The sequence below is a fragment of the Amborella trichopoda genome, chromosome 4 (genome assembly GCF_054954075.1).
Source record: "Amborella trichopoda isolate Santa Cruz 75 chromosome 4, AtrichopodaSantaCruz75HAP2 v2.0, whole genome shotgun sequence".
Lineage (NCBI taxonomy): Eukaryota > Viridiplantae > Streptophyta > Magnoliopsida > Amborellales > Amborellaceae > Amborella > Amborella trichopoda.
In genome coordinates, this window is record NC_142339.1 from 16,087,419 (window position 1) to 16,152,398 (window position 64,980).

The 64,980-nt window shown below is 38.5% G+C and overlaps 1 protein-coding gene across 1 annotated transcript; it reads right to left on the bottom strand.

The window, feature by feature from the left end:
* Positions 1 to 44,868: 44,868 nt before the first annotated feature.
* LOC18423288 (uncharacterized) lies at positions 44,869 to 57,498 on the bottom strand. The gene is made up of 2 exons (XM_006827890.4): positions 56,123 to 57,498; positions 44,869 to 45,691 (listed from the first exon to the last, which is right to left on the bottom strand). The coding sequence occupies exon 1, from the start codon at positions 57,341 to 57,343 to the stop codon at positions 56,138 to 56,140; it is 1,206 nt and encodes a 401-aa protein (XP_006827953.2). The 5' UTR covers positions 57,344 to 57,498; the 3' UTR covers positions 44,869 to 45,691; positions 56,123 to 56,137.
* Between the last annotated feature and the right edge of the window lie 7,482 nt (positions 57,499 to 64,980).

A 64,980-nucleotide genomic window follows, 5' to 3' on the forward strand; every position in this document is an offset into this window, starting at 1 on the left:
TTGCTAGAGAATATAGAATGCCTACCGTAATTGAAGGGGATTTAATGAATATAGTTAAATAGATTAGGGGGGAATCTGATTTTCCTTGGAAGCTACATAATTTGATTTGTAAGTTAGTTGATGTCTGTAAAGATATGCAAATTTTTGTAAATCATGTGTTTAGAGAGAACAACATGGAGGCCGATAAACTTGCAAAAGAATGGGTTACTGATGATGTTTGGACTTTTACTTAGTATTTTTGTTGTTTTTTATTTGTAGCTGCTGATGTTCAATTGCCGGTTTTTAGAACTGTGCTTTACTGTAATTGTGTTTTGTTATTGAATGAAAAAGTGATACTTCTTCTCAAAAAAACAAAAAATCTTTTTCCCTATACACATACACCAATGGATTTATACGCATTATATATGATTAGATATAGAAGAATAACAAGATATCCAAAGATTTAAAAATCATGTTTTTTTTTCTCTTGGATAATTCAGTGAGGAAGACGGGCCTTACCTGTTTTCAAATAGATTAGAACTTAGCTTTTTTTAAGGCATTTAAAAATTACGTCTTGCTATGGTCAATGTACAAATAGGGAACCAATGAAGCAAATAAAATTGTTAAAATATAATAAAAAGTAAAGTTTCAAATTTGCTCTCTGCTGAAAGTACATAAATAACCATATTTTCAATGAAATTTAGAATTCATAATGAAACTCTTAAAATTGGTAAATTAAATAATAAATTTTCTTAAAATATAAAATAGGAAAACAAAGAAAAGAAATAAATTTGGTATGTTATCTCTATTAACAAAAAACAAAATAAATAGTAAAAAAGGTATTATTATTAAATAGTAGAGCTAGTAGAAAGCAACGATGGAAAACAATAATTGAGACTATATTGGAGATTTTAACAAAAAAAGCGTTTTCATACTCCACGAACTTTAATGAAATACTATGATTAATAAAGGTTGTTCGTAGTAAAGAGGTAATTGCAAATAAATTTCAAAAGGATAACGAATCGTAATAAAATTAAGTTATTTAAAAACTCCATTTAAAAAAGATAAAGACGAAGAAAATTTTAAATCATAAAAAATTATTCATAAAAATGAAAATTACTTATACAATATGTTAAAAAACATAAAAGTGCATTACATAAAATATAATATTATTAAAAAGTTCATAAAATAAACAAAGCCGGATTTTTGTTTTTGTACTAAAAAGATCAAAATTATTTTCTAACTATCTCATATTTATAATAAAAATACACATTAGCTAAATAACAATGGAATACTAATATTTATACCAAAAATTATAAAGGTTCAAAATATTGGTATACAACTTTGGTACAAAAGCTTAAATAAATTTTTAAAAATTTATTCATTAGGAAAAAGCAATTTCTAATAAAAATAATTTATAAATTATGAATATAAATTAGGAATTATTTACAAGCTTCTTGAAATTGTTTGTTAATACTTTTCATTTTCTAATTGTCGATTTTTAATTTTTATAGTATTCAGATCAACTTTACCGAAGTTGCATACCAAAATTGATAAAAATTAACTTTAAACTGTGAATTATTATGACTTCAAAATTATTTATGGCTATTTCTGATGTTTATTATAGATTTTAAAACACTACAAATTATTATTGTATTTTCTACAAAAATATCATAAATCCATATATGATCTCTATAAGAAATTTACGCTTTATGTACTACTGAATTTTTTTCTTTTACTCATTTTCCTTTTATTTTCTTTTTTGAAAGCTTTAAATGATTAAAAGTAATGTTATCTTTATATTTGTTATCTTTATTTTTAAATGAATTTTTATTTTTATGGTGTCTTATACTAATTTGAAGAAATCAATGCAAAAAACATAAGTACCTAATATTCCAATGCAATGAGGAAGTTACAAAAAGATACAGCAATTAAGCATGGGGTTAATAAAAAGGCAGATGTTTGAGTGTTGGTTTGATTGATTAGGAAATAATTATGGTAATCCTACTTCTAAGGATCAACTCCCCTGCTACCTACCTAAAAAATTAGAAATAAAAGAATAGTTGTAGAATGAAAATAATCCTTGCAATAAAACATGGACGATGAGAAACTTTCAAATGAAAAAACTGAAGCATTGATGAGGAATATGCATGTAATAAGGTGATTTAGTATCTGTGCAGCATATAATGCTTATTTTCTTTTATAGTTTCAAATTGTATTGTACTTCTAAATTAATAAATCAAATAGTTTGACATTGTAAGAAAAACTTCGATCAAAAGACCAACGAAGACTATAAAATAGGAAAAAATGAATAAATCTTCAATATTCAATGTTACAAAAAAAACCACTAAAAAGACGAGAAGAACATAGTGAACAAATACAAAAAAGTAATGAACGGACCTCAATGTAAGTTCTGACTATGGTAGACACATCAGAAATAATTTGGGCCACATTATACTTTCTTACTCGGGTCTTTGTGGTATCACAACAGCAAACGAGGCGGAAGCACAAGGTTTATTAGAAAGTGTGAAATTGCTATACACTTTGGAAGGGGGCAAGATTATCGAAGGAGACTCGGCAAATGTCATTGCCTAGAGTAAGAGAAAGGCCCATATCCTTAAGAGATTAAGGACTATTTTTCATCAAATTTGGGATATTTTGTCAACCTCTATGGCAACGGTCTAACATTGTTTTAGAGAGGTGAATGAAGATGCCGATGTTCTTGCCAAATGAGGAGTCTATACTGCCTCTCTTTTGGTTATTTCATTTATGTAATCTTGTGTCTTTGTTTGAACATCTTGTATTTTATAGATGAATTAATGATAAGTCTTATGTTACCGTTAAAAAAAAAAAATGAAGGCTCATCTCTCTCTAGATTTGCATGCCTAAAGAAAAATGAGAAAGGGAGGTTAAAATAAAGAGGAGTTAGTCCCGTGAATGAAGAAGTAAATAAATAGAGAAAAAGAGATCATTAAGGAGCTTTGCAAGCATAAAGGAGAGGTTAACACAAAGAGGACTTAGTAACGTGAAAGAAAAAAAGCTAGTAAATAATTAAAATATTATTTTTAATAAGTAATATATAACAAGACAAGGAAATGATTCCTATGTACATGTATAAAATAGATGGGCACGCTTTCTATACTTTTCGGTCCAACTGTTCATTCTGAATGGACTATTGAGAATGCCCCAATTACAATATCATGCTTCTACACTATCTAATTATTAATTTTTTTCTACAAAACATTTTGAAACCAAATTTTGGGTGTCCACTTCTCTCTTAAACTCCACCTCTAAAAAATATAAAACAAACATTATCAATAAAATATTTCCACTAATGGTAGATGATTTGATGTAATCTCTCTGATTTATGAATAAAATTTTTTGAATATCTATCAAAAAAAATAATCTCAATAAAATAAAATAACCAAAATGCCCTTGAAAGTTTCAAGGGTATTTTGGTTATTAACATTCCAGGGGATTTGGTTAACAAATATTTTGTTTTTTATTTTTTTAGGTGCCCCCATTGATATGATGGCATGTACCAAATATCATATTCATATAATTTGTACAAAAAACTTAACAATAAAATATTTTGAAGCATCAAATCTAGATCAAACGTTCAATGGCTCACTTGATCTAATTTGGACAGCTGGGCGGGGGAAAGTATATATCTTCTATATAGTAGAAGAAATATAAAAACCTTTGCCAAAATATAAAGAGGATAGATTTTATAAAAGCCAAGAGAGATTTTAGGAAAGAGATAAGAACATAAAGAGATAAATAGAGAGAGATAAAGGATGAACAACTTTATACCATTGCATGCTATTGTTTTATAAAAAAAAAAAACTTGGGACAATTATGTATATATCCATTATAGTTTTTGTTATTACCAAAATACCAAATAGTTTCCATTATTACCAAAATACCAAATAATTTATACATGAGTTATTGAGTTAAGTTTGCTTTTTAGCTGCCAATTTTAGTGTATTTGGAACTATAAAATTATGTGAATTGATTAAATCACATTTTTTTGTTGAAAATTATGTAGTTTTTTTATATGTGATTCTCACTATTTTCTGGTAAAAAAATGACAACAGGATTTACGTTTCGAAATTCCATAGATCTCCGTTCTGGCTCTATTGCAGAGGCAATGTATACAACAATACTCGAATACTCCCCTCCCAACATAAAAGATACATCTATATCATCACTTACATCAATCAATTCAAGGCCACTAGATAGACTTGTATTGTGGTACATAATAGTCAATTTGTTTGGATCACACAATGTTAAATTTCCAAAATGACTTTTTAGTTCCTCCAATGAACTATTTCCATTATACTTCGTAACCTTCAATTTTCCCCCCACGTCCCTCATTTCTATTCGTCAAATACAAGTTGCACTCCCTTGGTAATTATCGTCAATGCTAGAATTTACGTTGTTCACAAACCGAAAAAGGGTAAAAACATCTTTTTTAAAAAAAATTCGTTATGAAGTGAAAAAAACAGACATTAAAGTGATAACATAAACTATTTGGTATTTTACCCTAATTCCTAAGTACTATATCCTAAGTCTTGACATTCTTATCCAATCTTTTCTTTGGTGTAAGTACCCTTTTATTCTTCCAGCTTAATATTAAGTTAGTATAAAACATAGTATAGATATAGGTAAAAGCTACCAATAGGTTGTACCTATAATGAATAGAGATTTAGATTAACTCCTGAGCATTTGATCTTGATCGGATAGTTAAAAATACAGTCACTATTTAAATTTTAATTTTTTCTACAAAAATTATTGAGATAAAATTTTGGGCATTTGGGGGCAATAGAAAAAAATATAAAAAAATTATTTTTCAAAACTTAAAATGATGAGAATACCCCTAAGAAATGATGGGGGTAATTTGGTCATTTTTAAATTTTCAAAGTATATATATATATATATATATATATATATATATATATATATGGTGCATGATAGTGTCAAGGATATATTTCTAAAATTTTAGCTTAAACTGAAGTGCAGAAAAAACATACAATTCAAAGAGTGATAGGCATTTTCAAACATCCATCAAGATCTAACGGCTAAAAGTTAATTGAAATTACTAAGGTGTCGACATGAAACAATCAAAGTAAGGTATACCTCTAAACCATGCTAAATATATAGTTGCGGTCCTAGAAACCGTTACGATGGCCTAAAAATTTATTCCGTACCTAATTGTGACATTAAAAGCTTTGAAAATGGTGTAGATTGAGTAAATCGATAAGTACTTAAATTTTTTGAAAATGTACAGTCTAGATAATATATGATAATATGCACTATATTTAGGACTTGAAATCTTTTTTTCGTTCATATTCATATATCTTGAGGTAGAGATGATCAATTGTAGGGTTTTTGGATACTGGAACAGCCTTTTCTGGTGGTATTTTTTAGGTGCATCTTACTTCTACAATATAAGGTTAACATCTTATATGAACTTCTTCTATATGTGTATACATATATACATATATAGACCCAAGATATATAACATATAATGTATATATAAATACCTATTATTTAAAACATGTAATTTTTTATCTACACCCGAACCTTGAACTGCCTGGGTGGTTGGGTCTAGGTCTTCTTGACATAGACAACAACCGAAGTGTGGTCCAGGTTTAGTTAGGACACGATAGGATCGGGTCGAGTTAGGGTTGACATGGACCCGACCCATCCCACGTACACCCTAATTGTGCCTGAGTGTTTTTAACGCTCGAGATTCATGCTTAGTGTAAGGAACATGTAGTAATGATAAAATTGTTACAAATTTTTTTTTTTTTTTGGATTGGTCAGTGGGGAATGCAGACCCCTACCCGTTTTTAGAAATAATTAGCAGTTTCGAATGTATCAGTGGGAATAGAAACATAAATCGGTTGCTAAAGCTCAAGTGGTGCTACCACCACGACCTCAACCCCATTCCCTAAAATTGATACGATTTACGCTGCAAAGGTTGCATATGTGAATGCAATAGGCAAGGATGATCCTCGCAGCAATGAAAAGATAGTGTATCATGTGTTTTAATGGAAAGGGGACACACTTCGGGTATTCAGCCATGAAGCTTTTGTTTTTGTTTTTGTTTTCTTTTACCCAACCGAGATTACATCATTAGAAATAATAAGAGAGGGAAAAGCAAAATGTAGTATATACTGGAAGTTTTTACATTTTGGCTAAATCAAAGAGAAAGAGAGTGAGAAATTGGGTTTGGGCTTGAGTGGTCAGCAGTTGACGTCAAAGAATGCTACATCTCAAAGTCGATTCTTACCCAAAAAAAAAAATTTGCAGGAAAGGGAAACATAGATGATGGTTAAGGACACATGATAATGTTCTAAAGTGGACACAAAAACAATACGTTATGGAATGATTTGAGTGCCCGACATCGAAACAACTATAATATCTTTCTAGAAGTACGAGTCTGAGTCCTTTTAAACAACTTTACTTACAATGGAGGTTTTACAAAGGTTCGTAATTTGTTAGAGGAAGCCAATTGTGTCATAATTAATAGCTAATGCACAATTTGATTTCTAAAGTTTTGTCAAATTGTATTTCCTTTTTCCATTTGTCATTGATCAAGTGGCAATTTAATCGATTGTCATTTAGCCTCCAGGTTTTGATTGTTTTAATTTCAAATATTGTAGCATAATTGATGTTTCTTCACGACGTTTCTACTATTGTCCTCTCAACTGAAGATGTCCCTTATGGTGAAATTCTCTTCTTCTTAATGAGAAAATATCGATGTGGTTCTTCTCCATCCTCTACCATCTCCTCTTAACAAATTCCAATTGAATTTAGAAATCCTCTACAATTATATTCCAAAGCATAAAAGATCTCGTAACTGCTAGAAGATTTTTCACGATATTTTTTTAAAAAATTGTTTCATGCGAGTTGGACTGCATTTCTACACATACAGTCCAGAAAGTGTAAAGCATCCATCTTAAAGATGAATGCAAGTAGGTGTTCCATCTAAAAATAATGAAAATTAGTGGTCCAAATGTTTTCTTACTAGAATTATTATTTTTAGTTCTTCAAATTTATTTATTTTTCATATTCATAGGCTCCATGTTAGAGATTACATGTCTTTAAAAATTAATTATTAAAATCCGTCTCAAAAATAGATTTATTAAGAGGCCTGCATTTCTATGTATGCGGACTTGGCCGCATAGAAACCGGGTCGTGCCACCCATGGTTTGACGCATTGACGACCCACGTGGCATCCAAGGCCAGCAGGGTCCAAAGAACCAAAACCGCATGGCCCACATGTACACAAAACACATTAAAAAATAGACCATATATGTGGCTCTTGATCCTCTATATTTTTCACCTAGTTAACAAATCTAAAAATTTCCAAATAAGTCAAATGCTTATAAAGCAAATATTTTTATAAGCAAAAACTCATTTGTTTAAAGAGAAAATTAACAACACAGTATTAAAGTAGTTAAATATAGAAATAAAAGCATTTTATTTTTCTCAATACACATATGGGAAACCTCTTTAAAAGCAATGAATAAAATATGCACATGACCTTCATGTACTATCATACAATTACATCCACACCCAAAACCAACGCAATAGACACATGACCTTCATGTACTATCATACATTACACTCATTATTAGCCTACCAAAACCAACGCAATAGACACATGACCTTCATGTACTATCATACATTACACTCATTATTAGCTTACCAAATCTGGCTATCTCAAAAAATGTCTTATCACAAGGTTGCTATGGGTAGGCCTCTTCTTGAAGACAAGGTACGGATTACAAGGTCTCTCCCTGAAGACAAGTTTAAAGTCTATTGCATTAACCAAGAGTAGTGGCGGAATCCCAAGTTTCTTCCCCGTATGAGGGAAAGTAGTGGTAGAATCCCAGGTTTCTTCCCTACGAGGGAATTGTTCTATGGCACATGCATGCCAATGATCATAGAGACCCAACAAAGCTTTGGGACCGGAATGATCCCAAGTAACTAGAGAACCGGACTGATCCCAGGTAACTAGAGAATGCATGTTATGTATGACTGTATTGATGAGGTTTTCGGACACTTGTTCTCACGAGCCCTTAGAAATCCTAGGCCAATTGAATCTATTTCAACCAGAAGTTGCAATAATTCCGACCACCAGAGCGATAATGACCTTGGTAGTGTTTCCATGAACCCTCTTTAGGGGATGTGCATCACGAGACTAACCATGAATGACTAGGGGTATAAGTTGATCGGCCAAAAAATATGCAGTTACAAAAGATAGTTAAGGCTCAGTTTGGATGTCAAAGAAAAATATATTCACATTGAAAAAAAATTTAATTTTTTTTCTCCTCAATTGAGAAACATATATGTTTGTTTGGATGCGTTGCAATTTTATTTTTAGGATATTCTTAATCTCCATAGAGCAGTCGAAATTGGTAGAAAAGTAACTCAAAATATGAAATTTTAAAAAAATCCATAAGAAACCCTAAATCCAATTTACACAATTTCATAATTTAATTATATTGATTCCTCTCTCTCTAGATCTGCAATTTATTCCCTTATAAAAAACCCACCGGGGAGAAGTTTAATATTATTATTAGAGAGAGATTAACTCGATGGGGAGAAGTTCAATATTATTATTAGAAAGAGATTAACTCGCTGGATGGGCAAAAAAGGTGAGACTTCCTTCACAAGCCTTCCTCTGCAAATATTTTGAGGTCGTGAAACATCTCCCTCTGCATACTTAGAAAACCATTCCATTAAATTTAAATAGAGAAACTATTTATGTTACAAAGAAAAACTCCACTCTCAAGACCAAGAATCACAGTTATTAGAGATATCGATCAAAAGAATAAGAGAAGGGAATCTGAATCACAGTTATTAGAGATATCAATCAAAACCCTAAATTTCTTATTAAGAGAAGGGAATCTAGGAGTACAACCGCTTTCCAGTAACCCTGTCGAAATGCTTTCAGCAACCCGTCGAAATGCTAAGAGAGCTCTGTGAAATTGTGAAATTGAGCCATGTGAAATTAGGGGTGCAGCTGTACTAAGATTTCTAGAGAGAAAGATGGAAAGGTTTCCGAGGGGGAAGGTGTCGAAATGCTAAGAGAGCTCTGTGAAATTGTGAAACTGCTAGGGAGAGCTATGTGAAATTAGGGGCGCAGCTGTATTGGGATTTCTAGAGAGAAAGATGGAAAGGTTTCAGAGCGGAAAGGTTTGGGGAAAGGTGCGAAGAGAGAAATATGGGAAAGATGAGAGGAGGAGAGTCGGGAAGGTTTGGCGGAAAGGCGCAAAGATGGAAGCAAAATTTTTTTTGAGATAGCGGCAGCGGAGGTGGGAAGGTTTGGGGAAAGGCACGAAGAGGGAAGCGAAAAAATTTGAAGGTTTGAGGAAAGGCACGAAAAGGGAAGCGAAAAAATTTGAGCAAATTTGGCTTAGCGTCGTCATAATCTATTTGGTTGGGGAATAAAATCTAATCAGGAAATCTAGTTGCTAATTTCTGTTTGGTTGGGGAATAAATTCTAATCGGGTTATCCAAATGGTTACCGGTTGCTAATTCAATCTTTTTTTTATGTCATTTGAAAATATTGTACTTTCGGTTTTTTTTTTTCTTGTCATTTGAAAATATTATAATTTTGGATACATCAAAACTGACTCTAAAGAATAAATTTCAATGAATAAACAAGAGAAGTCACACAATGAAAAACCGGTTTAGTTCTCAATCGTCCTGGATCTTGAATTTTTTTTATTGAAATATAGGTTCGGGCAGTCTTCCAATGCTTATAAAGACATTTGTTTCATTTCTATCCAGGATCAGGTAGGCAAGTAAGGAATAGCCTTGATCAATCAGTCCAAATACGAAAACTGAATCCAATACAGCGCCACTGACGCATTTATGGACTCACCCCATGAATATTTTGCGAGATGAGGGTTCATTGTGGTAGTTGTTTGATAAAGCTTTGTGTTTTACCACAATCAAAAGATCCAAAAAGACCAAAGATCCGAAAAAAGACTCATCTCTTGTTGATCAAAGTACTCAAGAGAGATTTGATTGAGAAGGAGAAGCTTATGTCATTCAATTGTTGATCTTGAGCCGTTCATCTTCCACTTTGATGGTTAATGATGCAGTGAAATAGATGTGGTGGTTAAGATTCTATCCCATTTGAATTTGAATTATTGCCATTTGAATTTGAACCGTTAAAGGAGCTCAAAATTAAACTGAAACTGTTTTGGTTGCAGTTCATATTTGATCGACAAATTATTCCTTTAATCCTCCATATCTTCAAGCTTATCTCAAACCTTGGCAGTTTAAGAGAGATAAGGATGAAACCCCATTTAACTGCAATCAACCCACTATGCAATTCAAAATTGAAATAAGTATTGATGCTTATTTAGTACACTATGATTTTATCTAGATGACCAAAAGCTTATTTGTATATAGCCAACAAAGGGAAGATCTTGAAAGAAATCCTCTTTGATTTATGCTTTAAAATAAACAATTAAAAACTGTCGATAAAGAATATTGGGTTTTGCTGAAGTACAATATATGGGAAGATGAATTTGTGGGAACATATTTCTTCACATACATCATCAACATGACCGGCTTGAAATCACACAAAAACAAAATGAGAAACTATGAAAGAATATAAAGAAGAAAAAAAATAAAATAAACTAGGGCATGTTTGTCCTAGGGCATATGCTTCCAAAGGTTGTTCTCAAATTAGGGTTTTGTAGAGCATTAGGGTTGTAGAGAACTAGCTTAGGGTAAGTCACCTAGAGTTTACTAGGGTCTCTAGACTCTAGGGTTTCACTAGCCTAAGGAATTTTCTCTTTAATTTTTAAGTTCTCTAGGATTTTAGGTATCTAGCCTAAGGGAGAATTGAAATGTGTTTTGAAAGGGACCCGAATGGGGTAAATTATAGGATTTAATTGAGCTCTAGTTCATCCGAGGATAAGAGTCCTAGTTGGTTTTAGATTAGGATTTCTAGGGCTAATAAAGCTTATAGAACCTTTTAGATATATCTGAATGGCCCGAATTTGCACTGGATGATCTCTATATTTTAGATAGAAATTATCCTAATCAACTCCAGAATCTCGCTAATCAACTCCAGCATCTCTTGGAAACATTTTGGGTCAATTGGTTATAATGACGCGTATTGAGTGGATATCCAATTAGGCTTAGAGAAGCATATCACATTGCTATACAAGGTTCCCTTCTAGACAACACATATTTCTCTAAGGAATCTTTATGGGTTCAATGGTGATAGTCTGATCTAATTTGTTTTGGGATTCTTATTGGCAATTTTCTCGTGTTTCTATGCTACTTTAGATCGGCAGATTTGGTCCAATCCTGATAAGATTTAGTAGTTTAGCTGACTAGATTTGGTGGTTTTCGTGAGGATTATAGACTACAAGTTTATATTATGCTAAGGTTTACTAGGTTAATATGGTCCCATTGTTTTAGGTTACTTGCTTAGGTGATTTCAAAGTTTTCGAAATTAAAAAAATTTGTTCATATTGGGTGTCTATAGTTGCCCCTTGATGTACTTTGTATTTCGAGGAACAAGTAGGTAGAAAAGAAGTAGACACCTTTCATCAATGTTTCAACCCCATAAGTATTTCTAATACTAAATGGTTAGAGGGCACAATAGTCCATTTATGGAGCATCTTCGCGAAATTACGTGATCCCACTTAGGCTTTTCCCTCCTAAGGTTTTTCGATGTGCGTTTTCTTTAGGATGTTTCTTCATGCTGATTTGTCATTAGATTTTTAACTGAATTTTTTACCCATGCCACTTGATCCAAGGCTTTGAAGAATTTGAACATCACTATTTATAGTTCCCTTTGCCCTTTTTAGATTTAAGGTTATTATGAGGTTTAACTTGGTAAGGCTTTGCTAAGGATTTTCAAATCATTCTTCATGACTTTTAGAGGAGGAACACATTTACATCACGTACAGGCTTTCCAATACCTTAGTTTTAAAAAATATTTTAGAAATTTTGAAGATAAAGAGATATTTTCCTAAAAAGAGAACCAGGTGTTTGGCTTTGCGTTTAATAAATAAATTAAAGTTTTTAACAGTTAAAATACATAACTTGAAATTATCCGTTTTGAAATTGCTCTTAAGATGGAGTTTAAAAATAAAAATTAAGAAATAAAATTTGGAAAATTTTGAAGATTTTTGAAAAACGACAAGTTAGTAGTTTAGGGAAATGGCAATGTGGAACATTTTCTGAAGATTTATTCGAAATTTTTTTGAAAAGTATTTTTTTCTTTAAAAGAGATTTTCAAAAATTCTTTTGAAAATTTTGGGTCTTACAGTTTAACCACTTGTGACCGTGGTGGGTTTATGCGCTTGGCCTTCTTTGCATGGCACTTTTGGGACCAGGAGTACTCTCTTGCCTTCAAATCCTAGTCCTCATGTCGCAATCCAATGAGGAATTCTTCAATATATCATAATAAACCAATGTTTTGGAAAATACGAGTTGCTGCCCCAAAATGCTTGGGATCTCCTTAGGCTCACTATTTATTCCTCCACCACTTATTCTTTGAAGTACAGATACTCGGTGTCCTTCATACTTACTTGGAGATATCCTAAACCGTCATCCTTCAGGCTAATGCATCATGACTTTTATTTTGGGCAAGCATTAGACCGACTTTGACGTGGAACTTCTGGCACCTTCTTTATATTCCTTGAGATATTTAACCTCTCTTCGAATTTTTGAGAGATTTTTGAGCGCCTTGCATTTTTCTTGGCATTTGTGTAGGCCTCCTTATCTTTTGAGAATTTTTTAACATCTATAGGTTTTTCTTTGAAGATTTTGGACGTCTCTCCCTCCCTTTTTTTTTTTTTTTTCTATTAGGATTCATTTTGGATTTTCAGCCTAGAAGATTTTTTTTTTTTTTTTTTTGGGTCCATCATATGACTGGACTTTGATGGGTGGTAGAAACCTTGAAACTCTGGTGGTTCTTCTTTAACTTTGAGGTTTTTCTTTGGATGAGGCTTTCCTTTTGATTTTTCCACTTTCATGAAGATTTGGTGGTGCTTTATTTGTTAATATTTCACTGGTTGGGCCTGATTTTTTGTCAGTCCAATATAGGTGATCTGGTTGGAGGAATCCTTTCTTTAACAACCGCAGGTCCCACGAGCGTGTGCATGCGTGTGCGTGACGTGCGGATAGAAACCAACAAAGAGAGATTTTAGTTGGCAAAGGAGGGCTCGAGTACCTATCTTGTCGTTTCGGTTTGGGGGACACGTTCAGGCGATTTGCCTTCTTAGATCACTTAAAAAGCCCTCCGGCTGTCATTGCAGTGCGGTTTGAATTCAGCTCCCTCGCTTCACTGCACAATTACACAATCCCACTTATCTATGGCTTTTGAAAGATGTCCCTTGGCTTGTCAGCTATCAAATATGAGAGGTTTTGAGGGGGGTTGAGTTTTTTATTTGAGAGAGAGTAAAAGGGTAGAATAGAAAATGGGAGAGATAGAAGATAGGGGGAATAATAGGTTAACCCGAAAAATGGGTAGCCTTCCGGTATCACATCTCTCAAGAGATATTACCAGATACAAGAACGATACTGAGCTTAAAAGCCACAAGTATCCCGGAAGATTTAGGAGAGTGCGAGTAGTTCTAGTCCATCAATAGCTTACTTCCGTAGAAGGAGAATGTGGTCTGTAGATCTAGACTATTGAGAACTCACCTCTGAAGGGCTCCCTAACAAGTAACTGAGAAGATGATGAATAAAGAGATGCTATGAGAAAAGAATGAGAATATAAGAAAGAGAAGGCCCCTCAAACCTCATACATCTTTTCGGTGTCGCCTCTCTAGGTAACCAAGAAAGTCGGAAACGTCCCTAGACTTCGACCAAAGTCAAGAGCACTATAGAGGACTCTAGAGAGTGAGGTCTGTAGCCCTAGACTATTAAGAAATCACTTCCAAAGCTGGAGAGTTAGGTCTGTAGATTTAGATTATCAAGAAATCACTTTCGAAGATCCTCATGGGAGCTGTCCGAGTTTAGAAAGAAAGGTGGAGTATGAGAGAAGTAAATCAATAAAAAGGAGAAAAAAAATTAAAAAAAAGAGATTTGGAGAGGGTAAAGAAAAGAGGAAGAGGAGAAGAGAGAGAAAAAGGTAAAAGAGAGAAGAAAGGAGAGAGGGGAGAAGACAAAGAAAGGGAAGAGAAGAAAGAGAAGAGAAGAGAAAAGAGAGAGAGTAGAGGACGAAGAGAAGAGGGAGAGTTAGAACGAGGAAGGCAGAAGAGAGAGACAACGACAATGCCGTTGTCCCGAGTGAAGGTAGAGAGAGAGAAATAGGGATAGTGGGAGAGGAAGAAAGAGAAAGAGAAAGGAAAAAGAGAGAGAGGGAACAGAGAAGAGAGAGAGAGAACACTAAAGGGAGAGAAGGTGGGGCAGTGGCTATGCCGCTATCTCGAGTGCGAGGGGAGAGAGAGAGGGAGAGATAGAGAGAAGGAGAGTGGGAGAGAGAGAGGAAGAAAAGAGAGAGAGAGATAGAATGAGAAAGGGGGAAAAGGGGGTAGCAGCTATGTTGCTGTCTCAAGTGAGAGGAGGGAGAGAGAGGGAGAGAGGGAGAGAAAGAGAGTGGGAGAGAGTGTAGGGCAGCGGCTTAGTCATTGTACATTTGAGGGGAAGAGGAAGAGAGAGAGGGAGATGGGCCCATGAGAGTGGAAGAGAGAGAGGAGGGGGGGAGAGACGAATAGAGAAAGATAAAAAGGGGGAAGTGGGCCCACAGCCGTGACAGAAGAAGAGAGGGAGAGGGGAGAAGAGAGAGAAGAAAGAAGAGAGAGAGAGGAAGAAGAGAATAGAGAGAAAGATAAGAGAAGAGAGAGAAAGAAAAGAGAGAAAAGAGAGACAAAGTAGAGACAAAAAGAATAGAGAAAGTAGAGAAAAGAGAGACAAAGGAGAGAGACAAAGTAGAGAGAGAAAGAAGAGATAAAATAAAGAGAGACAGAATAGAGAGAGAGTAGAGAGAGAAGAGAGAAGAGAGAGAAAGTGACCAAAACCTAGATGAAGGTATACCGACACCTAGATGAAGGGATACCGGCACCTTGAAATGAGCATGGGAGTAGAGTGCATGAGTCTCGGCATGGATGGGTATGGGTATGAGTTTAGATGGCTATGGGTATGGTGTATAATGTATGAATAGAAGTATTGTTTGGGCAGGAGTGATGTAGGGTGTAGGGTGTATAGAAGTGAGGAGTATTGAAGTTTGGAGTTTGGAAGTATGAGGCATGGAAGTAGCGAGTCTGGAAGTGTAAAGTACGAGAGAGGGGCATGTGTAAATTATTATCTCTCCTCTCTCTCAAAGGTAAAAGGTTTTCAACCAGGCTCAAACAATACCCTCTCTCTCTTTTAATTTCTATTCATTTTATTTCATCCATCCAACTTATCCCAACTTAGGGTTATAAAATGACTAAATCACTTATATACGGCACCCTTGAAACATGGGTGGATGCTCAAAACTTAAAAAAAGTTCTTAAAAGTATATAATTAATTAAAAATAAAATCCCTTTTTTGGTATTAAAAAAAAAAGGCCATTTTGCCCCTAGGCACTTTTTGGGAAAGGACACAACCATCCCTCCTTGAGGCGCTTCATACCATTTCCATGCATCGGGAGCATTTTCAGACCTTTTCAAGACAATTTGGATGATCAATCACTATAGAACTGATGCTTGCATCATCACGAACATTTTAATGTCCATTATTGAGCTCGAATCGGAGTTTTGAGGTCAATCCCAAAATCCGGCCAAATTCATGAAATTTTGAATTTCGAGCATCGATGTAGGATGATCCGTCATGTCTTGAGTCGTCTTTTTTTTTTTCACAAGTCAAAGGGGACTCCATCACGATCGTTTTGCAAAAAAAATCATCTGATGTAATCATTGTTTAAGCATTTTCCAAATTAGGGAGGTATTGAAAAATGAGATTCCGACGACCGAAAAACTTGACTTCATTATACTCAAAATTGGGTGTCTTTAAGTCTCCAATCACATACAAATTCTACCTCAAAATAAAGCCCTCTGAAATACGTTTGCAACAGACCCATATTTGTGACGATCTAGTGTCTGACTTCGAGATATGGCCTCTTGAATAATGAGATGTCTCTCTTTAAAAATCTACAACACATGAGTTTCAAAACCTAACTTCTCTCTAGAAATTCTCCCATCTTGGGCATCATCACGAGGCATGCTATCCATCAAAACAAGGGGCACGACGAGCTCTTGAACATACCAAAATTTGAGAGAAATTGACCTAAAAACGAGAAAGTTATGATCATCATAATATAATCCCGAAATTGAAATATCATAGTTTTCATAAATAGATAGTGGTTCACCGAGGTTGCACCAAAATTATGCAAAACCTACTCATTTATAGTAAGTTAGGCCAGAATGGTCCTGGAAGGTTCAAATGAGTCGAAAATTGGTATTTGGGGGTGTTTAGACGTTCTAGATCCAATGGTGGTGATCTGATGACCATCAGAGGCCTTGGTAATAGGGCACTAATTATGACGTGCATTTGCACCATGAAAGGAATTGGAAACGCTAACCGAGGTTCATCATGATTCACTTTAAACTTGTCGGATTGCAAAGAAAATTAACAAGTGTCCTTAGGGCATCCAAAGCTACCCTCCCATGAATTTTGAGGCTGATCCGATACTTTTTCGAGTTCACCTAAAAATAGGCTTATTTATAAAGTATTCCCGTGGTCCACAGGCATTTTTGGTACCTGCGCAAGCAGGTTGCGACTGGCTCCTTCCTTATTCGCACTGGGGATACAAGTACATCAAAAATACCCTATAACAACTTTCCCCATTGAATGTTACTCTTTGATAGGAGCGAGAAGTGTAACATTTGAAACAAAACCTGCTTGAGTTCATCTTTCGAATCCTTATTGAAGCGCCTGTATTGTCTCCCAATATTCTTTTTCTTCTCGATCATCTGCATCAACACTCTCTTTGAGGAGGAGACCATGTCAAGCTTCTCGATCACCTGTCATATGTTAGAATCCCTTTTTTGAAGGAGCATGGTAGCTGGGGGCCTTGCTTAAGGGCTTGCTTCCCGACTCATCAATGCTTCCAATTGAGCCAACTGGTGGGTTCCTTTGGGACTTGAATCTCAATCTAGTGGAATTTTTGTTCCAACAGCTGAGGGCCTTGTTTAAGGGCTTGGGACCCAATCTTATCAGAATTCAGATATGTTTGACAGCCAGGGTTTGCTTGGAGACTTCCTTCCCAATCCGTCAGATATTTCTTGAGAGGCTAGTGGAGGGGGCCTTTTGAGGGCTTTGTTCCCATTTTATATTAAGCCTTCGATCTTGTCTACTTTGCTTTAAATAGACAGTTGAGGAGAGCTTCTGAAGCTCTCATTGTTACTCATGATGATCCTCATCGGATGCTCATCATGTCCGGCTTCTTTCTTTTTTGATTGTTTTACCCACAACTTCATGGTTGTGTCTGTCTTTATGAATAATGAAAAGAAAGGCCTCCTCCTCGGTGGTAAAAGTGGAGGAAGGGTTTTGTATGAGACTCACTGGGGATAATGGATACCACAGGTGAGGCTTATTTGGGATTACAATTTGTTCATGGTTTTGAATGATGCTCAATGAGTGACAAAGGTGTCAGGTCAACTTAGGTGGAATGATCAAATGGAAATGACCATTCAAGAGTTTGAATGATGCTTAAGGTGAGGCGATGGAAGGCATGAACCTACTGGTGAAGGGAGATCCTAGTGAGTCATGAGATTGACTTTAAGCTCATGAGGTGGTTTGCACGGATGGCATGACTCACTGGTTAGTGATGGTTGGTTATGGTGAGAGCGCTCATTGATGATTTTAAGTGATGCTTGGTGAAGGTTTGACTCGATTGAGGCTCATAGCTTACTTCATGCGATGAATGAGGTAGAGACTCACTAGGGATGGTGAGCAATGCGACTCTTTGGTGGAATGGTAGATTAAAGAGTTGTGATTCAAATAGAGGGTGAGAAGTTGTTTGATAACGGATAAGGTAGTGGTCAAGTAAGGGCAACCATTCAAGGGTTTGAATGGCACCTAAGCGAGGTGAGGACTCTCTGGGGATCATAGTTGATGCACCTTATCGTGGGTTTTGGTGAGCGAATGGCTACAGGGTAGCCATAGGTGCAGCAACTCATTGAGGAATGGAGTACTCACTGGGGAGTAGAGTGGTTGAATGAGAGCGCTCATTCATGTTTTTGAACGACGCTGAATGGGACACGAGAGAGTCAAGTCGACTATGGTGAAGCAATCATTCAAGGATTTGAATGGTGTACGTCATGAGTAGCAGTGAAGCTAAAGAGGGCCATGAGAGGTGTGACTTGACTGAGGAGTGGTAGCCTTGTGAGGATCATGAATGATGCGACTCACCTGGGGAGATGGTGACTCGGGCGAGTTGTGAATAATGTCACCTAGTTGGGAAAACGAGATGGCTGCTGGGGGTGCAAAAGTGGGGGTGATCGCCTCATGTGGGGAGTGGGCATGAACATCCCTTGATGTTAATTCTTTTGCAGAAGTGCAGCTCACATGGGTCAACTTGGCTCGAGCAACAAATTCCTCCAATGAAATCAGGACAATAGTGGAAGTGTCCAATCCACTGGGGATATATGGGGTAGAATCGCCTTTGAAATGGTCCATTGGGGGACAATAAGGGTACGCTCACGATTATCGACTTTGGAATCAACACAACTATAAACTCCCTGAAGGGCGTACTTTAGGGTGAATAATGGTAAAACTGAGGATATGATGCATCGCTAAGCCTACCATGTTCGTGAGGACAGGTTTGTGGGGAACTTTGGAAGATGGGATACCCAATATGGTCTTTTTGACCACCCGAGGACGATGGATACTGCTTCGAGGATGATTCTTCTTTGACGCAGGGCACCATCACATAGAACACTCTTGACTGACGACAAGAGGTACAGGGGGCTCGCAACAAGGGACTAGTGAGGGGTGCTCGTACTAGCCATCCCAAATTCTAGAGGTTCACTCCACGGGAAACAAAGGGGGTGGAGGTTTTTTATTTTTACATGCCTCTTTCGCATTCTCAAATGCAACACTGAAGAGCTGCTTCTGAGGTCTTCACTTCCACTGAACTGGTTAAGAGAAAATTTAAGGTCATCGCCATGTTTAGACCGAATAGTGGTTCCTTTAAAGTCCTCACCCATGTTGGACTATTGAGGGAAAGTTTAAGGTCGACACCCACTTTAGACCAAAGTAGGGGTGCTTTTAAAGTCCTCACCAATGTTGGACATGAAGAGGCTTTTAACGTCTTCAATCTCATTGGATGTGATTGATGATCTTTTAACGTCATAACCTTTGTTGGACGTTTGCAGGGGGTCTTTAATTGTCATAACCCCTGTTGGACGATCTAAGGGGTACTTTTAGTCCTCACCTTTGTCGGACATAAAGGGGCTTTTAATGTCGTCACAATCATTGGATGTGATCGACGATCTTTTAACATCATAACCCTTGTTGGACATGTTGAGGGAAAGTTTAAGGTCCCAGTCGCGCTCCCTCGGGGACCCGGGTTCAATTGACCCCCTCTTAGACAACCGTCTGACCTCACGGGCGCATGTACGACTCGTATGTCACATGCGGAGAGGTATGTCCAACTATAAGAGGATTTTAAAGTGATGAAGAGATGGACTCGAGCACCTACATCGTCATGGTTTGAGTTCGTGGAATAAGCCTGGGTTACTACCCTCTTAGATCTATGAACGAAAGCCCTTCGGCTGTCTAGCAGTGCGATTTGAATTCCTCCCCTCTCTAAACTCAATATCTCACTTGGACTCTCTCTTAAAAACTGCTAATGAAATCCAAATATAATGTAGTCCTCTTTGATGTGCTTCTTATGGGTGAATGGCTCTAGTTTTGGGGATAGAGTAGTAGGAGAAATAAGTAAGAGAGAAGAGAAAGAAGAGAATAAGAATAATAACTTGAATATGACTTATTTTAGAAGTGAGAAGAAGATGAAGATGAAGAAAGCAAAGTAAAAAGAAGTGAAGAGATGACCCAAAGAAAATTGGGCAACTTCCCGGTGTAACCACTCCTAAGAGGTATTACAGGTAAAAAGAAAAAGTACTAGGCTTGAAGCCTTGGTACATGGAGGTTTGGAAAGTGTAGTTACAGAACTGAGCCTATAACTATATCACCAAACCAAAGAGCCCCCTAAAAGTGATCAAGGAAGAGAAGACAGTGAAAGAGATAGAGATAGAGAGTGAGAGTGAGAGAGATGAAAGTATCTCACACCCCAAACACTGTGTGACTCGATAGTTAGAGTAGTGGAAGGGTTAGAACTCTAAAGAAAGCTAACTCAGGATGATCTCAACCCGAGTGACTGAGTATAAGAGAATCAATGTCTGTTATGACCCTACTTCATTGTACGAGTAGATGGTTAGAGTAGCAATCCGAGAGTTGAAACCCTAGAGCACTATCTCAGGACGACCTCAAATCTAGCGTGCAAGAAGTGAAAGAAACAACGAGTAATGAGAGAAATAAAGGAGTGATGAAATAAAAGCAAAGTAAAATAAATGAGAAGTTGAAATATGATTTAGAGAGAGAAGTACGTGTTAAAAGTGAGAGAAATTGAGATGAATGGGGTCAAGGAATGATGGACCTGCCTATGGTGAGGGTCAGAACGCTAAGGGGAGATGAGAGGATAGAAGAGGTGAGAAAATGGAGAACAAATGACGCTAGCATGAGAATGTGGGGGAGATAGAGTAGTGTACAGAGCTGGGGTGGATAGGAGAGTATGAGAGTAGGGCGTATAGGGGTGTGTGAGGGTAGAGCGGATAGGGGAGTATGTGAAGGTAGGGTGGATAGGGTAGAAAATAGGGCAGATAGAAGTGTGCGCGGGTAGGGTAGATAGGAGTGTGTGAGAGTAGGGCAGATAGAAGATATGAGAAGATAGGGCAGATAGGGGTGATGAGAGGGTAGGCCGAATAGGGGAGATGAGAGGGTAGGGAAGATAGGGGAGATGAGAGGGTAGGGCAGATAGGGGAGATGAGAGGATAGAGGAGGGAGAGTAAAAGAGTGATAGAGAGGAGTTGGGTCCACCCTAGGTGTGGGTCTTGGCTTAGATGGGAGAGAGACAGGAAAATAGGGAGAGAAAGAGAGGGGGGAAGGTGAAGGCTCGAACTCACCCTGGGTCTAAGCAAGGAGAAAGAGAGAGTAGAGAGAAAGGAGAAAAGGAAGAGAGAAAGAGAGAAAGAAAGGAGTGAAGAAAGAAGAAGAGAGAGAAAAGAGAAAGAAGTATAGAAGAAAGAAAGAGAAAGAAGGTAGAGAAAAAAGAAGAGAGAGAAAAAGATAAACAAGAGAGAGAGGAGAGAGTGGGGACCTGGAATGGGCTTGAGCCTAGGTGCACATTTGTCGTTCCCTTTGCATGCACATGAGAGAGAAATAGGTCTAAGTCTTGGGTCAAGGTTAGGGTTAGGGGCTTAGGTGTCTAGCTTAGATGGATTGGGTTGAGGTATGTTGTATAGAAACTAGGGTGTATGGGATTCAATAAGGTATAGGATAACTAAGGTGTATATGATGCTATGGTGTATGGAATACAATGGTGTATGGCATAGGGTAGAATGTAGGCTAGCTAAGGTAAGGTAGGGTATAGGGTGTATGGAGTAGGATTGGGAGCTAGGAGTTCTAAGGTGCATGGAAGCTAGGAGTTCTAAGGTGTATGGAAGCTAGGAGTTCTAGGGTGTATAGGATTGGGGGATGGAAATCCTAAAGGAATTGAAATTTTAGGATTCTAGGGAGTGCGGGGTTCTAGGGGTATTTTCTCTCTCTTGGAAATGTTTTTCTTGTCTCTCGTCTTGAGTCTTGAACTTGAAAGCAAAGAAAAAGAAGAAGCAAGAATTTCAAGAGCTTACTCCAAATATTCAAAAGTTCAAGGGAGTTACTCCAAGAGTGTTATTATAAATAACTTAAGGTCCTTATATAGAGCAACCACAAAAAAATAGTGAAATACTCATAAACTACCAAAATTGTCAAAAAAATACAAATTTTATGAATTAAAATATTAATCATGTTTTTTTATCAAATGACCAAAATACCCCTATGCACTTTTCAACAAATTAGCAAACCATCCCTCCATAAGGGGCCTCTTGCAATTGCTAGGCCTCGGGAGCTTTTTCGGATGCTTGCAGTGGTGATTCAGGCGATTAATCCTCATAGAATCGATGCCTGAACTACAACGCATATTTTGATACCCTTTGATCGTCTTGAAACAGATTTTTTAAGAAGAACCCAAAATCCGGTCAAGTTTCATAAACTTGTGATTCTTCATCCACCAATCTAACATGATCTATGACATTCCAAGACTTCATTTTGATAAAATATTGAAGATGATACTATCACGATGATTTTGTGATAAATTTTGTTCACTTTGGTCACCATTTGAGCATGTTTCAATTTTGGGAAGTCGTCGGAAAATGGGATTCCAGCGACCAGAAAAGTATATCATTTTTTACCTTGAAATTCATGTTATCTGGCATTCGATCGTTCACAAAACTATTTCAAACTATACCTCTTCGAAACACGGTCGCAACGGACCCATACATGCAACGATCCGACATCGAGATCTTGAGTTATGGCCCCTCAAAGAATTGGATGTTCTTCTTTATAAAATCTGAATTTTCATGTTTCAAGCCCATCTTCTCTCTAGAAATTCTCTTATTTTGAGCCACTCAATGACACGTGCCATATGTCAAAATGAGCGGGTCGTCAAAATCTAAGCCGTGTTCGAATTTGAACTTAATTCGACTTAAAACATGCAAGTGATAAGCATTTCAAAATCATCTCGAAATGAGAAAACACAGTCTCATAAATGGAAACTGGTTCACTAAGACTACACCGTAATAGTGTAAAACCCATCCTTTTATTGTAAGTTAGCCTCAGAATAGTCTCGGAGGGTCCGATTGAGCCGTAATTTGGTACCTGAGGGTTTTCGACATTCCGGATCCAATGGTGATGGTGTGATACTCTTTTTAGACCCACAAAATAGGGCTATAGTTATAGGGTCCATTTTCAACATAATAGGATCTGGATTTGAAAATCAAGTTTCATCCTGATCATCTCAAAACTCGTTAGAACGCAACGAAAATTTACGGGTGTCCTTAAGGTATCCAAAACTACCCTCATGAAATTTGAGGTCATTCTAATCCTTCTTTGAAGGTCGCTGAATTTTAGGCTTATTGCTACAGTGTTCTAGGGGTTTGGCAGCGTCTTGGGCACCGGCATGACCAAGTTACTACTGGCTCTCTCCTTATTCATCTTGGGGATACAAGTACGTCAAAAATGACATATAACAACTTGCCCCGTTGAATGCTACTCTTCGAGAGAATCGAGAAGTGTAACATTCGGAGCAAAATCTCGCCAAAGTTCATCTTTTGAATCCTTACTAAGGTGCTTTTATTATCTCTCAACAATTTTTTTCTTCTCAATTATCGGCATCGACATGATCATTAAGGGGGCGATCATGTCAAGCTTCTTCCCAGTGGGATGACCAACGTGGATTTTAGCGATTAGGGGCCTTTTAAGGGCTCCATAAACCCAATACTGCTAGAATTTGTTTTCTGGTAGAGCATGTTGACCAGGTGCCTTTGGGGATTTATCCCAACCAGTGGTATTTTTTGTTCCAACAACTGGGGGCCCTGCTTAAGGGCTTCCTTCCAAATATTATCAAAATCCAGATGTGTCTGACAGTCGGGGGCCTAGCTTGGAGACTTCCTTCCCAATCCATCATATGTTTCTTTAAAAGCCTAGTGGCAGGGGGCCTTACTTAAGAGCTTCCTTCCCCTTTTACACTGAACACTTGATCTTTCTCTTGAAAGGCTAGCAGTAGGGGGGCCTTTTACACTGAACTTTGGTCTGTCTATTTTTCTTTAGATAGACAATCGAGGAGAGCCTTTAATAGGGCATATGAACTGCTTCACTAGGACGTTGACTGATGGCACGGGGGTATCTCGTTGAGGGCTTACACCCAATATACCAGGCTTAGTCAGGGGCTCTTTGGTGGCAATGAAAGCTTTAATAAGACGGTCACTTTGGGGGCATACGCCCAATATATCGGGCTTAGTCAGGGGCTCTTTGGTAGCCGCCCTAAACGTTTAAACCTTATTTGTAATGAAAAATACAAAATCTAACAGATCTTTCAACAAAGATCTCTCGGATATTGATGAAAAAGAAGTGGTAGAGAAAGTGGGACAAATCGAATTCAGATCTGAGGCCAGATCTGCCCGAAAATGAGCAGATCTACTCTCAAATTTGTGGCAAAACCAGCAAGATCCAAAATATCAAATTACGATTTTAAAGCAGTGAATAGATCAAAATAAAATGAAAACAATGAATGAAGAAGAAGAAAGAACAGGAAGAAGCAATACCAAGCCTTCGAGGGCTCACCCATATCAGAACCGACATCCTCTTTGCCTCTTTGATCCGAATGCTAACCAGCAGATCTGTGGTTGAAAGGGTGGTTGTGCCTTGGCGATGGTTCTAGACTAGGGTTGTTGTGCCCTAGGTCTAGATTTTTTGGCTAAAGGTTAGTGTCTTAGGAGGCTAGGGTTTTTGAAGCAGGGTCTAGGGTTTCCATCTTCTGAAGTTATAGGGTTTTCCTCTCTCTGAAGACATGCTTCAAATGGCCATGAAAAGGGATTATAAAGGGGTCAAGAATTTGTTGGAAAGGATATACTTCCTTACTCAACACATCTCTATCCAAATATTTGAGTTTTGGGGGTACGGATCTGGGCAACACGTCTAGTGTCGCCGAAATAAATTTTGTAAAAAACCTCCAAAAAAGTAGGAAAATCCCTCAGAAATGAAAATTTTTAATTTGGGACAAGAAGGGTTGGGTGACACCAGTGGTGTTGCCTAAGTCTGGGTGACACCCGCTCGTGTCTCTTGGGCGACACTGCTAGTGTCGCTCACATCAAATTATATCAAAATTCAAAAATTCCAACTTGGGTCCTTAGCCTCTTGTGAAGCTCTCAGGGAAAATTTGGGTCAAAAACGGAGTTTTTATTATTTTTAGTGATTTTTTTGGTAAAACAGGGCGTCTGTAGGAGTCTGGGGCAAAACAGGGTTTTTGCATGGTTCAGGGTAGGCAGATTGGTTCCAGGTCACAGGGTAGACTGTGTGAACTATGGATTTTGGGTTTACTAGGATAATGTGGTCCTAAGGGTTCAAAAAACCATAGAATTTGCTAGATTTAAAATGAGGTCTCTACAATTCCCCCTCTTTGGCACTCTTTGTCATTTGGGGGACAAGTAAGTGGCAAAGAAGTAGACACTTTGGCGTTCCCTGTCATTCGAGGGGCAGGTGAACGTCAACGATAATGTAGACATTTTAAATTTTGTCCTGAGGTCACGTGGTCAGAGGGCACACCAATTAATCCCTCCAAGTCATTGCTCCCACTGAGCTCACCCACCTAGGGAATTTTTCCACCTAGGGTTTTCGGCACGAGATGTCAATGAGTTACACAAGCTTGAAACTTGAGTTGGATTTTTTGGCCATGCTACTTAACTTCAGGGGCATCGTAATTTGAAAATTCTTTAACCCTAGCATCTTCTTTGATTCCCATAGGGTTTCTTAAGGTTATCTATAAGAAAGGATTTCTATAGGAAGAGACTTGTCTGGCCGATTTTGAAGAGAGAGATGAGGCAGTAATAGTGTCCAAGCTCCTTTGTTTTTAAAAGTCTTTTAGAAATTTTGAAAGTAGGGGAAGATTTGAAGTAGAACTCAGAGCAAGGATAGGTTACAATTTTAACAAAGAAATTAAAGTTTTTGAAAGCACAAGACATGCAGTGAAAATTTTCAAAAGAGAAAGATATGTCGAAAAACAAGGTTGGTTAGCAGTTTTAACTCCCGCAACCATAGAGCCCTCTAAGCAGTTTAGCGTCATGAAGCGATGGACCATACACCCAACTCTTTTACGTCAATACGGGGATAGACGGAATACACCTGACCCTTTTGCGTCATACGAGGATGGACGAAATACACCCCACCCTTTTATGTCATACGGAGAGAGACAGAATACACCCGACCCTTTACATTATACGAGGATAGACGGAATACACCCGACCTTTTACATCATACGGGGCTAAACGTTACCTACCTCAACCTACGTTGCACGAAGTTGATGTTGAACTGGATACACCTGACCTTTTCTGCCATACGGGGCTAGACAGTACCTGTCTCGGCTCTTTCACGTCGTATGAGTTTGACAATGAACTGGATACACTTGACCTTTCACGTCATACGAGGCTAGAATTTACCTATCTCGGCTCTTTTAGGTAGCGCGAGTTTGACGTTTTTCTTGTCTCGGCTCTTTTACGTCACACGAGTTTGACATTTTTCCTGTCTCAACTCTATTACGTCGTACGAGTTTGACGTTTTCTGAATTGGACTTTGGTTGGCAGTTTAGGCTCATGCCACCGAGGAGCGATTGAAAATTTTGAAAATTAATTAAAATTAATTAAAATATTTAAAAACACTTGTAAAAACACATAACAAAACCAAATTTGGTTGTCGGAAGTCCTGAAAATTAAGTGGGGGCATTTTTAAGAAAAATATTTTGGGCGACACAGCTGATGTCGCACACCAAATTTTTTTTTTTTTATTAAGTGAAAACATCTGGGGATTGAACAAAAACATTTTTTGGGCAAGAAGATTTGGACGATCCACAAGCTAGGTGATACTAGGCGTGTTGCCCATGTAAAACCTTTTTTTTTTTTTGCTTTCTTTTTTTTTTTGAGGAAGGGGGATTTAAAAGAAAAGGTTTAGTAAAAGGGAAATTGGGCAACAGGCGTGGTGTCGCCCCCACAAGCCCATGTAAATATTTTTTCTTTTTATTGGAAAGATGGGGATTGTTGAAAAATGAGATTTTTTGCAAAATATTTGGGCGAAATGGGTGGTGTCGCCCAACCTGAGTACGGAATTGGGCGACACCAGGAGTGTCGCCCAGACCTCCGACCTCCAAAACCAAAGTTTATCGCTTTGGAAGGTTTTAAGGTTATCCAAACCTTCTGTTGGCCGAAGTGGATAGCTACAGGACGAGGTTTAGATCTGATTTATTGTTTTCTATAAAAATCCTCCTCCTTCCCATTCTTCTCTCATCTGCAATTTTCCTCTTTCTTCTTCCTATCTTCATCTACTTCCTTCTTCATCATCTCCCCTCTGATCTCACTGGTGTCTCTTGTTCTCACCTAAGGCTTTCATGGCTCCTAGGAAGAATAAGGTTATTTCCAAGGGCAAGGGGAACATTTTCAAGCGGTTTGACAATGGAAGAGAGGAGAAGGCTTCCCCTCTTTTCCCTAGGTTTAGGCACTTCCCTGAAGGTCTGCTCGCTCATATCTCGCAAGGCCTTCGATCGAGTGAAGTTTCTCGACGTGTCAATGGCTTTTCTATCATCGGACCTTGGTTCCGGGATTGGTTTCTTTTTGCTCGGCAATGGCCCAAGCTCATGGCCTTTTTGGCTTCAGTTTCGATGATGGGCATCTTGAACATGGCCTTCTGCCATGTGAACTTTCCACTCCTCGAGGCTTTTGCTGAGAGGTTCAACTATCAAACAAACATCTTCTTCCTTCCTACGAGCGAAACAACGTCAACTTTGGAGGAAATTGTCAGGGTTTCTGGCTTGAGCTTGGCCGAGATTGGGTATCAACTTTCTACTGCCACGGACGATCACTCCATCATGGGTGTACGACTGTTGGGGGCTACTTACTCTTCACACGGTCAGTGGGTCGATATGGAGTTGCTGGTCCATAATCAAAAGCGGTCTCGAGCCGCCAAACAGATCTGCGTTTTTCTTTTTGTGTTGTTAAGATCCATCCTTTTTCCAAGTGATCGTAAGGCGGTTCGTAGTTCCCTTATTCCTTTAGCCCATGCCTTTTGGGAGCGAGCAGTTTACACCATTGTTCCTGCCGTGTTAGCGGGCATTTACTGGGGTCTTCATGACTGGGTCACCCGAGGTGATCGATTCCTTGAGGGCACTATCCTAATTTTGCAGGTATATTTTCAAACTCAATTTTATTTTATTTTGCCCCTGCAACTCAGTTTTTCTTTTGGTTTTGGCCCCTAAATCTCATATTTTTACAATAAGAATTAACTGGAAAAAGCACGGACTGAATCGGGTATGAGCTGGTGATGTCGCCCACCCTGTGTGGATGACACCATTAGTGTCGGCCAAACAATCTTGTTCTGAATGGCTCCAGAATCCTAGGGTTTTTTTTGTGACCCTTTGGGGTGATTTTGGGTTCTGTTTTTACAGATTTGGGCCTATGAACACATTGTCATTGTCCGTTCTCCTCAATCAACGACAACTGTATCTGCTGCTCTAGGACTAACATATGTCAATGACACCACCCAGCCTCGTGACGTAAATCATTATCGTCGGGTTTTGGACGAGTTGTCGTCCTTTGATTGGGTGATCAGGGTTCTTGAGAATGTGCCCCTGTTATTGCCTGCTATGGGATGTTCATGTCTTATTTTAGCAGGCCAGTACTTTACAGAGGGGTATTTCCCTCAAAGGGTGCTTCGTCAGTTTTTCCATACTCAGAATTACACTTCTCCAGAAGAGGCAATCGATCACCGCCCTATCTTTCCACTTCGATGACACTCTTCCACACTTCTTGTTAAGGCGGGTTTGTCGTGGAAGGGAAAGAAGTCTTCTTCCAGTGAGGGGTTGGTTAACCAAGACAAGCAAACGACCACCTCCAACTACGATTCTTAGTTGGAACGTGCATGTCCTTTTCCACTATGCCCCAGATCTTTCAGACCTCGCGGCAAGCCTTCTGCTCCTGCTCATGATGCCGTGCTTCGTCAAGAAGATGGCGCCTCTTGTCACCTCCAACTATGATTCTTGGTTGGAACGTGTATGTCCTCTTCCACTATGCCCCTTATCTTCGAGACCTCGTGGCAAACCTTCTGCTCTTGCTCAAGATGTTGTGCCTCCTCGAGAAGATGGCTCCTCTTGTTCAAATAAACGAATCAAATCCAATGAGGACGTGTCTTACATCAGCTTGGAAGAAATTGAAGTCGAATTGGCTCGATGGGTGGCCTTCGTGGTGGAACTCAAGGAGAAGGATGTTGATCTGAAGCCGAAGACTGAATAGCCAAATATTTTCTTTTTCTTTATTTTTCCTTGGCATGAATAAGTTGATCTCATGATCAGCGTTATTTTTTAGTAGTTTTATTTTTGTTGAAGTCTATTAGGATAGTAGAAATTTCGGTCTCGCAATTAGAGTTGATTGCGTAAGTGCATGAAATAAGCCCATTTTCAATGGATGAATAAATTCAAAGTTTTGAGATACCCAAAATTTATTTCCTATTTTGATTGATCTCATGGGATTGTGAAATCCCCCCTCGATATGGATTTTTATTGCCCCTATTGGGGGGTTCTCGCTCATCAGTAAGTGTGTGATTTTATTCACCGGAGCATAGTGGAACACTTTCTTTGCACACACTTTTCAAACTGAAATTCCTACAGATTCAGTCCCTTAGTTGTAGGGATTTTGTCTTGAATTTCCAACTATTGGGTCATCATAAACCCACACAAGGATGAGCTTGCCTCGTTTTGCCTCAGGGGATCTAGTCGAGAGAAAAATGCTTCCAAACTAGCCAATATCGTCATTGGCGAGGTTCACCCATGTCCAATATGTGGTAGTTGATAGTTATACTCATACAACCATGGAGTGCCTGACTAGTTTCAAGCCTTCATAACAGGCGTTGGAAGTTGGCTTCAAGAGCGAGGCCAGATTAACTAACAGTTTAGCCTCTTGTAGTGATGGAGGAAGTCCTTTTTAAACTTTTGAAAATTGATGATTTAAAAGTCAATTTGAAAAGTACTTTCAAAAGGGATGAGCCTTACAGTTTTGCTTCCTGTGGCCCCTTTGGTGGTCATTTTCTTTATTATGTTTTACCCAAAGATGATGAAAGGATTTCCTTATGCGATCGTGAGAACTCAAAAGTCTTGAAGTTGTCTTTTTACCTTTGGAGCTTTCATCCTGTGTTTCGCAGGTCCATGAAGAGTTTTCTGCATTGTTATCTAGCTTCCAACTTGAAGAAGTTTTAACGCTCTGCCAGGGTTCTTCGAAGTTACTTCGGTTTTTCATTCATGTCACCCTCCCATATCTTTTTGAGTTGGTTCTATTGGGAACCTGCAGTGTTTAGGACGAGTCTTCATCCTTAGGGTCTGCTTGTGCAATATTATTGGAACTTGCAATTACTTGTTTGTACTTGAGTGTTTTGAATCGGAAGCCCCTTCTTGAACATTTCTTTTTATTCTGTTTTTTTTTTTACCCGTGATGCCTTTTCAAGTTTTCACCACATCCATTTAGATTTTTTCTTTTTTTGTTTTTTTTTTCCTTGTGGTGCTTTTTAAGGTTTTCATCCTCTTTTGAGCCCTTTATGGGTAGTATTTTCTGAGACACATCGCATAAATGGGGTCGTTCAGCTCATACCCCTCCTAATTTTTTATCTTGTAAGAATTGCCTGCATGCACTCGGGTAACCACGAATGGCCCCTCCCAATTAGGTTTCAACTTGCTTAAAGGGTATGGATTTGTAAAAGTGTGGAAGATTTTCTTAAGTACCATGTCCCCTTCTCTGAATTGTCGAGGAACAACTTTTCTTTGGTATGCCCTCTCGACTCTACACTGGTAAGCAATGATATTTTGTGTTGCTCGTAGTCGTCATTCATCCAAAGTAACGAGGGCAGCAATTCGTGCTCTTTTGTTCCTCATTTGAAATTTGTGAACAAGCAATCAGAGAGACAGTATCTCAACTTCAATGGGTAGCACTGCTTCCATAGCATACACCAATGAGTATGGGGTCATGCCAGTAAGAGTCTTCTTAATTGTCCGCTAGGCCCATAGCGCGCCATTTAGCTTTCATGCCAATCTTTTTCACCTTTCTATCATTCTTTCTACAATTCTGAGAAGTCCTCTGTTTGTGGCCTCTGCTTGTTCATTTCCTTGAGGGTAGTAAGGTGTAGAGAATTTATGCATCATCTCAAACTTTTTGCACACCTTAGTGACCCTTTCATTCTTGAAATTGGATCCATTGTCAATAATGATTGACTCAGGAACACTGAATCTGAATACAATGTTGTTCTTTATGAAACGGGCAACATGTTGTCCCTCAATTTTGACAAATGATGCGCCCTCTACCCATTTGGTGAAGTACTCTGTAGCCGATAATATAAAACGGTGGCCATTTGAGGCTTTTAGTGAGATCATTCTGATGATATCAAGACCCCACATGGCAAAGGGCCATAAAGGCGGTGTTGACTTGAGTGGTACGAACGGTGCATGGATGACGTCTCCATAAAGTTTACATTTGGGACACCTTCTAACGAACTTCCAACAATCTTCGGCCATGGTGGTCTAGTAATAGCCTTGGCACCAGAATTTCTGAGCTAAGGCAGTTGACACAAATGACCTCCTTCATTATGTAACTCTATTAATACTTGGTCGATTTCTGGCTGATCAAGACACCGTAGAATGATGTCCTCGAAGGATTTCTTGAACAAGAGATCACCTCTTACTAAGAATCTTATAGAAAACCTTCAAAAGGCTTCTTTATCCTTTTTTTTAGCTCCTTCGAGTGGTATAACCCAACTTTCAACAGAGACAAAACCTCGTGGAAGGGTTATGTTTGTTCTAGATGTAAAATGGCAGTGTGGTGATTTCTGAAGGAATATCAACCATTGAAGCAAGGGTCGCAATGGTCGCAAGGGTATCGGCAAACCGATTATTTTCCCTAGTTACGTGCTGAAAGGCGATTTTTTTGAAATATGGGATCATCTTTTCTACATTTTCTTAATAGGGTTTGAGCTTTTCTTCTTTCACCTTCCAAATACCTTGAAATGGTTTATGACGAGTAAGAAGTCATAAATCACTCGTGTTTGCTAGATTTTCATTTCCATAGTGTTCTCGAGCCCGGCTATCAAGGCTTCATATTCAGCAATGTTATTGGTATATGGGAAATTCATTCTGATGGCTGTTGACATTAAAATCTTCTCGAGTAAGCATAGTATGATACCTATACCTGACCCATATTCGTTCCTTGTACCGTCGAAGTATAGCTCCAAAATTGATTCCTCGATTGTGAAGAGGTTTTCATTGGGGAGATCCGTGTTGACGGGAGTGTTATCTGGCAGTGCGTGTTCAGCCAAGTGGTCAGCAATGACTTGTCCTTTGATTGATTTTTGGGTAACATAATTGATCTCGAACTCTCTCAATAGCATTTTTCACTTCACCAAACCTCCATTAGGGACTGGTCTTTCCAATAGATACTTGAGTGGGTCAATTTTTTAGATGAGCGTGACTGAATGAGATAAGACATAGTGTCTTAATTTTTGCATAGCCTAGACAAGTGTCAAGCAGTGTTTCTCTACATCCGTGTATCTTGTCTCATAGTTGACCATAGTTTTGCTAATGTAATATATCATTTGTTCTTTTCCATGGTTGTCGTATTGTCCTAACATTGCCCCCATGGTCTTGTCTTTCGCAGATATGTATAGGAATAGGGGTTTAGCTGGACTAAGAGTACTAAGGATGGGTGGTTTGGTGAGGTACTCCTTGATTTGATCGAACGCTTCTTGGCATTCATCATCTCATATGAATGGGGTATCATTCTTAAGGAGCCTATTGAATGGTGCGCACTTGTCTGCCAGTTGTGAAATAAAACACCTTATTGCTTGTATGCGACCTTGAAGCCCAAGGATTTCTCTGATGTTTCGAGGAGAGGACTTTCAGTGATGGTTTGTATCTTGGACGGGTCCACCTCAATGCCTCTTTGGCTCATTATAAAGCTTAGTAATTTGTCATATTCAATTCCAAAGGCACATTTATGTGGATCAAGTTTGATTTGATGTTTCCGGAGTCTTTTAAAAATGGTTCTCAGGTTGGTGAGATGATCAGACCTGGCCTTCGACTTAATCAGAATGTCGTCAACATAGTCTTCCATAATTGTGTGCATCAAGTCATGGAAGATGCTAGTCATTGCCTGCTGATAAGTTGCCCCTGTATTTTTTAGGCCAAAGGGCATGACACAGTAATAGTAGGTTCCCCATTGCATTATGAATGAAGTCTTGGTTTGGTCTTCTTCTGCCATGAGGATCTGTTGTATTCTGAGAAGTCATCTATGAACGACAACATCTCATGCCCCGTAGTGTTATCGACCAAGGCATCTACATTTAGTAATGGAAAATTGTCTTTAGGACATGCCTTGTTGAGGTCTCTGTAGTCGACACACACTCGGATCCTCCCGTCTTTCTTGGGTACAACCAATATGTTGGCCAACCATTTTGAGTAATTGACGGGGGTAATGAACTTCGCCTTGAGCAGTTTGTAGATTTTTTCCTTAATTTTGAGCTCAAGGTAAGTCTTTTGATGTCGGAGTTTCTGCCTTACAAGCTTTTCCTCTTCGTTGAATATTAAGTGATGTTGCACCAATGTGGAATCTAAGCCTGGCATATCATCGTATGACCAAGGGAAGACATCGCGATATTCCTTGAGAAAGAAAATCATATTTTCCCGCTCCTCAGGAGATAGGGAGGTTCCAATCTTGATTAACCTTGGGTCCTTCTCAGTTCCTAGGTTTACATCGAACGTCTCTTCGATGATAATTGTTAGGTCACCATCAGACTCTTCTTGAATTGCTCAACATGGGAAGTGAATTCCTCAAGTTGAGGGATTTCCTCAGACTCTTAGCTCTCTTGATCTTTGTCTTGATCGTCTAATTCGTTGTCTTGGGTATTGTGCACCGTTATCGGGCTATCTTGAGTGTTCATCGTTTTTGAAAATTCTTTTTCATTATTATTAATTTTATCATGATTTGAAGTTTCAGCGGATTTTAAAATAACACAAGAGGTATCCCTTACGGGACTCGCGAGAGAAATATATTGGGGACTGGATGCGTAGGGTAGTTAGATGGCCACCCTGCGCCTATCCGTTGTTTGACACTGAGACTCAAAGGTCCCACTAATACTCTTTCAGTGATTCTCGAGATAGGGGAATGATCGACCAATTCTGTTCCTGGGTTTGAATAGGCAGATGAGCACGCTTAGCTATGTTAGAGCCGATTGTACATACCTTCAAATCCAGGTCAGTAAAAAGGTCTTTGATTCCTAGTTCTTGTGTGTGTTGAGGTGTGGAAGAAGAATTATTCCCGTTGGGGCCTCAAGGATCAGCTTTGGCCGCTTTGAAGGATGGGCATCGAGAGGATCGAGGCTTTGAATGCCTCCAGATACAAAGCCCGGATAGCTTGAAGTCTTTATCCGGCTTTGAAATAAGGTGAGACAACACCCGAGACCTCTTCGATCCTCGTTTTTAGTTCTGGCATGGAGTGAATCAGAAATTTCCTCTGTTACGCCTTGCCCTTGACTCCCCAAGCCTTGGCCTGGTTGGAATCCTTATGAGAAGAGCATGTGCCAAGCTTCGAGGGACCCAAAATAGTATCAATGTTGACATTGGATGATGTCCTCCATCGATGTGGAAGTTTACAAAATTTGAGGAACAAGGTCGCCGATCTCTAGGCGTAAAGTGGCAAAATCGGCTTACTCGAAGGAAGCGAGTGGGATTTCTCCAAGCTCGACCCCTACGGCTAGCTTCCGGTTATGTATTCTAAGATTGAGAAAATAAGGGGTTCAGCACATACCTTCGCGACGCCATTTTTAGTCAAAAATTTGAGGCATTGATAGAGCATAGAGGCGACCACGAGGTTTTCATCCAACCATGGTCTTCATAGAAACATGTTGAATGAAGGTTTTATGTCCAAGACATAAAACTTTATCACTTGACACTATGAGGTTTTATACAATCGACCTCATAGGGTATCATGACATCTTTAGGGCATGGGGAGTTCAATTTATTGAGGTTGTCAGCAAAGGGACAACCTTCTTCCACTTTGAAGGAGTGGTTTTCCTTGAATGAGAATGATGAGCTCTCATCAGAGGATGGAGTGATTGGGCGGAAGAAGTTAATGAAGGCTGCATCATCTGAATTGGCTAAAGAAGACTTTGGTTCATCTGATCTCCAAGATTCTAGTATGAATCCGGGTAAAGGAGTAGAGGGGATGAATGGTGGTAGAGTCTCTTCCTTGTTAATGAGGTTTATCTTGGCAATGAGGCTCTCAACCCTTTGAAGCAATTTAGCAATACTGATTTGCTCTTTGGTTTTGACTTGGGGAGTCAGAATGTCGGTGAAGACTGTAGGTGGAGATGGTGGATCATTCTCTTGCAACATGGTAGTGAACCTAGTCTCTTCATGGTTCAGAACTTGCACCACTAGGGGTTCATTTTGCTCAAGCGAGCATATGATAGCCTCTTCAGGGGGGGGAACATTACTCTTTCTTGCATGCTCCATAAATTTCTCGGGCTCGTTTTTTGTCTTTTTTGAGACTTGAGAGCTACCCCCACATAGCAAACTCCTCATAAACTTAGGAAGAGTAAATTGAAGCTCTTTTATCATTGGTGGCTCAGGACTGACTGACTTAAACGGAACCTCACCCTCGATTTGGTTCTTTGCCCCTGTTGTGAGTTCGGTTTTCACCTTAATTGAGACTTGAGGGCTGCCATGGGTTGGTGTTTCCTGACTCAAGATGAGTCTAGGTGAGATTTCCTCGGGTTCGCAAGCTGCCTCGAGCTCAAATTGAGCTCGCGTAGGTTCCAGCATGATGATATCCTCAGACCTTTTCGGCTTGGTAAGAGCCTCATCTTGGGCATCATGGCATGGAATGGGCTCGAATGAAGCTTCTTTCAGGATTTGACCTGCAACAAGCTCAAGCTGAGCAAGTTCTGGCTCAAGGACTTAGACGGATGATGGCTCATCTTGTTTGAACTTGATGGGGCTGTTGGTGAAGGAACGGGTCTTTGCCCCATTTGTAGGCTCTTTTTTGCCTCGAGCCAGACTTCAGATCTTATAGTTCATTGGCCCCAAAGCAACCTCTTTGACCTGCAACATGTGGTAGGCTTCTTCGACCTCATTAGCGCCAAGGGAAGCAAGGGGAAAGAAGGGCTTCACCTCTTTAGAAGAGAAATATTTAATTCTCTTCTCTTCTTTGCTCTTGAGTCGGACTTTTAGTGTCTTGGTCTCCCGACCTCATATTCGGGCTTGACCATTATTTCCCTTATTGATGGCCAGGCAGAATTGTTCCTGAGTGCAGGTGAGCATTTCTTCTAATCTCTTTTCACGTTTGCCCTCAGCACTAGGGGTAGTGTCAGACCTACGTGTGTGCACAGTCCGAAGACGTGTTTGGGGCAGCTTGTGGGCCAACCCATAGTGAGGTAGAAGGTCTAGCCTTTAGGATACCGGAATTGGTGATTGGAGTGGTCTTATGACTATCGTTATTTGCATGCAAGGGCATGTGAGCAGTCAACCTAAGAGTAAGTCGTTGGTCATGTGCTCTTGGGGGATGGCATTTAAGCTGCCCGGATCAGAGTGAATAACATGCAATAAAATTGGTGTGGTTTGAAAGATAAAGTGGGTTCGGGGCTTAAAAGACCTGGGGCGTGCGAACAACTTGGGTTGGGATTTTGTTTGCCCCCGAGATAATGAGCCAACGGCTAGGCTGTTAGTCATGGTGGGTGTGAGACTGTGTCGAGTGGCCTTGTGGCCCTTCAACTGAGATGAGCCGGCGGTTGAGCTGCTGGCTTAGAGTGTGGGAGATGCGGTGCCAAGATGGGCAGCACGCATGTGGAATGATTTGGGGGTAACCTTTGGGGTACTCTCAGAAGCAATGGATGTAGTAGAGCTGATTGCAAGAGGAGGGGGAGTGACCAGAAGGCCACTCTAAGATTTGAGACCAGTGGAAGGTCCACCAGTAGATGGGTGCACATGAGAAGCTGTGGTTTTAGAACCACTTATGCGCTGGGCGACAACAGACTGACCATTGATGCTGGTAGAAGGGGAGTAAGGGGTTTGAGAGCCACTTCTCGCTTTAGGTTGGGCCGGAGCCCAAATGCGAACGGTTTGGTCGCTTCGCCAAAGAAAGGAGGGAGATGTAGGTTGAAAAACTTTCTCCCCAAGGGACGAGCTCACGGGAGTAGGGATCGTGAAATCCCCAACTCGAAAATAAGAGTAGTTAGTAAACCCCAAAGCCATATTTTAGTGTGGATTAAGTGATGTGTACGTTTGAAAGCAATCCGAACATACTATAAGGTGGCGCATCCCCAGTAGAGTCACCAATTGGTTGGCATATGGGTGACCCGGTTGAAGGAATCCACTCTCAAACAACCACAGGGGCCACACATATGTGCGTGTGTGTGCCTCACATGCGGATAAGAACCAACAAAGAGAGAAATTTTAGTCGGCAAAGGAGGGCTGAAGCACCTACCTCACTGTTTGGGTTCGGGAGATACATCCCGGCGATTCGCCCTCTTAGATCACTTAGAAAGCCCTCTGACCATCCTTGTAGTGCAATTTGAATTTGGCTCCCTCGCTTCACTACACACAGCTACAAAATTTCACTTATCTAGGGCTTTTGAAAGATGTCCCTTGGCTTGTTAGCTATCAAAATATGAGAGGTTTTGAGGGGTAGAGGGGGGTCGATTTTGTGATTTGAGAGAGAGTAAAGGGGATAGGATAGAAAAAGGGAGAGAGAGAAGATAGGGGAATAACAGGTTAACTCAAAAAAAGGGGAGCCATCCTGCATCACCTCTCCCAAGAGGTATTACTAGAGACAAGAAAGATACCAAGCTTAATGGCCACAAGTTTCTTAGGGGATTCAGGAGAGTACAGTCTGTAATTCTAATCCATCAAGTGCTCACTTCCGTAGAGGGAGAGTGCAGTCTGCAGATCTAGACTATCGAGAACTCACTTTTGAAGGGCCCCCTAATAAGTAACTGAGAAGAGGATGAATAAAGAGATGCTATGAGAAAAGAATGAGAATATAAGAAAGAGAAGGCCCCTCAAAACTCAAACATCTTTCCAGCATCCCCTCTCCAGGGAGGTAACCAGGAACGTCGGAAAGTTTCTTAGACTTTGACCAAAGTCAAGAGCACTCCGGAGGATTTTGGAGAGTCAGTTCTGTAGCCCTAGACTATCGAGAAATCACTTCCGAAGCTGAAGAGTGAGGTCTGTAGTTCCAGACTTTTGATAAATCACTTTCGAAGAGCTCACGAGAGCTATCCGAGTTAAGAAAGACAGATGGAGTATAAGAGAAGTAAATCTATAAAAAGGAGAAAAAGAAATAAAATACGAAAAAAAAAAAAAAAGATTAAGAGAGGGTGAAGAGAAGAGGAAGAGAAGAAGTGAGAGAAAAGGGTAAGAGAGAGAAGAAATGATAGATGAGAGAAAAGAAAGAATGGAAACAGAAGAGAGAGAAGAGAAGATAAAGGAGAGAGAGAGAGAGAGAAGAAGAAGAGAATAGGGAGAGTGAGAACGAGGAAAAGAGAAGAGGGGGGCAGCGGCTATGTTGTTGTCCTATAGAGAGAGAGAGAGGGATATAAGGAGAGGAAGAAAAAGAAAAAGGAGAAAGAAGAGAAAGAGAAAGAGAGTGCAAAAAAAATAGAAAGAAGAGCAGAGGAGACAGAGAATGCAAAAGGGAGAGAAGGTGGGGCAACGACTATGCCATTGTCACGAGTGAGAGGGGAGAGAGATAAGGAGAGGGAGAGAAAGAGAGGAGGTAGAGAGAGAAAGAGATGAAGAAAGAGAGAGGGAGAGAGAGAATGAGAAAGGGAGAAAAGGGGTCAGTGTCTATGCCACTGTCCCAACTGAGAGTAGAGAGAGAGGCAGAGAAAGAAAGTGTGGAGCAGCGGCCTAATCACTACCCGAGTGAGGGGAAAAGGAAGAGAGAAAGAGAGAAAGGGAGATAGGCTCATGGTAGGCCCATGAGTGAGGGGAGAGAAAGATGAGGAGGAGAGAGGGGAAAGTGGGCCGACGGCCGTGAGAGAAGAGAGGGAGAGGGAGAAGAGAGAGGAAGAAGAGAGAAAGAAGAGAGAAGAAAAGAATAGAGAAAGGTGGGAAAAGAGAGAATAGAGAAAAAGAGAAGAGAATAGAGAGAAAGAAGAGAGATAAAGGTGAGAGAAAGAAGAGAGAGAAAGAGACAGGTACCTAGATGAAAGGATACCAACACCTAGATGAAGGGAGACCGACGCCTTGAACGGAGCATGGAAGTAAAGTGCATGAGATCTCGGCATGGATGGGTATGGGTATGAGTATAGTGGTGTATGGGTAGGAGTGGTGTAGGGTGTATGGAAGTGAGGAGTATTGAAGTTTTGAGTTTGGAAGTATGAGGAATGGAAGTGAGGAGTATTCAAGTTTGGAGTTTGGAAGTATGAGGTTTGGAAATAGGGAGTTTGGAAGTATAGGGTATGGGAGAGGGGTTTGTGTAAAGCATTCTCTCTCCTCTCGCTCAAGAGTAAAGAATTTTCAACAAGGCTCAAAGAACACCCTCTCTCTCTCTTAATTTCCACTCATTTCATTCTATATATCTAACTTATTCCAACTTAAGGTTATAAAATAACTAAATCACTTATAAAGGGCACCCTTGAAACATGGGTGGATGCGCAAAACTTAACAAATTTGTTTAAAAATGCACATTTAATGAATTAAAAATAAAATCCCATATTTGTAAAAATGACTATTTTGCCCTTAGAAACTTTTTGGAAAGTGACACAACCAGCCCTCTTGAGGGGCGCTATGCCATTTCCATGCCCCGAGAGCTTTTTCGGACCCTTTCCGTGACGACCAAATGTCGTAGAAATGTTGCTCGCATCATCACGAACATTTTGATAGCCGTTATTGAGCTTGAATCGGAGTTTCGAGGTCAATCCCAAAATCTGTCCAAACTCATGAACTTTTAAAATTCGAGCATCGATGTAGGACAATCCATCATGTCTTGAGTCTTCTTTTTTTATCACAAATTGAAGGGGTCTCCGTCACGATAATTTTGCGACAAAAATCATCCGATTTGGTCATCGTTTAAGCATTTTCCAAATTGGAGAGGTCGTCGGAAAATGGGATTTCAGCAACCAGAAAAGTTGCTTTCTTTAAAATCAAAATTGGGTGTCTTTCGGTCTTCGATCACACACATATTCTACCTCAAAACGAAGCCCTCTGAAATACGATCGCAACGGACCCATATTTGCAACGATCTAGTGTCGAGGCTTCGAGATATGGCTTCTTGAACAATGGGATGTCTCTTCTTAAAAATCTGCAACACATGAGTTTCAAAACTCAAATTCTATCTAGAAATTCTTTTGTCTCGAGCATCATCATGAGACGTGTCATATATAAAAACGAGGGGCTTGACAAGCTCCTAAACATATCAAAATTTGAGAGCAATTGGCCTTAAAATGAGAAAGTTACGATCATCACAAGATAATCTCAAAATTATCATCACAAGATAAAATGAGAAAGGTATCATCACAATATAATCTCGAAATTGGATGTCACGGTTTCTATAAATGGAAACTAGTTCACCGAGACTACACCAAAATAGTGTAAAACCCACTCATTTATTGTAAGTTAGGCTCATAATGGTCTTGAAAGGTCCAAATGAGCCGAAAATTGGTATTTGGGGGTTTTTGGACGTCCCAGATCTAACGGCAGTAGTCTGACGGCTGTCAGATTCCTTGGTAATAGGGCCCTAATTATGATGTGTATTTTCAATATGATATGAACTGGAAACGCGAACCGAGTTTCATCCTGATTGGCTATAAAATTATCGGATTGCAAAAAAACTTAACGAATTTTCCTTATGGCATCCAAAGCTACCCTCCCTTGAATTTTGAGGCCGATGCGATTCTTTTTCGAGTTCACCCAAAAATAGGCTTATTTATACAATGATCACGTGGTCCACATGCATTTTTTATACCCGTAGGACCAGGTTGCGATTGGCTCCTTCCTTATTCGCACCAAGGATACAAGTGCATTAAAAATTCCCTATAACATTCATCTTAAAAACTGATAACAACTTCCTAATATCCCCTTTCCGAACATGAACATTTCTCCCATTCTCCAAGTGGCAGGGATGTTCTAGTCTTAATCACCCTCATATCAGCCTTAATCGTAGGATGGTATCCAACATCTCCTCGATGATGATTGCCAATTTTCCAGTGAATTTGGTTTGAATTGTTGTACTCAAACCTCAAATTTTCATACTTGGATCCATCCTCAGTTTTCTAGTCCTTCAATATCTTGCTCAAGTGGCTAAGCTCTTCATGCTCTCCTTATAGAAGGATAATTCTTACTTCTAATTCCTTGGGCGTTAATGCTATTGAGTATTGGGCCTAAATGGGCATGAATGCCTCACTTAACTTTTAGCTCTTGAAATAAGCAAACCTTCACCCTAATCCTTTTTTATAGTATTTATTAGTTAAAACTTCGTGTTTTTCTTATACGAGGAGAATAATGAAATCAATGCTTGATTTCATTGTGGTATTTTAGGGGCATTTTAGGGTTCATCAGAGGATCCCATGACCCCAACTATTATACCTATTACGTTCCTTTCATCGGTTGAGGTTGCCCCTATTAATTTTATTAGATAGAAAGGCCTTCATTGGGTCTCCTACACTAGTGGAGATTTATGTCCTATGGGGTAGATCTTCTTGATATTGGGGTGCCCCAATTAACTTAGTCATGCCCCTGCCCCTGTTAAATTCTAGGTTTCTTCTTTTTTTAATAATGCATTTCAATTATATAAGCTTTCCTAGGAGGAGAGCCTAATTAGACATGCTCGATTTAATCTTCTTCCCACTTAAGTGAGTTGCCCCCTTAAGTTTGGCTCTTAATACTACTTGGTGTAGTGAAGGTGGCCCCCTTAAAATTCCTTGCCTCTTGCAAAGGAGGAGGGATTTATTCTTCAGGAATCAGCAAATCTGGTCCTTCTACCTTGTTATTGTTGTCCATTAAGTCTGCTTTAAAGTGTGGTTTAATTGAATCTTCTAGAGGCTAGGCAGGTTTGCTAGGAAGTTTGGTTAAGGTGACATAGGAGGGCCTCTAAGTATTTCAAGTGAATCTGCCTCATTCACTAGTTGTCGAGGAGATGCATGTCCTTTTGAACTTTGGTCTTTTCCACCTTGATTGTCTTTATTCATTGCAAGGACAATCAATTTCTCATTATGCTTTTGAATTATGGACGTAGAGCGAAGGTTGTCCTCAACATGGTCTAAAGGATCCCTTGCCACAAGGATTTGGTTGAGCTTATCCTCTGCTTTGCCTTCGACTACGTGGATAACTTGGTTTCTTTGTTTGTTTAAGATTACCAGTATTGTTTCCTCTTTTAATGATCAATACCATCTGAATGCGGACTCTTGAGAAACTCTTGACCAACTTCCTTTGTGAAAATAGTATGCGCCCTTTTCGGATTGGTCTCTTCAATACTAAAGGTGCTCCCCATGGAATGGCTAACCTTTTAGCTTCTTCTCAAATTGAAATCTCTATGCTAAGAAAATCTTTATTACTATGGTTTTGAGGTTGTGCATTTTGAGTTAATTGATTCTCAAGAGCTGAGCTAGCGCTGGATCGGACTGCTGGGACCAGGAATCATCTAGTATCCTGAAGCCCTAAGATCTTGGACCTCATGCTGCAATCCAAAGAAAGGTCTTCCGAGTCTTCGAACAAACCATTTGTTGGAAGATGGTAGTGCTGCCCCTAAATATTCAGGATATCCCCCAGCTTCCAATTTCATTTTTCCTCTCATGATCCAAAAATTAGGACGGTCGAGATCATTCAGGTTTAATTGGAGAGATCCTTTAATCGATATCAGTTAGGCTAATGCCTTCTGATTTCTTTGTCACGGATTCGACTGCGGAAGAAGATGGGCATCAGATGAAGAAAGGAGAGCGAGGAAAGAGGTTATAGAAAGAGAAAGTGGAGAGAGATAAAGATATCATTTCCTCTTCTTTTCTTTGACATATAACCCTAGGACTAGGTAGATATTTCCTCATAGTCCCTGAATAATGCAATCATTTTCCTGATCTCCAAGTAGAGAGAAATTCTAGCACTCCCTTGATGGTGGTTGTCAAATTCCCAGCCGAATACCTTTCTACTGCTTCATAGGACCTCATAAATTTCGGACTTAAGACTACCCCCAGTTTCCTAGCCCCTTGGTCCCTTGCCCGGATCGCTAAGGTCGCTTTGAAAAGGTTTTGTTACTTAAGCAATTTTTAATTGATTAACTATTTTAATTAAACTGCATCTAGCATAGGGAAGTTGATTGGATTGGATGCACATGGTACCTTTGGAATGAACCCTGGTGTTGAGCAGTTGGCAGCGCCATAACTTTGTAAGGCATGTTGGTACTTGGACCAATGGTTCCAAAGACAAGGGACCAAGAGATAAGTCTTTGGTTCCGGTGTGCTCATGCTACCTTTAAAACATCATGATTTTAAAACTTGCCATTATTGCTATATCTATTTAGCTGTCTGTCAGTTTTATCTGTATATCACAGAAACTCATAAAAATATCCGCGCACTTATGTTTGTGATGTCTCCTTCACACGTTAGAGAAGTGTCTTCACATTTCCAGCGAAGTGTTTGCAGCAGTTTGAAGATTCTAAAAAATCCTCCAGAGTTCCAGGGAGCTATCGGCAACTCAAGGATATGACGCTTCCAAGGAACTGTTGACAGCAATTCAGATAATCCAAAGGTTCCATTTGATTTCCATCGAAATTGCTGCCAAGAATTTAACCGGTTACCATTTAAGGGTTCAGATATCTTTGATTTTCAGAATGCAATGGGGAGTGAATAATAATTTGATCTCCTATTTGCAATCATCAACAAAACCACTGGGTGTGGTTTTTGCTCTCTCTCTCTCTCTCTCAAAAGCACCACCGCCCTACCACCAACTCTCTTGAAATCATCACCACCCCGCCACAACCACTACCATTGGCACTACCAACACCACCACCACTCCACCACCGTTGTACCACATCATATGAAATTGTGGTTTAAATTAGAATAAGCAAACACCCCCTTCTCAGCAAACCATAGTTCGTCAAATTGCAACTGTCAAAATTTGAAACTTGAACCTCAAATTGTAAAATTCGATAATCACAAGGCCCCTGGATGAGTAACATTTCCAATAAATATAACTGCAATTCATATAGCTTATGTGAAAGTGCTTGCAATAACTTAACCATTTTCTCTATGATGAAAGATAGCATCTAATTTAAGAACATCATATAGCTTCGAGTCATGTAAAAAGACCACGCAGCACACAAAAGGACAGAGTTAGGAACAAAATACATCGTTTTTGTGTTTTTGTTGTTACTAAAAGAATGCATGTGTTATGTATAGAACAAGAACAGATGAATGACCATAAAATCACTGGCTGATAAGAGTGTCGCTGATAATCAAGTTGCATTTGAAAATTTCTCAACTCAACCTTGAGGAAATGGGCCCAGTTTAACTGAGGGGTATAAATAAATACTAAATCAAGAACCTTCAACCGAAACAAGTTCACAAGACAAACATATTAACCTCCTGAACTCTCGAGTAGGCAGTAACCCAGCCAACCATTCCTAGCTTGAAATACTTTTTATTTAGCAATCTAGATATCTTACCTGAAACTTGAGGGAAAGGCCAGGAAGAAGCTTTCAAAGCTGTGCACTAAATCATTCTAATGGTCATAATTGGCCTTTGAAGAAAAATCAAAAGAGATCAACTTGTGAATGACATTCTCAAAGAATATGATATGTCAAGATCACAAGGACATCTACTGGAGGCCTCCCACAGCAGTATTTAGGAATACCTCATCATAGTGTTATAAAAGGAAGCCTTGTTTGAAGTAACAAATACCTTTTGAAGTAATAATGTAACACTCTCATCTGAATCAAAAGCAATCATGAAGACAGATACATAATCATATGACAGTCTTAAAACTAATATTACTTTTCAACATGACTTGTGGCATAAGAGGACATGGAGTCACAAAAAAGATTTTTTACATAAAACATCAAATAGCAAAAACACGAAGTCAGACACAAACTATAAGAAATGAACTAAATTGAAAAGTTACAAGAAATTAAGTAAGCCAAGGAGCAACCTTCGACAAATAGCCTAAGCCACTAATGAGTTCTCAAAGACCTCTAAGATTCCTCAATCTAGAAAGTTTTGACTTAGATATTCTTTAAATAGACATGGAAGTAAAAATTCATATGCAAAATAGACCCTCCCCCTTTCTTGGCCAAAAAGAAACCCATATGCCTTCTGTATATGACCTATTTTACGGTTGCTTGATTCATGGATGTAGGTTTATTCAGGATAGAAAAAAAAGCAACAGTACTTTACACATTATGAATTTGCAAACAGAAGAAAATGACCCCTATCATTATAAATAAGAAGTATTATTCTGCTTGGCTCACACAGGTTCACCATGTGTATGTGACACAAACACATCTTCAACCTGCTAGCTTTTAAAACCTTCTTTGACCTGATTCTGGGCCTCATGCAAGTTACTTTGCTGCTTTCAAACTTTGACGTGTGCATATCAAATACACATCTTCAAGATGCATCAGGGACTTTTCTCCCAGACCCATAACTATGCATCTTTATAATGGATTATTCTGATCCCACAAATATCATGATATCAAACTTCCATGTACTGTGCATTTTCACATACTATCATTGGATTTCTCTTTTGGTAATGAACTTTAATCACAAATTTTATAAAAGATCATCATCTGGGGTCCCATATACCTTGTTGAAGTAACACATACTTTTTGAAGTGAGACTGTAACCCTCGCATCTGAATCAAACACGCAAGAGCAATCATGAAGACAGATACCTAAACATATGATAGACATTCTTAAAAGTAATTTTACTTTTCAACATGATTTATGGCATAAGAGTACATGAACTCACAAAAAACATTTTTCACATAAAACATCAAATCACAAAAACATGAAGTTAGACGCAAAATATAAGAAATGAAATAAATTGAAAAGTTACAAGAAATTAAGTAAACCAAGGAGCAACCTTTGACAAATAGCCTAAGCCACTAATGAGTTCTCAAAGACCTCTGAGATTCCTCAATCTAGAAATTTTTGACTTAGATATTCTCTAAATGGACAAAATACTGCAAAATACACCCCCCTCTTTCTTGGCCAAAAAGTAACCCATACACTTTATGTATATGGCCTATTTTAGGGTTGCTTGATTCATGGATGTGGGTTTATTCAGGATAGAAAAGAAAAAGCAACAGTACTTTACACATCATGAATTTGCAGACAGAAGAAAACAACCCATATCTTTATAAATGTTAAAATATTATTCTGTTTGTTGGCGCACACAGGTTCACCATGTGTATGAGATACAAACACAGCTTCAACCTGCTAGCTATTAAAACCTTTTTAGACCTGATTCTGGGCCTCATGAAAGCTACTTTGCTGCTTTCAAACTTTGACGTGTGCATATCAAATACACATCTTCAAGATGCATCAGGGACATTTCTCCCAGACCCGTAACTTTGCATCTTTATATTGGATTATTCTGATCCCACAAATATTATGCTACCATATATCTATGTACTGCACACTTTCAAATACTATCATTGGATTGTCTTTTGGTGATGAACCTTAAGTCACAAATTTTATAAAATATCATCATCTAGGGTCACATAACAGATTACCTCCTCCAGAATGCTCTAGGACCTCAAGAGAGATCTTTGTGGGCCTTAGATGGCCTAGTATTCTCATGTGAGGTTTTGAAATGTTTCTTTAAGTATCTCAGAAGACTCTTTCGAAACATTGACATTGAGCCACTAGAAGTCAAGTAACTACCATAAAACATGGGACTGTCTCCTACCTTCCAAAACATTCCCACACAACAAAGTTAGATGATGACCATAGGGACCAGCACTTGGTCCCAAGATATGGGGACATGGAATTCGTTTTTAATTTGTTAAAAGTTGCATATTTGATCATAAAAATGTGCATGGTCGGGAAGGGGCATGGATCGTGGTAGTAGTACCCCACCCCCTAGTCACCACGTTGTGGTTTCCATTCCCACCACTAACACCACCCCACTAATACCTTCAAAAAGCTAACTCCTAATCTACTTGAAAAAATGGGTAGGGGCTTGTCTTCCCCACTGAATTACCCAAAAAAAAAAAAAAAAATGTGCATGGTCTCATAATATTCCAATGAAACACTTTCTTTGAAATTAAGTGTTAACGTTAATTTTCTCAATGAGATCACGAGGAACAAGGTTGGCCTTCGCATGAATTTCATTGAGATTATCAAAATGATGCACATTAGGCTGATTATGCAGATACTGGGGCTCCAGAAAAAATGAGTACCTATGTGACTTCAACAGCTGTAAGTACCATGCGCAATATCTTACATCAAGGAAGATAACTCCCGCAGTAAGGTTTGAGGTGGTGTGCATCCTGAGATTTAGAGACCTTTGGGAATCAACTATATGCATACGGCCACGTGTGATAAGTTTTAAAAAAGAACAAAGAAAAAAAAAAAAAGAAGAAAAAAATACTATGCATACGCCCACTAGGGCATTGCAAAGAAAGCAACATTGGAGGTTCAAGGAAAATCTAGGATATCGGGACAAGATACTGGGGTTATGGTCATAGTAGGGTGCTTACAGCCAAATCTGGGAAGATCTCAGGTGAAATCCCCTCTTTGTAGTCTGTTCCTTTCGACTTATTCAATTAAAACTATAGAGAGACGAGAGTTTCCATTGAATTAAAGTATATGGGAAGATAGATCTGCTCATACACCTTCTATAAGGCTAGCTTGAAAACACATAAAAACCACAAAGAAAAAGGAAATCTGAAAAGAAAAAAAAAAGAAATAAACTGAAAAATTTTTAAAAAAGAAAGAATGGCACCCAGAGTTGATAGCCCAAAATAGACTAACAGCTGAAGTGTCTTCATCCTCAACCATAGAGATTTGCTTGAATTTGAGAAGCAAATGAGCATGTTCTTCTTAGGTCACCAGAAGCTATACTGACATAGAGAGAGATATGTACAAGGGAGCGTTAACCAGTGTACAGATAACTAGTGGACAGACAAGTGAATTCTTAGTGACAATGGGCCCACATCAGGGGTTAGCGTTGAACCCAAATCTCTTTGTTTTGGTTGTGGAAGACTTAATCAAGCACCTATAAGATGACATACCACGGTGTGTGTTGTTCGCGGATGACATAGTTTTGAGGCGCTGAATTCTCTTTCGGATATGCCCTGGAAGGAGAAGGACTCAACAAGACTAGAAGCGGATCAACGCAAAGTTAGAATGTTGGAGGGATGACCTAGAATCTAAATGTTTTAAAATTAGCCGAACGAAGAATATATGGTATGCAAGGTTAGTAATAACAAGAGTAGAAACTAGGAAGTAGTTACGATTGATGATCAAAAAGTGATTGTTTCCAATATCTAGGGTCGATAATCAAGGAGAATGGAGAGATTGAGGAAGATGTCGCACATAGAATTAGAGCTAGATGGACGAAATACAGATGTGCATCCGCAGTTTTATGTGATTTATGCATCCATTGAGACTAAAGGGGAAGTTCCATAGGTCAGCTATAAGACCCATGCTTTATGGAACTGAATATTGGGCAATCATAAAAGAACATATCTATTGGATGAGCATAGTTGAGATGAGGATGTTGAAATGGATGAGTAGAAAGACAAGAAATGATAGAATTCGTAATGAATACATACGAGAGAACTTAGGTATGGTTTCAATAAGCAATAAGATGAGGGAAAATAGACTTAGGTGGGCTGACCATGTGTAATGTAGACCTAATACAATACTGGTTAGGAGGTGTGATTTGGTTTAAGTGAAAGACTCTACAAGGGCAAAGGGAAGCCTAAAAGGACATGGATAGAAATAGTGAGAAAAGATATGGTGACTTTTGGTCTTACTGAGGGTATGGCCCTTGATAGAGAAGAATGGAAGAGGATTAATGTAGACGACTCCAAATGATTAAGATAAGGCTTGGATGATGATGATGATGATGATGATGAATGTTCATCCTAATTCTTCGACTTTCAGAGTTCAATAGCCATTTTAGGGTTTCATGGCTGCTGGAATTGCAAAGGTTTGGGCTTAAGAACCTAAGGTTTCTATGGTTTGAAAGGCCAAAGGTTAGAGACAAGGGTTTGAAAGGCCAATGTTTACAGATGACCTAAATTCTAGGGTACCTAGGGTTTTTCTAGCCTAAGGGTTGTTATCTAGGTTCTAAGTCATGTGTTAAAAGTTATATTCCAAAAGGCTTTAGAGGAGGGTTTATATAGGCTCCCATTGTGGCGTAGACCTAATAGTTTGGATCTCTAAGGCTTAGCAAAAACGAAGATAAGGAAGATCCAAAATTAAACGAAATGCAAAAATCAGAAATAAAGAAGAAGCACTGGCTACTCTAGGGTTTTGAATAAAGTTCATAACATGATGATCCATTATGCTTGAGTACATCCTTTATATAAGAAAACCCTAAACAAGACACAATCCTAATCATCCATCAAATCTAATCTTGGCCATTTATTATAAAATAATTTAAGTGAATAAAAAGACCAATGTTCAAAACTTTGGTCACTCGACCGCCTAGGCGACCCACCTAGGCGAAAAAATTCAAACAATGCCTTAGTGTTGTCTGGCAGGGATCATTATGCGGCCTGTCACTGGGAGATCGCCTAAGCGGTCAAGGTGCCGCCGAGGCGCCAATGTCTGAGTGCCCACCTAGGCACCGCCCAGTTACAACTTGTGGGAGTCTGAAAAAAATTCTCGAATAGGGTTAAAAAAAGTCATTTGTCTTCCCTAAAAAGGGGGGAAGGGGGTTTTCGGGGGTATTCTAAACCCCCAAAATCAAAATCGTGGCTTTTAGGATGAGAAAAACTCCCCAAAAACCACTCTTTTGAGATTTATTGAAAGATCGATAACTTTTTTATTTTTTCGATTGCTTCCCAAAACAAAGGCAATAGTTCGTGGGTGGATTTGGAGCTTCTAGTAGTTGATTTTGAGAACTTTTGGCGACCCAATAGACGAGGTTTGCACTGACATCAATATGATTTTGATATTTTTAAAGTATCATCATATTTTAAAGAGGGTTTTTATTTTATTTTGCTACAACATATTATGTTATGAATTATGTGTTTTTTCTTTTACTTTTTTTTCTTTTACATTATATTTACATGTTTGTAGTTAAAAGATTGATTTTTTTGTGATTAAAGAATTTTTTCTCATTTGTACGATGAAATTGAGCATATATCGTATTCTTTTATGAATAGTTGATTCCTTTTTGTACAATGTGTCATGTTTTGATATTCTATTTCTATTATTTTTGTTTTACTTTATTTGATAGATAATTGATTATGTCATATCTTAATGGGTTAAGTCTTATGTGAAAATGAAACTAAGGCAATGAAACTAAGGCCCTATATATTGAATTGTTCATTTAAGTCTTAATGTAAAGTAATAGTTAATGACTTAATTTTTTAATCTTATGTATTTTATAGGTTTGTTGATTAGGTGCTTGATTTTAATTCACATTGATTGATACTCAATCGATTATTATTCATTGAGGATAATGACTTCTAGTGCATCAAGTAGGCCAACCGATCGAGGTTGAAAATATGGAACTTGTCCAAATCCTCTGAACAAGAATAGGATCGAGTGCAAGTTTTGCAAAAATTGTTATAATGCCGGCATCAACAGATTGAAGAAGCATTTAGCCGGTATTAAAGGGAATGTGGCGTCATGCAAACTAGTGCCTTCTGAGGTCAGGAGAGAGATTGTAGAGAACTCGGAGGGGGTGAAAGAGATTAACACGAGATCAACTTGTAGGTGATGTAAATATAAGTGGAGAATGAAGAGAGGAAGAAGACACGCATACTGAGGTTGGTTCTTCTAGTAGGCCAAGAACAAGAGGGCTTATGGATGCTTTCTTACCCCACCCTGATTCTGAGGTACTACCACAAGAAAAGGGTTAGACAAGCTTAGAGACCCATTTGAAGAAGGACAAGAGGGGAAGGGTCATCCAATTTCTAGGGAGGTGGATGTTTCAAGTAAGCATTTCTTTTAATTCTGTTAACTTGAGTAGCTTCCAGGCTATGTTGGAAACAGTGGGCTAGTTTGGGCCAGGGTTAAGGGCTCCAACTGCTTATGAGCTTAAAGAGCCAGTACTCGAGAAAGAAGTAGAACTAACAAACAACTACTTGAAGACACACAGTGATACGTGGGGTGTACATGGTTGCACAGTAATGACCGATGGCTGGAGTGATAAGAGCCACAGAAGCATCATGAATTTGATGGTGAATTGTCCATTAGAGACAATATTTAAGAGGTCTATTGATGCTTCAGACAAGTCCCATGATGCAACGTTCATTTTTAATTTAGTGGATCAGTGTATAGAGGAAATAGGGGAGGATAAAGTGGTCCAAGTTGTGACGGATATGTATTCAGCTAATATGGCGGCTACTAGATTATTAATGGATAAGAGGCCGCGTATTTTCTGATCCCCTTGTGCAGCACACTGCATAGACCGCATGCTTGAGGCCATTGGTAAGAGGAAGGCGTTCATGACAACCATCAAAAAGGCAAAGAAAGTCACAATTTATTTGTACAGTCACACTCATGTATACATTTTAGTACTATACTAGTTTCTTTGGTTATTTGTTATTTATTTTGAGTATTTTTAATGCATTGATGTATTGAGGGTAATTTACTTAACTTATGGAATTCTATGTTCGTCAAGTCCTAGCCATGATGAGAAAGTTTACTAAGAACATAGACTTGGTGAGGCCTGGGGTGACTAGATTTGCCACCTCATACTTGTCCTTGCAATCTTTATTTGAGTAGAAGGACAAATTGAGGTCCATGTTTGAGAGGCCCAGCTTGAGAGGCCCCTACACTTAGCAGGGGACTACCTTAACCCTGCTCACTTTTACACCAATGCTAAAGTACATAGCAGGCCTGAGTTCATGGATGCTTTCAACCAATGCAATGTGAAGCTCAACCCTGAACCTGAAGTGCAGGATAAGGCAATGATGGAGTTAAATCTATATAGGCTCGCTATTGGATCTCTAGGTAAGGAGGTGGCAATCAAGCAAAGGTCCAAGATCTCTCCTGGTAAGTTTAGAACTTCTTCAATTTGATTTTATAATTTGAGTATTTAATTTCAATTAACTAGATGGCCATATACCTAAATTACTAAATTCATAATTTCACATTTACAAGAAATAGGTGCATGGTGGATGGGCCATGGTGGAAGCACCCCTCATTTGAGGCAAATGGCCATGAAAATACTAAATCTGACTTGCAGCTCTTCTAAACGTGAGCACAACTTCAGCACCTTTGAAATGGTAATAGTACTTATTAAGTTAATGTCATACATACTTAGTAGTAGACTAGTTAGTACTTAGTAAGTTAGTAACTAAGTGAGCTTTTCTTTATTAGGTGCATACAAAGAAAAGGAACATACTAGAGTAAAAACAACTGGACGACCTAGTCTTTGTTTAGTATAATCAGAAGTTGCAAAACCGCCATCATCAGCTGGAGCACAATCAAAGGGAGGTTGTTGAAGCTTTTGATATTGACGACACATGTTGAGTGGCTAATCGATGCCAATGATGATGTGGTTTTCCTTGGAGAGAGCTTGACCTGGGGCCAGGTTCGTGAGGCTGCTGGACAGCAATGTCCCCCTGCGCATACCACTCGGGCTCAAACTCAAAGCCAAAGGAAGGGGAAGGGGAAGGAGAAGGCCTGGCAGGGGAAGGCAGTGGCAAAGAAGAGGAAGAGGGTGATGGCATCAAGAGAGGATGAAGAAAAGGAAGATGTAGATTCCGAGGAGACGAGGGATGATGATATGTTGAGGAGGGTGATGACTCTGATGATGATGGCATGGAAACATCATCACCAAATGTTCCTCATGATCTAATTGACCACCTACATGGTGATGTCGTTGATGCCATAGAGGTGTTTGGTTGATGACTTGATGTATTTGCTTTCTTAGTTTGCCTTGTTGACTTTGTGTATCGTTTCTAGTCTAGACTTCTAGTCTCTTACAATGACATTTGGGATTTCAAGCATTTTAATATCTTACAAGTTACAATCTCTTTGAAACTTGTATATGTAAATTTGTTATGTGATTGTACTATTACATTTTTGTTTATTTCACGAGTTTGGGGCTCTAAAATTGAACTCCCCTGTTTTTTTGTTTTTGGGAGGGGGGTTCAATTTTCGTGAGGGCACCCTGTCTCTGGGCACCCACCTAGGAGCCTAAGCGGCCAAGCACCCAAACCGCTAAGGCGGCCGAATCCGTATTTTTGAACATTGAAAAGGACATAGAAATTACTACTTATGCTCCTAAGTAAACAAAATGACTCAAGAAATAAATAAAAGACATAAAAAAGAATGATTTAATGACTATTTTGTCCTTTCGCAATTCCTCTTGTAAACTTTAAGCTCGTCTCCTTTATCTAGATACTTGAGAGAAATATTCTGAGCTGCATCACATTGGCTACTAGATCTATTAGGAATCGGAGTCCCAAGATATATCTCCAAAACTTCTAGTTCTGATGGGATTAGGCTTTTGATCAGTTAAACACATCCCCACACAATTCCAAAAGCTTCCAGAAAAGTCAACAAAAGATCCAAGAGCACGTCACCATGTTTCCAGAAAATCCAGGGTCAAGAGCTGACAGTGATGCAATATGCATCATTGAGACCTGAGTGCCTAGGAACATGATTTGCATCGATATGCTATATGTGTTCCAAATCTTCCAGAATGATACCAAACTTCTTTCCTGACTGATTGGAGGAGGTCAAATAAAATTCTGACCTATTTTGGGACCCACAATCTAAGGTTTTTTGATGTTTCTGAGCTACTCTAGATAAATTTAGACATATCTTATCAGATTCAGATAAGATTTGATGGTTTGAGTTGACTTTACTAGATTTAAAAAACTTGTAAAGATTTCTTGGATATTGTGGACTATGGATTATGGTGGTCTAAGATTCAATGTACTAGGATGGTCCCCATGGTTCACGTCACATGTTTCTAGGTATTTTCTTAGCAAAAATTCAATGAGGGGTCTACAGTTGCCCCTCTTTGGCACACCTTGTTCTTCAAGGAATACCCTGTTCTTTGAGGAATAGGTGAGCAGCGAAAGTAGACACCTGAGATACCAGAGCTTGGAAAGTAAATACTTATTCACTTGAAAACGCCACATCGAGGTTAATTACTCCAGCCCTCAACTGCCAATGCTTCAAGGTGATGTTCAGTTGTTGCTAGTTCACCTTGGATCCTCCAGCCCTTAACTGCCAATGCTTCGAAGCGATGGTCAGCTATTGCTGGTATTCCGACCCTTAACTATCATTGCCTTGAGGCAATGGTTAGTCATTGTCAGGCTCCTAGCTTTCTTGGCCATTAACTCTCAACATTTCGAGGCGATGGTCAGCTATTGCTTAATTTTCCTTAGCCTGGGTATTAGTTTTCAACTGAACTAGAAAAATATGAATTAGAAAGATTTATGGAAGAAAAAATCTGGCTAAATAAATTCAGATTACACCCTTAGCGCCTGAGGCTTTTCTAGAGCTGTGGGTTTCAATTGTTGGCTTTTCTAAAATGGGTGTAGCAAGGGTTCTACTCACTCTTGGCTGATACATTTTCATTTCAAGTAATCCTCCTGGATCTTAGGTTCGAACTTTTTATTAGCAACATTATGTCCTCATCTCCATGTGCTAGACTGATTCAAAACTATAGAATCTCGGGCAAACCCACTAAATGTATGTTGGAAATAATAAAATAAGCCTCACATAATGTACTGTTCAGAGGCCATTTCTAAGTGACATGGAATTTCACTCTGTTTGTTGTTCCAGTGGATCTTGCAATATGTTTCTTATTCATTGAGTTTATCATCATTAGTAATACCAATAACAAGAGAGTATAGACATCATGTATCCAATACAATAGCAATCATAATATGCTAGTGTCTCGAACACCTCTCAGTCTTTACTCAAAATTAAGCAGAACAATGCAAACATGGGATCAATTAATATTTTATTATAACAATTGCAAGAGTGTCAGCATAGAGGAAAAAATATGCCCGACTCTATAAATGTTGGAGACAGAGAGAGGGAGAGGGATGGAATTAGGTGCGTTTAGAGAGAGAGAGAGAGAGAGAGAGAGATGCTTTCACCTAATCACAAAACCCCACCCTTATACTTGGATCTACAAAAGTTCAACTGGGTAGAATCAGTTAGTTATAAAGACTTGCCTATGATGGTACTGGATAGATCTCTTTGGATCCAACAAGAGTCTAAGCAAAGGTATACTATAATCAACCAAAGTTGAGGTGACTCATCCTTAAATCTGATCACACAACCATTGTGTATCACATGCACTTCTGATTAGAGTGTCACTTGATCTTAAATTCCTATCGTTCCCGTGGAACCATGGGTTTTAAATTTATTTCTTCTGCAATGATAAAATGGCTTAATGGGGCAAATCCACTGCAAATTTAGAACTCACAGAACCTCATCCTAAGCAGTTTTACGACCCTTGAAATTCCAGAAAAGCTACCTCTGGTACAACGAACTTACTGAACAGAACTTCCCAGCCAGATTGAAGCAACAAATGTTCCTCGATAGCTATACTAATGAAACAATACTCACCATATCGTGCTTTCTGCTGAAAAGGGGCAGACCCATCTATTTCAGAAATTGTCAAGAAATAATATTGCCCATGAAAATTCATTCACCACAATAGGTTTCCCTATCAAGTTCGTTGTGGTTGTGCTTGACACATACATCAAGACACTGTAAGATTAAATAATCCATATTAGCATGCATAGTATTTGTTAGGTTTCTCTCACAACTATTTAATAGGCAACCCATTGCAAAGTGAAACAAGTTTCGAATTAAGAACAAGAAAACCAAACATCGAATCAAATTACTTGCTGCCTTTTCAAGAAGAACATACTCAATGCCATTATTGTTGGTTATACACTATGGATTCAGATATAGAGTACAATTTTCAAATATATTTTATAATCTATTCAATAGAAAACCATACAGCTTATCTTTAATTTACAGTTCAAGCCTCAGTAACACATGCAGACTACTCAGATGGATATAGGAACCTCAGAGTTGTCGAGATTCCCTGAAAATCAAGCCCATTGAAAAAGAGAAACCGTGGAAACAAAAGTCCAGAGAGAGAAGAGATTCACAGTAAATCCGAGAAATCATAGAGGAAGAACCGAGCTTCTGCCCCTACTGTGTCTGGAGAATCCAAACTTGCCCGAAGAGAAAGACCTTATCACTGCAACTGGACCCTTTTGAAAAGATAGAGCCTCTGAACCATCTCTCAAAAGCTTCCCATTTCTCTGGTTCTTACCTCCATCATCAGAGCTTGATAAGCATATCCCATTTGGAAAATCCATTGAAAATGATCTCCGCATAGCCTGTGGAGCCTCTGCCTTAACTTCTCTCATGCTTTCCCCCAATCTATGAGCACTCCCTAAATGCCGAAGCACATGAAATCCACAACTCACATTAGAATTCCCAGCCTTTCCCATCCCTCCTCTCCTTTCTCGCTCTAAATTTCCAACCTTTGTCATATCTCTTCCCCTTTCAGCCCCCGATTCTCCAACCTTTGTCATATCTCTTCCCCTTTCAGCCACCGATTCTCCAACCTTTCCCCTCTCTCTCTCATCTTCGGTTCCTGCCCCCACACTTGAACTACCCTCACTCCCGCCGGATGGAACCACAACATAACTCTCGTTTTGCTGAGAAATCTCTCCTGAAACTAAAACCCCATCCCCATTTTGGTCTTGAGAAGTTGGGGCATCAGAATTCGACACAATAGGAGCACGACACAGCGGGCAATTGGTATGAGACCTTAGCCATGTATCGATACAAGGGAGATGGAAGGCATGGCTACACTTGGGTAAAAGCCTGACCTCTTCTCCCTCATTGAATTCACTAAGACAAACAGAGCAATCAGCTCCTTCAATCAAGCCATCTCCTCCCTTGTATTTGCATACTGTAATCGACTTTATGAGTGATTCCTCAAGACCCACAGTCGTTATATACCAAATATGGTGTATGGGTGGCTCCTGATTCTGGTTCTGGTTCTGATTATTCTCCTGATCGTTGTTTTCATGATGATCATGGGGTTGATTGGAATTTCGAGAGTTACGGAAAGAGCAGTACTTCACAAAGATTGCATAGTAAGTGATGAGAAGAAAGGCACTGGTAAGAAGAGTAACAATAGCTATAACAAGGGTGGATGGAGTTGTGCTAGGGTGACTTTCAGAGAGGGGAGGGGGAGGGGGAGGGGGAGGAGGAGGATAAAAGCAGTGATCATGTATACAAGATTCATCACCATAACAGATTGCTGTCTTAAGGCAGTCAAGTGACTCAACCCATTTGGTGGTAAACAAAGCCATGAGAAAGCATATGTGAGAGAGAGAGAGAGGGTTTTTTTTTTTGCAGATGAAGAAGAAGAGAAGGTTTTTCTTCCCTCTTCACACAACCACCCCACCTCTTAACCACCCCACTTGTTTTTTTTGCTTTAATGTTTAATGAGTCTGTTGACTACGGAATGCGTTTCTGGAGACTTTTGTACATTTACTTTTAGACCGTTCAGTGGGACAAGGGCATGTGTCGGGTTTCCTATTTGTTCTTTTTTCCACGAACCTGTCGCAATGCAATCAATTCACGCGGCCGATAGAGAGAGAGAAAATTCCAGGAAATTGCACGCCCGAATCTTTTCTTCTATAAGGCCATATGACGTGGGCTTAAGGGAACGACTGTGTATTTGGTCCCGCATGCAGAAGACCTGTGTGTCAAGACGTGGGCTTAAGGGAACGATTGTGTATTTGGTCCTGCATGTAGAAGACCTGTTTATCAAAATCGGAATAGTCGAGATGTCCTATTCACCCTGTAGATCGCTATCCAATTGTTGGATCAGCGATCCCAACTGGTCTCAATCAGTGATATGGAAAGGTATTAACCATTAATAAATTAAAATAAAAATTAAATTGGCCTTTTCAGTAAGAGATGCAAGGAGAGCTAAAAAAAAATATTAAATAAGTTTAAGAAAAAAATATATATAAGAAGGTGGTTTTAGAGTGGAACATGTCCGGACCCATATCATTTGGAAACCAGTTTCTTTGTCGCTGTTTCCCATCCAAATCAGCGATGTAGATTAGGAATCGCTGGCTTTTTGCCTTGTTTAGAAAAATACTTTTTTCCCGTCTACGTTACAAACTTTTTTCAAAAGACAAATTTTTAAAACTTCGTGACACCCTTCTGGCTATCTAATTTGATATTTAGGAATAATTGTGATATCGTTCTATCAAAAATAAATAATCTTATAATATACAATCCTTTTAATAAAAGATAACTTGTATAGAGTGGCCATTCTCCATCATTTTGTGTAGGAGAACAGTGGCGCACCTCTTCTTCTATTAATTAAATGATAGGTGTGTTATACTAACGTGTTCTCGAGTAGTATGTTATACTAATGTGTTGGATTTGGTGCTATCCAAAATCACACATATAAGAAAATCTCATATTTTGTGGGATCGATTAAGATTGATCCATATTATGTAGAATTGAGATATTCCCATAATTAGTGGGATTGATATTGATAATGATAAGGTTCCTAAATGAAATAGAAATCCAATAAGATTAAGATTTTTTATGGATATATCTGTTGGTCTTTTTAGATATATATTATATCAATATGAAGTTTCTTATTTTATGTGGATTCCTAATTATATGGATGGGATGAAAGTGCAGAGAATTTGTTCGCTCAATTTGGGTCACCATATGGGAATGGTGGTTCATCTAGAGAGAGAGGGAGGTAGAGTCTCATGTACATAAGATGTGATTTCCTCTTAGAGAAGAGAGCTTCCTTTGGACAGAAACACTGTGATGTGCCTCTTTGGACTCCCGACGATTGAGAGGTTTGTTTCGTGTAGAGAAGCAGTTCCCATTAAGATTTTGGGTGGTTCCCCTTTTAATTAGAGAAAAAATCAGTTTATCGTTGCTCGTGTGTCTATATCTGGTGTTGTCGATATTGTCGGAAGTAAAGAGAATTAATGGAGAGTGGTTTAAAGGGGTTTGCTAGACTTGGGGTCTTTTGTCGATGTTTGTTTCAAAATCTTTCATGTAACTTTCATTAGAATAGTGGATTTTACCATGCCGTGCCCGTAGATGTAGCCCTTTTGGTGTGAACCACATAAATCTTTGCGTTCTTGTTGTATGTGTTTCATGTTTTATCATACTTTATTTGCCAAATATTGACCCATTGGGTTTATTGCTTCCGTGTGCACTACAGTAGGTACTTTCCCTTGATGTTTCAAAACAGCATCGTTTTGAAAATTGGATCGGCTAGTCAACCAATTGGACTAGCCTGGATCTACCAAGTTGGGCATTTTGAATAAGCCGAATCGACGATCCAACAAAATTTAAAAGACAAGAAATGAAAGAAACATGAGAGTTGCTCTGAGTCATGTTTATGTTGTTGATGATTTAAATATGAAAAAAGAACGTGTCAGATTAAGGGTTGATTTAATAATATAAGTCTAATAGCCTAGATTTAATTTTGACCCATTGGACAGCCACAACCATATTCTATTTTTAAATTTTATTTTTTTATAAATTCAAATCACTTGAAATTTAGAATGATTACTCTTAAAAAATAATTACTCTTAAAAAATACATATGCATAATAAAAATATTAAAAATAATTGGCAGCTTCAAATACAAAATAGAATAATGACGGTTAAAACGTTCCAAATCTAACCTGAGCATATACTGTTGCATCAGCTCCTGAGCTTATATTAGTTACTCCCTTTAAATATATAGGAGAGATGTGGGATAACGTAAATTAGATGACACCGTGCTAATTCTTGATTCTATAAGAAAATCCAGCCTGGAAATCCTCTCCTCCCGATCCAAATGGTCCCTCATTAACTTATTCCATTGTCCACCATATGCCAATTTTGTATGGTGTTTGGTACTCTCCTTTCGCACAAATCGGTTTTGCTGATTGCATCATGTTTTGGTGGGTACATGATTATCACGCGTTTTGTGATTATAGTTTTGTGAAGTTGTGAGTGCTTAGGAGTTAGGACCTTTTGTTAAACCTTTCATACTATTGTTTTCGATTCATGATAATTTGCTTTGTAATATACGTTTTTTTTTTTTTTTACATAATTTGCTTTGTAATATATATTACTGTGTTTGAAAGTTTCCTGAATTAAACAACTCTTAGGGATGGGCTTGGTAAATTTTTTATGGGGAAAATATTAATAAAGAAAAAAAATGAGGATTATGGCTCCTCTTCAGCGCAGGCATTGTTGACATATGACAGTGACCATCCTTGTAGATGCCACCACAATTCAACCTAACAGATGCATTGATGGATATTAATACTACCATAAAAAATAATATTTATACTTAAATATAGGTTTTGTTAGTGTACTCCTATTGTTAGTGTGCTCCAAAGAGTATTCTTTAATGTATTAAATATTTATTGAACACTCATTACTATTTCTTGGTAATACACATGGGAAAAACATAAAAACTCTTCTAACTAAACTTATGGTCACATATACACCCTGGGATCCATGAGTGGCCCATGGACCCTTAGGTCTCTGTCTTTCATGGGGTAGAGAGAGAAAGGGGGGGAATAGAGAGAAAAAGGGGGAAGGTTATTGAGAGAGAGACAATGGAGTAACAAATACGAAGGATTTCGACTCTGGGAATTTAAAAGAAAAAAAAATACCAATTTAGGAAAAGAAAAAACAAAAAAAAGGGTGTTAAGAGGTTATTTCACGTCGAATAGATATTTATATAAAAAATAATGACATTCTAGTAGTGATTAAAAAATAATTAATTTTTCATGTGAGCGATATCATACTTCATGTGGATGATGTCATTATCTACTATAATTAATAATTATTTTTCTTTCTATCAAGGAATTTTATTTTACCCTTCATTTATTACCTAAGATACCCCTAGGAGAAAAAACTTACTACAATGTAGGGTAATGGTCTCAAGTGTCCAAAAATGTTGAGTACATTAAATAAATACTTCGTAGATAGGAATACCCTAACAAATTTAAGTATTACTACTATATAAAGTAAAATTTACATGTAAATATTTGTTGATAATGTTGTGAAGAGTTTTAATTGATGTGGAAGGAATGGATGGGTGAAATATATTTGATTAAATGGATATTGTTATTATTGTTGGGTGAGTGTGGCCATTAAAGGCCTTTTGAGTACTTGTAAATGAAATTATATAGTAGAACATGAATTCAGTGGGAGTATAGTCTTACGTGGACCATATTAAGCAAACGATATTGGTTGATACTGGATTGTGCTTAACGTACTATATCAGTCTGGTTGGGGAAAACCCATATTACCTGGGCATAGAGAAACAAACCGATAAGGGTTAGATGAGTTATCCCTTGATGAGGTCAGAGTATGTCTAAAAGAGTGAGCCGATGGACTGTGTGACTCTTGCTCGTGATGGAAGCCTTCAGAGACAAGGCCAAAGCCTCAACATTTGTATCATCAAACGGCATGCACATTGATAGCCATTTTTGAGAAAGCGAACCACCTTGCAGGAGGAAGCGTGTGCATGTGCGAGAGATACCTTGTGTGCACTATTGAGTAATGGATTGCATCAGGTCATGATGACCTAGGTTTTGTCTCTAAGGGGAACCTGAAATCCACATACTAGGACTACGACCCCTTGCCCATTGGTTAGACTTTGGTAACCTGCTAATGATCCCCTACATGGACTGTGGTTCATGGGCAACATTGGGTCGGTTTAGTATGGTTTGCAATTTTCAGTTGGAAATGAAGTGCCCCACTGCATATTTAATATACCATATGGATCTTTTTCTCATCAAAATATTTAATTTTATCTATTTTAATAATATATGATTTTTAAAATTGTTATTTGAATTTTTATGGATCTCTGAATATTTTGTTTATCAAATTTGGATTTATAAAAACAAAGATATTGATTTTATAAAGATTTAAATATTCAAATAATGAATTAGGGTTTTTAAATAAAAATAATAAAATAATTAAATGGGAAGCCCAATAGGTCTTTTGGACCCACCATAGCAAATTAGGTGAGGCCCATTTTGTGCCACAATGGGTGGCACGCCCCACCTAGGATAATTTCATTTTGCAAGATCAAGCTCTAAACTTGAGAGATAAGAATGTGTTGTTTTAAGAAAGTTTAAGCCTTAATGAAATTTAGGTATGTATGAGAGACTTATGCATAAAATAAGAAAAGATAATATTATCATATAATAATTTCTTATTTGAATTAATTGATAGGAAAATAGTTTAGAAAGTGGGAGGTAATGGTTCTAGCACCTTCCATAGGATGTCGATGGCACATCTATGGAATGGACGGCTCATATCTCTCCCCGCCAGTCACCAAGTTCAATGGTGCATATTCAATCTCACATGAGTGACAAGTCAAAAAACACCCTAAAAACCTTTATTTTGTTGAAGCACTATAAAAAGGGGTTGTACCCTACCCAAATCTCTATACCTCACAACTTTCCATCTCTCTCATAATTCCCACAGGGGGCACGCCCCACTATAAGTAAAATCTCTCTCTCCCATGTTAGAAACTCTCTCTCTCTCTCTCTCTCTAGCCAAAGGAGCACACCCTACTCTCTCATCTTTGAGATCTCTCTCTCCTGCAGTGTGAAAGAACTAAAGGGATTTAAGCTATTGAGAGTTGTCATCTCTCAAACTAGGTTATCTAAAGGGGTTCACCTAGTTGTTGAGTTTGTAATCCAAGTGGTTTATGTTCTATTAGTATGGCTTATTCAAACTTGCTTTACCAGTTGAGAATGAAGGTTGACCATTAAATCCCGCACTATTGGAAGGTGGTGTCTCGGTGTGGGATGTAAGAAATCCGGTTGAGGTAATCTTTGACACCCTCTTTTGTTTTTTACTAATTTGTTTTATTGCTTTCTTCACTCCCAAATATAAGTTGTCTTTTCTTTATTAATGAAAAGTGAGCTTTAACTGGTTTCAAGTTCTTGAGATCTTATTGTATTCTTTTTTTTTATTTTATTTGAAGTTATTTTATTGTAAAAGGACTACTCGTGACTGATCTAGGCCGTGAAATAAAGAAAAAGAATTGGAAAAAAAATTATTATTATATATTCCAGCTAAATCACACGAGTCCTTCTTTCATTTATCAACATTGTAGATTGTCCCCCTATTAATTGCGATTCAGACACCTGGATTGGATTAATTGGTGATCCAGAAAAGTAGAAAATAATAAACGATAAAGACTCTTTATATATTTCTTGGATGACATAAGATATTTCAAATAGAAAAACAAAGATTTAAACTTAATGAGTAATTTCATATGTAAAAAAACATATATTGAGCAACTCAATGATTCAATCCAGAAATTAGACCATTACCAACGATACATGATCTAGATCGTTACTTTCTGATTCAGATTAAAAAAATTTCAAACACTGCTTATTAGCATTATAGTGGAGTCTAGTAACTAATCAGTGTGTTCACTGGCAGAAAAAGGTACCAGTGACTACTTACAAAATATATCAATAATAGGGTAGCATTTGGGTTTAAACACTTTGCCATCAAATCTTATAAAATGCTTGAAACTTGAATGCCAGCGTAGACTACTATTACTTTTGTAAATCCATAGGCAATTAACAATTGACATAAGTTCCTTTATTTTTATATATATATATATATATATATATATATATATCGGAAATAGTATTAGCCCCGCAACTCATACTCAATCTTGAAAGATCTAATGACTAGTTTATATGGGCATTTTGATTTTTAATATCTTTCTATAAATCTATGTGACCTAAAACTTAGGTGACATGTGCTTCTAACCCAGGAGTACAAAAATAATAAAAAATGGTATGAAATAAAAACTGACCAAAATACCTTAACCCCAGTTGGAGAACAAAGTAGCGTATTTTGGCTATCTTTTACCGTGATTTCTTAATATTTTTTGAGGACCTAAATGAAACTTGCCTGTTGCCATTTTAGGTTGATAAACAAATGAAGAAAGGGTGAACATTATTTATACAAAAGGAAAAGGAAATAGCATGTTGACTCGAAAGATGTTGGGAGTTAAGTCAGCCAAATTCAATTTAACTCATTAAATTGATATTATCTTATAAATTAGGGTCTATTTGGAAAAATAGAATCTAAATATTCAAATTTTTAAAAATTTGAATAAAGCCACTGCCCATTTTTATTATATATTATTATGATAGATATTGTAGAAGATGTCGCGCGTGGAATTAGAGCCGGGTGGGCGAAATGCATATGTGCAACCCAAATTCTATGTGATCACCGCATACCAATTAAGCTGAAAGGCAAGTTCTATATGACAACTGTGAGACTAGTTTTGCTCTATACGGTGGAATGTTAGGAGGTCAGAAGATAATATATCCATATAATGAGTATAGTGGAGATGAGGATGTTGAGATAGATGAATTGCTAGACAAGAAGGGATAGAATTTGAAATGAATACATTTGAAAAATTTTAGGTGTGACACCAATAGGCCGTAAAATGAGACAGAATTGACCGTTGGGTTTATGTGGCCTTTAAAGACCTTTTGAGTGCTTGTAAAATGAAATGATATAGTGGAACAGGAACTCAGTAGGAGTGTGGTCCCTCGTGGATCATATTAAGCAAACGATGTTTGCTTATATCGGACTGTCCTTAATGATCTAGGCCAATCAGTTGAAAAAAACCCATGTTACCTTGGCATAAAGAACAAACCGAGAAAGGTTCTAATGGGTTAGTCCTTGATGAGGTCCAAGAAAATGCCCGGACGAGTGAGCCGAGAGACTGTGTGACCCTTGTGTGTGATGGTAACCTACAGAGATGGGGGCCAAAGCCTCATCCATATGCCATCACACGGCATGCATATCGATAGATCGTTTGGAAAAGTCAGAAATCCACCTTTTAGGATGAAATGTATGCATGTGTGAGAGATACCCCTATGCACCATTGGAGTTGTGGTCAAGTC

Excerpts from the sequence above, each read along its gene's own strand:
- LOC18423288 (XM_006827890.4), bottom strand. The coding sequence starts at position 57,343 with ATGGCTTTGTTTACCACCAAATGGGTTGAGTCACTTGACTGCCTTAAG.